At 36.7% G+C, this 72,089-nt stretch overlaps 4 protein-coding genes and 2 pseudogenes across 15 annotated transcripts in view; all 6 read left to right on the forward strand.

The window, feature by feature from the left end:
• The first annotated feature begins 3,719 nt into the window (after positions 1-3,719).
• LOC133869315 (cysteine-rich receptor-like protein kinase 44) lies at positions 3,720-10,132 on the forward strand. 11 transcript variants are annotated; one of them, XM_062306288.1, is made up of 8 exons: positions 3,720-4,541; positions 7,580-7,711; positions 8,476-8,603; positions 8,708-8,918; positions 9,040-9,277; positions 9,500-9,650; positions 9,764-10,007; positions 10,041-10,111. In XM_062306288.1, exons 1-8 carry the CDS (start codon positions 3,737-3,739, stop codon positions 10,109-10,111), a joined length of 1,980 nt encoding a protein of 659 aa, XP_062162272.1. In that variant the 5' UTR covers positions 3,720-3,736. The 11 variants fall into 11 exon arrangements, with proteins under 11 accessions (XP_062162272.1, XP_062162263.1, XP_062162267.1 ...); XM_062306279.1 differs by having other exon boundaries at positions 3,720-4,543; positions 7,594-7,711; positions 8,464-8,603; positions 9,764-10,132; XM_062306283.1 differs by having other exon boundaries at positions 7,580-7,715; positions 8,501-8,603; positions 9,764-10,132.
• A 4,424-nt stretch (positions 10,133-14,556) lies between these two features.
• LOC133868849 (cysteine-rich receptor-like protein kinase 10) lies at positions 14,557-37,228 on the forward strand (annotated as a pseudogene).
• Positions 19,367-34,308, forward strand: LOC133869317 (uncharacterized). Its single transcript, XM_062306289.1, has 10 exons — positions 19,367-19,871; positions 21,501-21,572; positions 23,481-23,526; positions 31,200-32,091; positions 32,232-32,476; positions 32,574-32,807; positions 32,927-33,019; positions 33,129-33,230; positions 33,325-33,819; positions 33,928-34,308. Exons 4-9 carry the CDS (start codon positions 31,206-31,208, stop codon positions 33,628-33,630), a joined length of 1,866 nt encoding a protein of 621 aa, XP_062162273.1. The 5' UTR covers positions 19,367-19,871; positions 21,501-21,572; positions 23,481-23,526; positions 31,200-31,205; the 3' UTR covers positions 33,631-33,819; positions 33,928-34,308.
• Positions 37,229-56,604: 19,376 nt separating the features above from the next.
• LOC133869319 (cysteine-rich receptor-like protein kinase 10) lies at positions 56,605-60,647 on the forward strand (annotated as a pseudogene).
• Positions 60,648-63,415: 2,768 nt separating this feature from the next.
• LOC133869324 (BTB/POZ domain-containing protein At3g22104-like) lies at positions 63,416-65,890 on the forward strand. Its single transcript, XM_062306297.1, has 3 exons — positions 63,416-63,663; positions 64,085-65,191; positions 65,492-65,890. Exons 1-3 carry the CDS (start codon positions 63,592-63,594, stop codon positions 65,888-65,890), a joined length of 1,578 nt encoding a protein of 525 aa, XP_062162281.1. The 5' UTR covers positions 63,416-63,591.
• A 3,573-nt stretch (positions 65,891-69,463) lies between these two features.
• Positions 69,464-72,089, forward strand: part of LOC133869310 (uncharacterized) — a 7,030-nt gene continuing 4,404 nt past the window's right edge. Inside the window, exons 1-2 of one of the 2 annotated variants that reach the window (XM_062306265.1) lie at positions 69,464-69,624; positions 70,220-70,388. In XM_062306265.1, coding sequence (XP_062162249.1) covers positions 69,511-69,624; positions 70,220-70,388 — 283 coding nt within the window. In that variant the 5' untranslated portion in view covers positions 69,464-69,510. Of the gene's footprint in view, positions 69,625-70,219; positions 70,389-72,089 lie in introns of those variants that run through there. The other variant, XM_062306266.1, reaches the window with a different exon arrangement.

The following is a 72,089-nucleotide window of genomic DNA, read 5'->3' on the forward strand; positions in this document are numbered from 1 at the left end:
CTCGAAAGACGAACCGGCGTCCAATCGCGTTTAATGCACTGCCTGCGCATGTTAGCGAATCATGAGGCTCACGGTTACCGATACGATAAAATTTGAAATTTAAATTTCAAATAAAAGAGAGAAAGAGCAGGATTCTCTTAAGTCACACGTTGAGGCTCTCGGGCAATAGGAAGCAACCGATACGGTGAAAACGTCTAGCCATGCCCCCATCTAAGTGTTGAAGTATACAAAATAAAAACCTGCTGATTGTTCTCGGCGGTATGCTTCCAGTCTAGTCTTAAAGTATAAAGCAATTAAAGAACGGTAGATTACTCTTAAATTCTCTCAAGCACAAATTTCGCATAAGAGAATTGGGGGGTAGCTGTTGAGGAAAATACCGGCCTTCTCGGTTGTTAGGCCCATTGGGTCCACCCGACCAGGTCCAAGTATTAAAGAGAGAATAATCCTCCCGAGCCCGTTAAGACCACTTGGGCCCAATCTGTTCAACTGGCCCGAATTGCCGACCCAAATACTAGCTGATGTCCACGTCTGCTTATATCTCGGCAGTACCCGGAATCTAAGGGACACGGTGCACGACATGAAACTTGATTGTGCCCCCGAGGTAAGCGGAACCCGAAATATCCGTACACCCGGGACCATGTTTCCTTCAACCGCCGTTCCTGCATGAATTGAGAAGCTAATTGAACTGCTCTTCAACCTCTATAAAATACTAGAACCCTCTCAGATATTAAAGTACATGCTAATCAATCTTTCTGGCATTATTCTGCGCATTTACTCTCAGAACCATACACTCACTTAAGAATCAGAGCGGGGTTGTCGGAACCCCCCGACGCAGCCTTCTTTTTCAGGTGAAGCAGGAGCATACAAGACAAATATCTGATCGACACGTCACCTACCGGAAACTGTTTCAACAAAACTCATCCAAATTAGATTGGACATTTTTTTTTTAATTATTTTATTAAATTAATATTTGTCTATAAAATAAGTAATCAATTTAGAAGATAATTTGAAAGATAACTTTTTTTCTTTTTCTTTTTTTTTTCTTTTTTTTTTTTTTTTTAATTCAGTTCCATCATTTCTTCTTTTAATTTATTATTTGTTTTTATTGGTTTGCAGCATTTAGCTTGCATATTATTGTCTTTGGTTTGTTTTTAAGAAATCCTTCAAGCTTAAGATAACGTTGATTCATTGAAAGGTACTCATTTTTCTTTGACCCTTAATTTTGCATAATTTATTTGTAAAGTAATTTATATTTTTATGTGTTTGCTATTTTGGCTAGATTAAAATTTTTAATAGATACTAACTTACTTCGATAATTGGAATTTTTTTTATTTTTTTATTTTTTTATTTTTTTCCTAATTTGATGGGTTTGATTTGGTTAATTATTCGTTATTTTTTCACTTGTTAATGCTAAGAAAAACTGTTATAAGTTAAGTTTAAAATTTGATTTATTTCATTTTACAAGCGGGCGCACATAAAGAGAGATTACATATATATATAAAAGTTCAGCCCCCTCAAGGAATTTCCTCGCTCCGCCCCTACCCCTCTCTATCATTTGCAGTATATTTTAATTTAGATATTTTGAAAAAAAAAATTATAAATTCATAAAAAAAAAAAAAAATTGTTTTGATGCAGTCGTGGAATGTCCCACCCCGGTAAGGTAGTCAAAGTAGAAATTAATTAATCCGAAAGTCTACAGAACAGTAGCATGCAGGTTGGACGAAATAAAAAAAAAAAAAAAAAAAAAAAAAAAAAAAAAAAGGTTAGACGAAATAATTATCAAGCGTGAGAGTACGGTATTAACCAAAGAGTAATGATTCACTACCACCTAAATATACAACTTTTTACCACCTTATCTGTGTGGCAAGGTAATCCCCTACTAACTTTAGAGTTTTTTTATTTTAAAAAATAAAATAAAGTGGGGACCACCTTGCCACATAGACAAGGTGGTGAAAAGTTGTATATTTAGGTGGTGAAGAATCATTTCTCTTAACGAAATAATCAAACAAAAATTCCGATCTATCAATTTTTCTTAATTATTTTTAAAATTATATATTATCCCATCAATTAGTATTAAAAATTACAGAAAAATGCTAACGGTACTTACAAACTCTTACAAAAAGAGATTTACAAACCGAGGTAGCGTCCATATGGCATTTTATTAATTAAAAAAAAAATCATTGGTATCCTGAATGGAAAATGTTAGATTTACAACACCAATACAACAACTCCTCACATGAGGGTGGGTCTCACACACTGGGGCCCACCCTCATGTGATGAATTGTTGTGCAGTTGTTGTGATGGTGTAGTGCAAGAATCAAATTCATGAATGAATTAAACAACTCATTGGAATCTGATAAGCCATGTTAGTTTGTGCCTCTTCTCCGGCTCCCCACCGAGCACGTCACCTCGGCGACTAGACCCCGACTACCGGCAAGCTCCTGACAGAGAAAGAGAGATCTGTCTGGCGACAGAAACAGAGAAATTCGGCCACGAGAAAGAGAGATTCGGCTCTTTGTGGACAGAGAGATTCGACTCTCTGTGGCTGGATCTATGTCAATGTAGTGTGGTACACCCACCCACAGCCGGCGACCGTTTCTGGTTTCATGCCGGAGTCTCAAGGATCCGGGGGCGGAGGTCCACGAACTGGCGTGTTCTGCGAGGCTGGGACACGAGGAAGAGATGATGGGCCATAGTGGATCTTGGATCTAATCGGGTCCATCTGGCAGATTCAGATCTGCACGCTTGCCATCGCCAACCGGTTCTGATCGGCTGGATTCACGACGGAGGGTAGTGGATCCGGCGAAGGAGGGTCTGGACGGTCGGGGGCATGCCAGAGAAGGATGACGAAGAAGGGTCGGTGGGATCCGGTGAAGAATGGTATGGAGGCTCGGCGAAGGAGTTTTTTTTTTTTTTTTTTTTTTTTTTTTTTTTTTTTATTTTTTAAAATGAGGTCAGTCTACAAAGGGAAGTTTAAATGAGTTTTATAATTAATAAAATGCCACACAGACGCCACATCGGTCTGTAAATTTCTCTTTGTAAGAGTTTGTAAGAACCTTTAGTATTCCTTTTTTTTATTATAGTTTAGATTTGAGTTTTTCTCTTTGGATTTGTCTTCTGTAATCGGTTGATGTTTGGGAGAATGGAAGGAAAAAATTGTGGGTTTTTGTATTTGGAGTTGACCGAAGGTTCTGGGCTATTTCGTATGGCAAGGTTCTGAGCTCGACCATCTTATGCAGTTTTCCTGTGAAAGCAGAGATAAACATGAATTGGTGTTGGACTTCAAGAGATACTGGGAAGAGTTCCGGTCATCCAGCTAGGAAATATTTCTCAAAATTACAGCATACCATACGCGTTTTTTCAAAAAGAAAACCAGCAGACTTGATGGGATTGAAAGGTCGCGTCAACCTAGCTGAACCACTCGGTGCTTGGAACATTGAACAAGTCCATTACTCCTTTTCTCAATGAAAATCAGCGGAATGACATAATATATATATATATGAACCACTCGGTGCTTGGAACATTGAACAAGTCCATTACTCCTTTTCTCAATGAAAATCAGCGGAATGACATAATATATATATATATATATATGAACCACTCAGTGCTTGGAACATTGAACAACAAGTCCATTACTCCTTTTCTCAATGAAAATCAGCGGAATGACATAATATATATATATATAAGAATCTTTCCAACTTACAGACTACTGAGAGAGGAACACCGAACACAGAAGATGTGTTGTTTAAGATTATTCTTATCCTTGTTCTTCTTTCTCATACACCCTGCTACTCTCACCGTTGCTCAGTACTGCTATAATGAAAACGGTAACTACACCAGTAACAGTACCTACGGGGGAAACCTCAAAAGCGTCCTGGCCTCCATGTCTTCCAACACCGAGATTGATTACGGATTTTACAAATTCTCCGCCGGAGAATACCCTGACAAAGTAAACGCGATTGCACTTTGTAGAGGAGACGTTTCGCCGGAAGAATGCCGTAGTTGTGTCAACGCGACAAGTCACAATCTTTTACAGAGTTGTCCCAACAAGAAAGAGGCAATCATGTGGCCCGGTAAATGTATGCTACGATACTCAAACAGAGATATATTTGGCGTTATGGAATCTCAGCCTTTAATTGCCTATTACAACACCGGAAACGTCTCGGACGTAGAAGGGTTCAATCGGGTACTAAGGCCCTTGTTAGAAAGACTAAGAAACGGCGCCGCATCAGGAAATTCTACTCGGAAGTTTGCTCTGGGAAGCGATTTGGCCCCTAACTTCCAAACGATATATGCACTTGTGGAGTGTACTCCTGATTTGGACCAGACGGATTGCAACAACTGCCTGTTGGCGACTCAGGGATTTATTCCACAATGTTGTAATGGAAAGCAGGGAGGGGTATATGTGACACCCAGCTGTAATTTAAGGTATGAGACATACGGTTTCTATGACCCTAAAGCTGAGGCACCGCCGCCGCCGCCATCGCCACCACCACAGCCAGCATCTTTCCCACCGGTACTACCGCCCCCACCTACACAAGGTATGGTACATATGTGATATGTGATTTGGGAGATGATTGACTTTAGGTTAAATTTATTTTATGCAGGTGTATGTGTTTTAGTTTTCATTTTCAAATAAGGATTGAGTTTTCTATTTTATATATGTGTTAGTTTTTCTTTTCAAATAAGGATTGAGTTTTCCATTTCCATTAAGATTATGTATTTTTTTTAAAAAAAATTAAAATTTCTATTCCTTTTTCTTATTAAATTAGGAGGTACTTAGCCCATTTAGTCATTGTTATTTTTTAATCAAGTTTTGAAGTATCAATTAAATTTTAAGATTTGTTTATTTGAGATAATTAGAGATTATCTCTTCCCTATTTGTTATTTCCACTTCCTGAAGTTGGAGTATCTCATTATTTTTTTATTTTTGGGTGCTATAAAATTCTTTAAACATCTTCCGGAATTTATGATAAAATTCTTGAGATTTTAACTATTATTTAAGAACAAAAATAGTTTAAATCTAGTTTATTTTAGTGTTTAAATCTTGTTTATTTTTATTTATTTTAGTGTTTAAATATCACCCTCATGTCCCCCTTGTGTCCCTTCAAAATTAATGTGGCTCTTAAAATCACAATTGGATCAAAATCTAATAGTGATCTATCATAAATTCAATGGTAATTTTAAAAGTCACATCAGTTTTGAGGGGGACATAAGAGAGACATGGGGTGATATGTAACATTATTCTGCCTAAACTGATCAAAGGAGCCTCTGCCACGCAAAGACATCTTGCGTGGTCCATGTTTAACAAAAGGAGCCACCGAGTAATTAGGTTGTTTTGTGTTTATTACTAACGAGGATCCCTTGCTTGAGGTTGTTTCAATTTTTGTAAAATTTTATGGTTCGTTTGGGTATTGAATTTTTAGAATTAGAATTGAATTCTTATTCTAATTGCGAATTTTGAGGCAAAAAGTTGTGTTTAGGAGTTGAATTTTTAGATTAGAAAATATTATTTTTAATAGTAAGAAATGATTGGAAGTTTGAAAAGTTGTGTATAATGATTGGTATTGTGAAAAGTTATGTGAAATAATGATTTAAATAATAATGATTTAATTAAAAAATAAATAATTTTTCATTTTAAAAGAAAAAACAAAATTAAAATTAAAATTAAAATTAAAAAAAAAATAGAAGCAAGGGGTGGCCGCGCGGCCACCCCCAGTGGTCGGGGGATGGCCGCGCGGCCACCCCCAGTGGTCTGGGGAGGCCGCGCGGCCTTCCCCAAGTGGTTGGGGGTGGCGCGCTGCCACCCCCGGCAACCTCAGGGGGTGGCGCGAGGCTAACCCCTAGATTTAAAGGTGGCCACGCGGCCACCCCCGAGGTCGGGGGAGGCCGCGCGGCCTTCCCCAAGTGTCGGGGGTGGCGCCCCCGGCCACCTATGGTGGTGGCAGCCACCCTGCTTTTTTTTTTTTTTTTTTTAAAAAAAGAAGTTATTATTTAAAAAAATAATAATAATTTATTATTATTTTATTAAGTAAATGCGGGACCCACGCACTGTGCGTGGGTCCCAATCATCATTGAAGGTAGAATTGGATTAAGAGAAGAATAAGTTTTCTTCTCTGTATCACAACTTAAGAGAAGGGTTTTTCGGAATTCACTTGCCTTCGAGCAATTTAGAATGTAGGATTTATTTGTCTAAGAGTATTCCCAACAAGTTTTCCGTTTCAAAATTTTACCAAAGTTTTGAGAATATCCTTAAAAGTACAGTTTATCAAACTTTATATCATTTCTTCAAATTAATTCTTGTCAAATTCTCGCTTCAACTTTGACACACAATTTCTTTAGCCATTAAATTTTTTTAATATTATTTCCTTTCACTTAAACCTCTTTCCCACTTCACTTTCCCTCGCTTTCCTCTCATCCTCAAGAAAGGGATGCAGATTGCAGTAGCTGCAAGCTTTAGTCGGTTGAAGAGATTTGGCCAAGAGAGAATTAAAGAGATGTGTACGTTGCTGTCTTTTCAACGTAATCAAGACACGAATCAACATATCGGAAAAATACTAACACGAATCAAAATTAAACGTAAAATCAAAATCAAAATCAAATCACAACCATTAATGGCAGGAGCGGAGCTAAGATTTGAGTTTTAGGGTCAAATTGGTCAAATTAAAAAAAAAAAAAAAAAAAAAAAAAAAAAAACAAACTAGGGCCAAAACTAAAGAAATAAAAAACTTTAAGAGTAAAATTTTAAATATTTTTTTTTTAGGAAATCTTTTTTAGGGGACCACTTTGGCCCTTGGAGGAGGGTGGGGGGAAGGGGGGCAGGCCCTCCCAAGGCACAAGGTGGCGCTGCCCCTAATTAACCAGCTCATTCCATTTTAAGGAGCGGGAACCTTCTTGACCACTCGTACAACATTCTATGTAACTGGAAGGTGTGATCAATTAATTAGATCGATGTGTTATTGGTTTTCCTTTAACTAAATTTGTTAGTTTGCTCTTGGCATTAGCTAGGAGGCCTCCGACATGGAACATAGCAGTCATAATCAGGAAGCCACACTAATGATTGAGACGAAATGTGATTCAAGGTTTGGTTTTAACTTTGGACTACAACATGAGAAAAATGGGAAAAAATGAGGTTAGGAAATAGTAGTATTTATTTGGAAAGAGACAAAGGCCAAGCTCATCTTACATGATTTTATTTATATGGTGATAGTAGTATTTATTCTTTAGAATAGCATTGAATATTGAACGGTCAAATATTGGATTAAAAAAAAAAAACGTAATATTGAAGTTGTTCGAGTTATATAAAAGTTGTAAACGTATTATATCTCTATTTACATCCCTATCTAAAATAGCTAACCAAAATATTATCTTTCTATTTTAATCAACCACTTTTCAAAAATAACATCCAAAGTCTTATCTAAATTTCATTTTCTATTTCATTAATATATATATATATATATATATATATATATATATATATTTCGTTAAAACCCCATCTCCACTAAAAACACCAAACTCCAGCACAAAAAAATCAGTTCTCCAACTGAAAATAACAAAAGTGGAATTCTGGTGTTTGCAGGAAAGAAAAGTAACTCATCTCCATCTGCAATTGTTATCGCCGTGCCAACTGTTGTTTCTGCTGTACTAATCATCTGCATTGGCATCTGCTACTTCTATTTAAGAGTAAGGAAGGCAGGGAAAAAAGTTGAAAGTAAGTCAGAAATTGATTTATCTTTCGTTGTTGCCAATGATATCCTTGATATAAGTACACAAAAAATAAATAAAAATGATGTTTAGACAATTTGTGGTTAGTGATCGATGTAGTTGCTCCTTTAAATACTATACAATAATGCTGAAAATAGTTATAGAATCAATGTTTAAACTCAGGACTTCAATTTTGATATCACATTAAATTATAACTTGTTCCAAAAGTTTAAGTTGAAGAAAAATGAGGAATTTAATATTTTAATAATTCTACATAAAACATGACATATTTATTAATTTGGAGATTGTTATAAAACAAAACCATTTGCCATCAGTTATTAAATGAGTAATTCTAGACGTTAAGATAGCTAATTGAAAGATGAGTGTTCTAGATTACTTCTATTAAAGTATTAATTAAATTAATAAATTCACATCCTTTTAATCATTTAAGTTTTTATGATAATTGATGATTTAACATGGTATTAGAGCATATGTAATGGGTTCGAATCCTGATTTTCACAGTTCTACGCACATTCCAATTAAAATTTTTTCAATGTAAATCCAATATGTTTAAGTTTTTGGGATAACTGATGATTTAATAACTTCTAACAAACCAAATCGAACAATATTACGTTAGAAGACAAATATTGTTCTATTTAGAGTCTGGGAACACTGGATTTCAGTAATCTTATATACATACAATAGCATTTGCCTTAGTCTTCTTTAGGCAATTCATTAATCTAATTCAAGTGTATTTAGTAATTGTTTCAGGTGAAGCCGAGGATGAAATTAGTAGTGCTGAATCGCTGCAATTTGACTTTGGAACAATTAAAGTTGCTACAGAGAACTTTTCAAATGCAAATAAACTTGGACAAGGTGGATTTGGCGTTGTTTACAAGGTGAATTAGAAAAGTATATCATTTTTGTTAGTCACAATATTTTAAATCAAGCATTAATTATAAACTTAAGGTTTACAAATGCTATATATATTTCCCTTTTTCAGGGTAGACTCCCAAATGGACAAGAAATAGCTGTAAAGAGGTTGCTGAAACCTTCTGGCCAAGGAAATCTTGAATTTAAGAATGAAGTTGTGTTAGTGGCTAGGCTTCAACATCGGAATTTGGTAAGGCTCATAGGATTCTGCTTGGAAGGAAATGAAAGGCTTCTAATCTACGAGTTTTTGCCTAATTCAAGCCTCGATAAATTCATATTTGGTATGGTTGCACTTCTACTTAAATGTCAGAATCTATTCATGATAGTTTTATAATTGAAATGCCTAGTCCTCCACATATATTGGTTTAACAGATCGAATCATATGCTTGAATGAATATGTAGATCCAATCAAGCGTGCAGTTTTGGATTGGGAAAGACGCTATAAAATTATAGGAGGCATTGCTCGAGGAATTCTTTACCTTCACGAAGATTCTCAACTTCGTATTATTCATCGTGATCTAAAAGCTGAAAATATTTTATTAGATGCAGATATGAATCCTAAAATTTCAGATTTCGGCACAGCAAAATTGTTTGTGCTAGATCAAACTCAAGGCAATTCGAAGAAAGTTATGGGGACCTAGTAAGTATATTCATGTAGGTTTAGAGCAAATAATCATAACTAGCATGCTATATATGTATCAGTAACACTAATATTTACTTTGTGTCATAAAATCAACTTGGAAGCTAGTCATTGAATCCATCTCCCATAAATAAGATAAAATTAAAGAAATTTTAAAATATAAATATGAAAAAGATATATTATAATTCAATCTAGACTGATATTATTGATGTTTATATGTAGTGGATATATGCCCCCAGAATATGTAAGGCACGGACGTTTTTCAGTAAAATCGGATGTGTTTAGTTTTGGTGTTTTAGTTCTAGAGATAGTGAGTGGGACAAAAATCAGTTCTTTTCGAAAGGGAGAAAGTGAAGAAGGCCTTCTCAGCTATGTAAGTACAATTATCTTTGTGTGTATTTCTTTTTTGCCTAAAAAATGGCACATGATATTGACAAAATAAACTAATATTCTCTTTGATATTGTGCCCACGTAATTATCTTGCAGGCATGGAAAAATTGGAGGCAAGGGACAACTTTAAATCTCGTAGATCCCACATTGAGGGTCAATTCAACAACAGAAATATTAAGATGCATCCACATTGGGTTATTATGTGTTCAAGAAAATGTGGCCCAGAGACCAACAATGGCTTCGATCCTTCTTATGCTTAATGACAACTCTATCACTATTTCAGTACCAAAAAAACCTGCATTTCTTATGGACAGAAGCACTATATCAGACATGTCATCTTGTAGGGAACAAAATACTAGGACAATACGGCCAGATCAATCAAGAAGCAGATTTGTTGAAGCCTCGGCAAATGAGGCTTCAATTACTGAGCCATATCCTCGCTAAAATATACCAAGAGTTTTATATTTTAGAAGATAAAATTTATTGTTATTAATGATATATTGAGTAATTTATTTCATTCAATTTCAATTTCAGGACATGATTAAATTAAAGCCCTCTAGGTACATGTTCTAGGGGAGGAGTGTGGTTCATATGTGTTATCATTCTTAGTGTCACACAATTGATTCAAGTGTAATCTTAATCATGTGTATATAAGCTCTTAGACCCCTCATTTTGCAGGATGGTTTTCAAGGGTGAGTTCTATATAAAGTTTATATCATTTGGTATTAGAACTGCTATCACGTGGAGTATGTAATTAAGATTAGCTCGTTAAGTATGAGATCATATGGGTTTTGGAAATAATATGTTGATTCTTAAGTAAAATCTATTTATTTGGAATGATGCATATACTAGCAGTGATGGAGGAAGGCCTCCACCCCCCCCCCCCCCCCCCCCCCCTAAATTTCTTTTAAAAAAGAATTCAGAAGGCGGTGGTGGTATTGGTCCAATAGCGGCGGCTCTGTTGGTTTCTCTGGCGGTGGTTTTTCAAGGGATGGTGGTGTTGGTTTTGTGGTATTGCTGGTTTTGGTACGGCTTGGTGGCCACCGTGATTGAACACTGTGGCTGTGTAGAAGCCATTCAGACACCACTCTCTCAAACAATAAAAAGGAAAAGCAGTGTTTTAGAAAGAAAATATACACAAAAAATGTGCTTTCTCTCACTGTAGAGATGGGTTTTGGTAGGGCTTGGCTGAGGAGCCCATCAGCATCAATATAGTAAAAAACAAAACTGAAACAGGAAAAGAAACAGACAAAGAGTGTGACAAACCAACCATACCTTACCTTATTTGCAGGATTTCTTTGGTTCTTGTCATTAAATGGGCCAAAAACTTAAAATATGCAACATCATTTGTAAACAAAGAACGTATTATAGAAGCTAGTGGCATCAAGCACTCTAGTAACTGGAAAGAAAAAGTCATCCAACAATTCATGAGTGTAACTTCAAATTATTATATCCCTTTAAAATATAGATTAAAATGAATTGAAAATAAAATGCTACTATGTGCCCCATGATTTACCATATAAACTCAAAGCACAATATACACTAGTTTCTGTCCAAAATGTTATGTGCATAAAACCCAATGATAAGATCAAACAAAGCAGAACAATCTTAATTAACAAAAAAGGATCAAGACTAGAAGCTTATTCAACAATCAAAATCTGAATTACTGCAAAAAATAAAAACAAATTTCAAAACCAAATACAAATTCAATCCAAGAGAATTGCAGCTTCTCAATCAGAGCTGCAAGAAGTACAAGTGGAAATGAGGAGAAGTTTGGAGGACGGGATGGTAATGCTTAAAGATTCTTCTAACATTTTGGGCCAACAAATAGATAATTTAAGAAATGAGGCAATCAAAATAGAGAATGAGATAACTAAAGTTGGAGATGCAATGTCTTTGAAGATGATAAATATGCAATATTCAAACATGTAGATTGCATCATTTCAGTACACTATATAAATTTTCCAACAATACGAATGCTAGCTTCTTAAATTGAGAATAAGAATTGAATAAAAATGGGAGCTTTTAGTGCTATATATATAGCCATGGGAATCAATTACGTATTTCAGTTTTTGGCAACTTTGGTGGCAGGGAGGAGAAGCAAGAAATGTGGATTGTAAAGAAAGTGACGGAGCCATTACCATGCCAAGATATAATAAAAAAAAGCATGGAAGCAGAAACCAAATTCTTCCATCATATTCAAGGAACTGCTCAAGGGCTGCAATAATCAAGATACAATCAAAGAATACAAAGACTAATCAAAGAATACAAACTGCAGAAATTTTGTAGAAAAGAAAAGAGTAACAACTACAAGCCAAAAACAACTAATAGGTTGAAACAAAGAAAAGGCCTAAACAAACACCAAGTAGAGCCAACAATCTACCACAACAAAACCAATTAACGAAAAAATACCGATTTGAGTTTCAAACCCAACTATATTGAGAATAATGGAACTGAGATTCTAGATAAAAAAACAAGCGGAAAAATGAGATCTTTACTACCAGAGGAGAGGAAAAATTGAAAAGAAAATAGAGAAAACCTTACCTCTTTTAATGGCTAGGCTCGTCGACGGTGATGGTGGTTCAGCTGGGCTCGTTGGATCTATATGGTGGGAAGAGATGGAGATGGGTTGTCGTGGAGGGAACTGAGATTCTAGATCCAAAAACAAGTGGAAAAACAAGATCTTTACTACCAGAGGAGAGGGAAAATAATAATAATAATAAAAAATAGAGAAAACCTTGCCTCTTTTTATGGCTAGGCTCGTCAGATCTGTTCGGTGGGAAGAGATGGAAATAGGTCGTCGTGGAGGGAGACCGAGATGGGTATGGGTCATCGAAGATGGCGCCTGGCAGTACCTAGTGGACAGAGATGGAGATGGACGTAGGCAGTGGTTGACAGTGCTTCTGGGCCATTTGGTGGGCGGCGATTGGACGATGGGGGAGAGCTCGTTCGCCGAAATAGGGAGACCTCGTTCGGCAGTCACTCGGTCGGAGATGGAGAACGCACAATGGTTGGATTTTGGCCGGAGATGGAGAACACATAGTGGCAGGCTTGTGAGTGGTTAACGGTGGTGAGCTCATGAGTGGTCGACGGTGGCGGGCTCGTGTGTGGTGGTCAACAGTGGTGGGCTCGGTCTAGGAAGAAAATGGGTAGATGGAGAGAGGGAGGGAAAAATTTGGAGGGAAGCTCGGTCTGGGAAGAAAATGGGAAAATGGGTATAGATGGATGGGTTTTCAAAAGTCGATTAAAAAAAAAATTATTAAAAGAAAAAAGGCCCTTTCCACGTAGGAAAAGGGCCGGGTTTACTGTCCTCCGCCTATCATTACTACTCTTAAAGGTTAATTTCAATTACCATGGCCCATGGGTTATTACATTGTTTTAGTCTCTTAAAGCGGTTTTTTTTTTTTTTTTTTTTTTTTTTGTAAATTTGTTTTTATAAACTAGTGGTCAATAGCTTGTAAATGTTTCACAAAAAGTGGAAAAAATTAGTTAAACGTGTATTCTCTCGTGACTTTTATGTGTAAATTTATTTTTGAAAAAAACTTCATTTATAATCTTTGATCTTTTATCACTTTGAAATAAGGTACCAAAACTTTAAAACTTGTCAATTTAGGATATCCATCTTTCAATTTTTTTCAATTTCAACCATCCGTTAGAAATTTTCGTTAAATCCTATCAAAATTTCCAAAATACCTATATCTTTTAAAAAAAATAAAAAAAATTACAACAAATTACAAAAAAAAATTCAAAAATTCAAGCATGAGTATTTTTGCAAATTCTATTAAATTCTGACAAAATCCTAAATCCTTGCAATTTTTTTTTTTCATAAAAAATGAGGGGTATTTTAGAAATTTCGACAGGATTTAACAGAAAATTTTAACGGGGGGTTGAAATTGAAAAAAAATTGAAAGATGAATACCCTAAATTGACACTTTTTAAAGTTTGTGAATCTTATTTCGAAAGTGATAAAAGAACAGAGATTATAATTAAGTGAAGTTCTTCCTTTATTTTCGAAAGCAAATTCTGCTAAAAAGAGTTGGATTGGGTTGAGAAAAAAAAAATGGGTTTATTTGGGCAAACATAAATCCAAAAGAAAAAACCATAATTGAGTTGGATTTAGTAGCTTCCCAAACAAGCTTGCGCTTACTAGTCTTCACCTCCCAATTAATATTTTAAAAACTGTTGACTTATTGAAAGATCATAAATTTGAATCTAGTCTTCATAATTTACCTCCTAATTCAATTTCAAAACGTGTTGAAGGAAGAGTTTGAGTTAAGGTTTTATTGACTCTGAAATGTTCAACGTCTTGGTCTTTGTGTGCTTGGAATATTGAACATAGAAGCAGCAGAAGTCTCCAACTCGGCAAACACGCAAATCACTTTTTTTCTCAATAAAAATATCCAAAATGATATATATATATATATATATATATATATATATATATATAGGTAATTACCTTTTCCCCCCATGAACTACCAAAAAATGCGCGATGTCCCCATAAACTACCAACTCGACCAAAATAGAGCATTCAACTACCAAAGATAACCATTTTTCCCCCTTCCGTCAGTCACACGCCGTTTTACCCTCATTTTCTTCCTCTTTTCCCCCTATGAACTACCACCATCTTCCTCTTTTCCCTCCATGAACTACTATCCGCCCCCATATAAAACGGCACATGACCCGTTGACCGTTTGTTTTAACCCCTTTGACTGACGGAAGGGGGAAAAATGGTTGTCTTTGGTAGTTGAATGCTCTATTTTGATCGAGTTGGTAGTTCATGGGGGCATTGCGCATTTTTTGGTAGTTCATGGGGGAAAAAGGTAATTATCCTATATATATATATATATATATATATATATATATATATATATTGATTAGGAACAAGCAAGATGTGTTTTTCAAGATTGCTTTTCTTCATGTGCTTCATTCTCATACATCCTGTTACTCCCACGGTTGCCCAGCATGTCTGTAGTAGTGGTGGTTACTACACCAGCAACAGTACCTACGGGGAAAACCTCCAAAGCGTCCTGGCCTCCATGTCTTCCAACACCGAAATTGATTACGGATTTTACAAAGTCTCCATCGGCGAATACCCTGACAAAGTAAACGCGATTGCACTTTGTAGAGGAGACATTTCGCCGAAGAATATATGCTGTAGTTTTGTCAACGCCACAAGTCACGATCTTTTACAGATCTATTGTCCCAACCAGAAGGAGGCAATCATATGGCCCGATAAATGTATGGTACGATACTAATACAGATATATATTTGGCGTTATGGAATCTCAGCCTTCATTTATCGCTTACACCGTCCAAAACGCATCAGACGTAGAAGGGTTCAACCAGGCACTAAGAACCTTGTTAGATGGACTTAGAAGCCGCGCTTCATCTGGAAATTCTACTCGCAAGTTTGTTGCAGGGAGTGCGGCTGCCTCTGCCAACTTCCAAACAATATATATGCACTTGCACAGTGCACTCCGGATTTGGAGGAGTTGGAATGCAACAACTGTCTGTTGGCGACAATGGGACTTATTCATGCTGGAATGGTGGGAGGGAGGTACGGAACACCCAGCTGTGGTTTATGGTATGAGATATCCGCTTTCTTTGACCTTACACTACTTGAGGAAACACCGCCACCTCCATCGCCAGTGCCACCAGCATCCCCTCCACCGCTACTACCGCCTCCACCTACACAAGGTATAGTACTCATGCTTCATGCATAAATTCTTTCATAAAATAAAATAAAATTATACGCATATATAAACTGACCAAAGGAGCCATTGAGTAATTATAGGTTGTTTCAACACATACATATATACTCTGGAGCTGTCTATTTATGTATTTTAGGTTGCTATAAATTTTGTAAAATTTGAAGAGTTTACGTGCCGGAGGGATATGTTGAATTCACTTGCCCCAAACAGTTAGGATGAAGAATTTAATCATTTATCTGGGGCGGGTAGGTACAATATGTAATTAACGTGTCAAAAAAGTTGATTATATGTAAACAATATGTTGGATGGAGTAATGCTATATACCACCATCATCCTATATACCCCTTTAAAACCATCACAATTTTTTGCTGATCGGGTGTTTTTTTTTTGCCCCTCTTTACGTATAGTGCACAAATTGATGGATTCCAAAAGTACTTCTAATTGTGATTACATTTCTCAGTATCTATTGTTAATGCAAATTCCAAATTTGGAATGTATTAACCAAAGTAGGGTTCTGGTGTTTGCAGGAAAGAAAAGTAACTCGTCTCCATCTGCAATTGTTATAGTCGTCCCAATTGTTGTTTCTGCTGTACTAATCATCTGTATCGGCGCTTGTTGCTTCTATTTAAGAGTGAGGAAGGCAGAAAAGAAAGTTGAAAGCAAGTCAGAAATTGATTTATCTTTCGTTGTTGCTAATGATATCCTTGATATAAGTACACGTACAAAAAAAAAACGAAAAAGAGAGAGGATGTTTAGACAATTTGTGGTTAGTAACGTACCAGATTCTTTAAGTACTACTAAGCACCAATGCTCAAATTAATTATGAAGTCAAGATTTAAACTTATGACATCAATTTTGATATCATGTTAAATCATTATTAGTTTCAAAAGTTCAAGCTGATGGAGAATGATAAATTTAATAATTTAATTAATATTTTAATAATTCTACATAAAATGTGACATTTTTGGAGATTGTTATAAAACAAAAAGAAATGCTATTTTATATTCTCTAGTCCTTCTTACATCCTTCACACTACAAAAAACTATGAAAATGGCCGCGTGTCTACAGTACCGGTTACTGTAGACACGCGGCCAGATGGCAGCGTGTGTCTCTGACCACGTGGCCATATGTGGCGTAGAAACAATTGGCCGAGTGTAATTTATACACGCGGCCAATTGGCCGCCTGTACTTATAAACGCGGCCAATTGGCCGCGCGTAATTTATACACGCGGCAAATTGGCCGCGTGTATAAATTACACGTGGCATTCTGTTGGACACGTGTATCAAAATACACGTGGCCAACTGGTGTTTTTTGAAAAAATATTTTTGGAACTCTTTTTTTTTTTAAAAAAAAAAAAAAAACCAAACAAATAGTATGTACATGATAATATTACTATGTATCCTATACCAAATTAGAGTTTATAAACTAATTAGTTTTGTACAGTACTTGTATTTAATTTTTTTTGAATTTATTTATATAAAAATTAATTATTATATACCCAACAATAAATTTGTGCTATATTTAGTATGTATTGTACTTATAGTTATGTTTTAGGGTTTACATGCAGGTTGAGTTTCTTGAATATGGTTTATGCGTTAGGACTTAATTTATTGTATGTGTAGTACATATTCTCAGGGTTAGGGTTCGTAGAACATCCATCTGAATGTGTTGGCCTTCTGGTCCCGATCATTATAGCATACCTTACACAAGTATAAAATTGCATGCCCCTATCATTTGATCCAGTTCAATGTTCAAAACTTGGTCAAACTATCATTTGATCATAGAGTTAGGGTTTATAACTATATATATAGTATATATATTTAGGGTTAGGGTTAAGGTTAGGGTTTATGGCTTACATATAGTACATACACTTAATATTAGGGTTAAGGTTATGGTTTATGGCTTACATATGGTACATACACTTAAGATTAGAGTTAAGATTATAGGATTTAGGGTTCAATTTTATGGTCAGGGTTTAGTATAGTATATATATATATATATATATACTTAGGGTTAGGATTTAGTTTTAATTTATAGTTTACGGTTTAGCAATTTGTACAGTACATACATATAGGGTTGCATGTGTTTGTGTTTGTATTTGTATTTGTATTTGAAAACTATCTTGTCATATTTGTATATACATATATATAATATATGCATGCATGCATGCATGTAAACGGCGTACCGAAACTATATACCTTTATAGTTACTTGTATATACCCTAACATTGGAGTTTATGGCTATATATATATATATATATAGTATACTTATATAGCTATATATAGTATAGTTATATATAGTATATATATACACTTAGGGTTAGGGTTTATAGATATATATAATAGGTATATACACTTAGTGTTAAGGTTTATGTTTATATAGAGTACTAAATGCATAATTAAACCAAATTTGTACTATATATATATATATATATATATATATATATATATATATATATATATATATATATATATATATATATATATATATATATATATATATATATATATATATATATACACGGCGATGAACAAAAAAAAATATGCAACATAACAAAGTACGTTAGGGTTTATGGCTATATATAGTATATAGACATAGGGTTAGGGGTTATGGGCTACGTGCAATATGTTTATAGTATGTTTACGTTTTACGTGTTGAGTACTTTACATATATATGGTATACTTATAAGTAAACCCTAACTCTAATTAGGAACCTTAACACAGACTTAGGGTTTAAGAATTAGTTTTAGGGTTATCGTTTAGGGTTTAGTTTTATAGGTTAGAGTTTACGTAAACCTTAACACTATATATATTACATACACTTAGGGTCGGATTAGGGTTTGTGTTTGTGTTTGCAAATACAAATATATATATATATTTTCCGTTTTTCAAAAAAAAAAAAAAAAAAAACAGATAGAGACGTGTATTAGTATACACGTCTCTAATTGGCCGCGTGGCATTATGCCACGCGGCCAATTTTTGGCCAGGTGACCTGCGCGGGACAATTCCCGCGCGCCACCTGGCCTAATTTTTAATTAATTTTTTTTTTTTAAAAAAAAGGGTAGCTTCCAGAGGAAGCTACCCTCGATCCACACATTTCTCCCTCAGCTCTCTCTCTCTCACTCAGCTCTCTCTCTCTCTCTCCCTCTCCGTCTCCGTCTCCGTCGATCGCGATCACGGACGTCAGCACCGACCACCGACCACCGCCCTCCGCTGTCTTCTCCGGCCAGCTCCCTCTCCGGCCGTCACTGCACCACGCGTGCACCATCCTATAGGTGCATGCTCTCTCTCTCTCTCTCTCTCTCTCTCTCTTTCTCTCTAACCGAACCAGGAACCCTAACCCTAGGTCCGGACCTATCTCTCTCTACATCTCCCTCTCTCCCTCTCTCTGTCTCTCTCTCTATCTTTCTGTCTCTCTCTCTAGCTCTCTCTCTCTCTCTCTCTCTCTCTAACCGAACCACAGTAGGAACCCTAGGTCCGGACCTCTCTCTCTACATCCATCTCTCTGTCTCTATCTCTCTCTACATCTCTCTCTCTGTGAAACCTCTCCCGGTCTCTCTCTCTCTCTCTCTCTCTCTCTGTGTAAAGACCAAGAAATTAAGTGGAGAATTTATCAATTAATAAATCATATTTATTAAATAAGACGGATTAATATTATATTCTAAGCGATGTTATGTTATTAAAAAAAAAAAAAGTCTAGGATAAAATAATAGAATTATTATAATAATAACAATAATGGATCCTAACGGAATAAGTAATCAATTGGATGGGTTGAACATTATTAAAATAAATGTGGAGATACTTATTAATTACCAAATGATAGAAATAAAATAAGGTGGGGTTTTATTATAAATTGTAATAGTTAGGGGCTTTATTTAAAAGAGAATCTCCATTTGCCATGTGTCGGTCTATGATCTGGTAGGAAGAGATAACCTTATCCATTTTTCTCCCCTCTCAAACCACACACGTGTCCCCTTCCCTTTTATTTCTTTATTTTTCCTTTTCTTTCTTCTTTCTTCCCCCCTTCAGCAGCAGCCCTCACCATTTCTTTCCTCTTCTTTCCTTTCCTTTTCTTCCTCCCTTCTCCCCTGTCACGCACGCACAGCAGCTCACCCGAACCCCTCTCCCTCCCCTCTTCTCCTCCTCTTCTCTCCACGCACGGCAACCCGGCCCTTTTCCTCTTCATTTCTCCTTCCTTCTTCCATCATACAGCACCCCCTTCCCATTTCCCTCTTTCTCTTCTCCTCACACACACGTTGACGATGAGTGAGATACACATGGAGAGAGAGACCCGAATTAGAGAGGGAGAGCTGGAAACCCGAGACTTGGAGAGGCTTGAGACCGGGAGAGATCAAACGTGACCCGTGTGACCGAGTGGCCGGCTGGGGGATGCGATTTTCGGAGTCGTCGTCGGTGAACCCAGGAGACACGATCTCCGGCGAAATGAAGCAAAATCGGTGGGATTTCTGGTAGTTTTCCGAGAAGCTTCCAAAGGTGAAATCCTTAGCCTTCTTCTTCGTATTTTCATATTTCCACTGCATCTATAGCACAAAATCATTTCTTATTGTTTAGGTTCTGCATTGGGTATGAGTTTGGGGTGATTTTTGGTGTTTTGGGTTGGATAGACCGAATGGGTCTTCCTCTTTGTGTTTGATAGTAACTGGATGATGTTTGTGGCTAATTTGTTGGTGGGTCTTGATATATTGGTGGCTGAATGTTGTGATGGATTGTGATTTAGGTTGAGATTTTGGAGATTTATTTTGAGGGTTTGATGGGGATGGCCGAATGGTAGGGGTCTCTTGGGGGTTTGATCTAAGTTGAAGATTAAGGGTTACTTGGTTTATTCTTGTTAAAATGTGAACTGAGCGTTGTGGATGAATGGGTTTTGTTGATGTTTTGTTGGTTGATTAATACCGATTTGTTTGGGGATTAAGTTATAATTTATGTTTAGGGTTTCTGAATTGCAAAATTCGAATGGGTCTTTGGATTAATTTTCTGTTTTGGATGATGCTTCGGGTTGGCCGAATGTTGTTTGAAGAGAAATTGATGGTTATCGACTCTCCTTGAAATAGGGCTAAATACATGTATGTGAAGCAAGTGATGTGATTTTTGCTGAGTTAGAATTGTGGTTTTGATTTTTGGATTTTCATGTAAAGTTAATTATTAACTTAAGGATAGATTTTAGTAAAGATTTTAGAAGGTTTGTAAAGGATTTTTGAGTTTATTTGTGTTGGATTGATTATGAATTGGTGTAAAGCCTAATAGATATGGCTATTGGATTTTGTGGCATTTTGGTTCTTGGGCTCTCATTGATTGTTGATGAATTGGTATTGGACATGGGTGGAGTTTGATTTGTGGTGTATTTTCCTAGTAAGGCCGAATGAGTGTTATGTTAATAGGTGGACACTATGGTTATTTGCTTAAGTTGAATGAGTTAGGAATTGTGGCGTTTAGAAGTGTGGACGTTGAGGGTATAGCTAATTGAGTTGGATTCCTTATTGTTTGAAATTATGGTAGCCAAATGTGGGTTCTGATTAATGATTGAATTGGTCTAGTTTGGGTAAATGATGGTGATAGTCGAGAAGTCGAAATGATAGTTGTGTAGTGTATTGTGTTGATTGACCTAATATAATGTAGGGAATAAAGGAAAGTGTAGTCCAATAAGTAAAATAAATAGATTTTAGTCTCTATACTTGGCGAAAAATGAGGAATAGAGTAAAGTAAATAAGTAAGTAAATAACCAATGCATTCATCCATGAAAAACAAGGTACTTAAAGGTGTCATTGATTAGGTTTAAGCATTGAATGTGTATATGCATATATACACTTGCATATACATGAGTTAAATATATATGTTAACTTAGTAAATTAATAAGCAAGCCGTTAAAGGATTAACAACGGTAATGTGACGTAATAATGATAAGTAGGCAAATAAAATAGTAAGGGCATTGTGTAGTTAATAAACAAGATAAAATGTGAACCTAAAACCAATGATAACCTAGTAGTAGCTTAAGATACTTAACTAGACATAGACACGGGTAATGTGACGTGTGAGCACGCGGGTAGTCTATGTGTCATAGAGTGAAGAGTTCCATAGCGTAGTCTAATGTATAAGTATTTCCAGGATCGTGTCATCATTGGAGACTTCAATGGGTCCTTCAATGTAGAGTTGGAGTCGTGAGTCCAATGCAGCCAGGTGATATTTTACTCACTGAAAAACTATTATTGTTATGTTTATTAAAATAGCAAAATATATGTGTTTTATAAATTCGAACCAACTGTATGTTGATTATCTGTTTTGGTTGTTTTGAGTAGTTTCAACTATGTTCAAATAATATCAATGATGTTATGAAATGATGAATGGATGAAATGTGTAGAATTATTTTTAAATTGTTTGAATGTGAGCTGCGGTTGGGATTTAAATTATGCATAGTAGAATGATAAAGTTTCATGTTAATTGGTTTATTGCATTTGAAGAAAGCATGATTTGTAAAGAATAGGGAATAGAGTTTGAATTGTAAAGCATAAAGCATGAGCATAAAAGGAATGAAAGGACAAAGTACAAAGAATGAAAGGAATGAAAGGACAAAGCACAAGGAATGAAAGGATTGACATAAGAAATGGAAGGGCAATCATGAGCATGCATATCATTGTTAAATTGTATAATGTTTTCATGATATAGAATATTGTAGTTTTTGTACTAGACGTATTACTATGCCTAAGAGTTTTAATGGCAAAAGAGCTTATGTATACTGCTATCGTCTAGTTGCATAATTTCATAACATTGAGCTTGGACGAACAAGAATATTGTCATGGTTCGGTATGAGTAATATAGCGTCCTAGGAGTAGGTAGATGAATTGTCGTGGCACATTAGTAAGAAGTGCTTGGATACCCGAGTTTTACTCTAGTAACCGCATGGACAACTATGTGCTCGACATGAAGTTGTAATGCCCTAGGATTCCGTGTTAACCATGTTCGGAAAATGATAGTAAGCTTGTACTAAAGAGCGAGATGGCATGTTGTAAGCTTAGTGTGCTTGGTTTTGACGCTATTGGTTGCAATATCAGTGTGGCTTGGGAGTAGGTAGATGGATTGCCGTCGCACATCAGTAAGAAGTGCTTGGATATCAGAGTTTTACTCTAGTAACCGCATGGACAACTATGTGCTTTGACATGAAGTTGTAATGCCCTGAGGCACAGTGTTATCACAGTTAATAACGTTAGACCTATGTGCATTTGAGCTACCAACATAAAAGTATTATTGTAGGTGGGTTTATACGTGGTTGCTTCCATGCCAATGGAACTTCTACGTATGGGTCCAACTACATAGTATGTTTTAAATGTTTTCTGATAGTCGGTGTTTGCTATATCAGCTATGGGAGTTTTCAAACAAAATGTTATAAAGTGGTAGCTGTTATAGTGTACGCGAGACTAAAAAGAAAAGTTGGTTCTTTGCGAAAACTCAGTTAGTTTAATATCACTGAGGTGGTGAACTCATAATTTCACCTATACGGATGTGGCAAACCCCCACAACCGTATAGATGATGTCCTTTTGGCTGCAGGTACTCGGGTCGTAGTTGATGGGGGGTTGTAGACGTGCATTTGGGATATTATGACCGAAGCTTGCCGCGATGGTCGTAATTGCGGGACCATGGGCGTCCTCAGTTTTATAGGTTTTGTTATGGCTTGTGACGCATGTGTCACTCATTATTGTATTAAGCCATTCTGTTATGTATTTATATTGTGGAAAGACTTAAACACAGATATTAAATGGCTCTTGTTGTTATTAATTTATGATAGATGTTCAAGATTTGATTTCCGCTATTGAGTTTATGTTTTCCGCTGCATAGTAGTTAGATGTTGTACTCTGATTTACCAGGTACATATTATGGGGTATGTACCATATGTTGGCTTTGCGACACATCGTCGTGCCACTGTGAGGATCCATTAGTATTTCAAGAGATTAATATTTATGAAATGTTTTGTATAAAAAAAAAAAAAAAAATGGGTCGTCACACACTCTCTCTCTCTCTCTCTCTCTGCCTTGTACGTGATTGCTATTTTGGGAGGGATATTATTTTGGGACTAATATGTTTTAATGCAGGTACATTTTGGCTAAGGAGCATAAAATACACCCAAACAAAATATTTGTGAGTAATTTTAGCATTAATTTTTTTTTCTTTATTTTTGGCTATAATAAACTTGGTGCATTTAAATTAATTTGTTTAAAATCTGTTTCTAATTTTTTTAATAGTTTCATATAATAATTGTGGATTTAGCAATTAATAATGGTCTATGCAATGCTGTTAATTTTGTTGGGTTTGAATATCTATTGTTGTGTAATTTTATGTGTTTTGATGTGGTTGGTCGTTATGCATGGAAAATATTCGTACAGTTGTTTTATTTTTCTTTTTTGTAATATGTTTTATTGTACTACGAATTGGTGTGTGGATTATTATTTGTGGCAATTTATGCTAAAACATTTGAACAGATTAAACAATCTCACCATTATTTTATTAACTTCATCATAAAATCAATGATGCAAACCAATAAAATATAAATAAGTATGCGGTACTATTTCAACAATTTTTGGGTTTTTTAAGAACAAAAAAAAAAAGTTTAATTGTTCATTTTCAGGTAATTTTTTTACAAACAAAAAAAAATTTCAAAGTAAACTCGCCATCATTTTATAATAAAATGATCGTATCCAACAATTATTGGATAGATATAGAAAATTAAATTTGGCCACCGTCTACCATTTATAATAATTTCTTTTATTATTCAATTTATAACAAAGGTCTAAACAATAAACCCTAAACCCTAAATCAAAACCAATATTAAAATCCCTATACTCTAATCTCAAAACCAAACCCCTAAACTTTATACTCTAAAAAATAAGCAAAAAACCATAAACCATAAACCCTAAACCCTAACCCAAAATACCTTACACCTTAAAAACTCTAAACCCTACAAAAGAGTGAGATTTTTTTATTACTTTTTTATTTTAGTTAAACCCTAAACCCTAACCCTAAAAACTAAACCCTAAAAACCTAAATCCTAACCTTAAAACCCTAAAACCTAAACCCTAAACCCTAACCTTAAAACCCTAACCCTAAAAACCTAAACCCTAACTTTTTTAACCCTAACCCTAAAAACTAAACCTTCAAAACCTAAACCCTAACCCTAAAAACTAAACCCTAACAACCTAAACCCTAACCTTAAAACCCTAACCCTAAAAACTAAACCTTTAAAACCTAAACCCTAACCTTTTTAACCCTAACCCTAAAAACTAAACCCTAACAACCTAAACTCAAACCTTAAAACCCTAACCCTAAAAACCTAAACCTTCAAACCTAAACCCTAACCCTAAAAACTAAACTCTAACAACCTAAACCCTAAACCTTAAACCCTAAAACCTAAACCCTAACCTTAAAACCCTAACCCTAAAAATTAACCTTCAAAACCTAAACCCTAACCCTAAAAACTAAACCCTAACAACCTAAACCCTAAATCCTAAACCCTAAACCCTAAAACCTAAACCCTAACCTTAAAACCCTAACCCTAAAAACTAAACCTTCAAAAACCTAAACCCTAACCTTTTTAACCCTAACCCTAAAAGCTAAACCTTTAAAACCTAAACCCTAACCTTTTTAACCCTAACCCTAAAAACTAAACCCTAACAACCTAAACCCTAACCTTAAAACCCTAACCCTAAAAACCTAAACCTTCAAAACCTAAACCCTAACCCTAAAAACTAAACCCTAACAACCTAAACCCTAAACCCTAAACCCTAAACCCTAAACTCTAAAACCTAAACCCTAAAAACTAAACCTTCAAAACCTAAACCCTAACCCTAAAAACTAAACCCTAACAACCTAAACCCTAAATCCTAAACCCTAAACCCTAACCTTAAAACCCTAACCCTAAAAACTAAACCTTCAAAAACCTAAACCCTAACCTTTTTAACCCTAACCCTAAAAACTAAACCTTCAAAACCTAAACCCTAACCTTTTTAAACCCTAAACCCTAAACCCTAACCTTAAAATCCTAACCCTAAAAACCTAAACCCTAACCTTTTTAACCATAACCCTAAAAACTAAACCTTCAAAACCTAAACCCTAACCCTAAAAACTAAACCCTAACAACCTAAACCCTAAACCCTAAACCCTAAACCCTAAAACCTAAACCCTAACCTTAAAACCCTAACCCTAAAAACCAAACCTTCAAAACCTAAACCCTAACCCTAAAAACTAAACCCTAACAACCTAAACCCTAAATCCTAAACCCTAAACCCTAAAACCTAAACCCTAACCTTAAAACCCTAACCCTAAAAACTAAACCTTCAAAAACCTAAACCCTAACCTTTTTAACCCTAACCCTAAAAGCTAAACCTTTAAAACCTAAACCCTAACCTTTTTAACCCTAACCCTAAAAACTAAACCCTAACAACCTAAACCCTAACCCTAAAAACCTAAACCTTCAAAACCTAAACCCTAACCCTAAAAACTAAACCCTAACAACCTAAACCCTAAACCCTAAACCCTAAACTCTAAAACCTAAACCCTAACGTTAAAACCCTAACCCTAAAAACTAAACCTTCAAAACCTAAACCCTAACCCTAAAAACTAAACCCTAACAACCTAAACCCTAAATCCTAAACCCTAAACCCTAACCTTAAAACCCTAACCCTAAAAACTAAACCTTCAAAAACCTAAACCCTAACCTTTTTAACCCTAACCCTAAAAACTAAACCTTCAAAACCTAAACCCTAACCTTTTTAAACCCTAAACCCTAAACCCTAAACCCTAAACCCTAAAAACTAAACCCTAACAACCTAAACCCTAACCTTAAAATCCTAACCCTAAAAACCTAAACCCTAACCTTTTTAACCCTAACCCTAAAAACTAAACCTTCAAAACCTAAACCCTAACCCTAAAAACTAAACCCTAACAACCTAAACCCTAAACCCTAAACCCTAAAACCTAAACCCTAACCTTAAAACCCTAACCCTAAAAACTAAACCTTCAAAACCTAAACCCTAACCCTAAAAACTAAACCCTAACAACCTAAACCCTAAATCCTAAACCCTAAACCCTAAAACCTAAACCCTAACCTTAAAACCCTAACCCTAAAAACTAAACCTTCAAAAACCTAAACCCTAACCTTTTTAACCCTAACCCTAAAAACTAAACCTTCAAAAACCTAAACCCTATTCTTTTTAACCCTAACCCTAAAAACTAAACCTTCAAAGACCTAAACCCTAGCCTTTTTAACCCTAACCCTAAAAACTAAACCCTAACAACCTAAAGCCTAACCTTAAAACCCTAACCCTAAAAACTAAACCCTAACAACCTAAACCTTAACCTTAAAATCCTAACCCTAAAAACTAAACCTTAAACCCTAAAACCAAAACCCTAACCTTAAAACCCAAACCCTAAAAACCTAAACCCTAACCTTTTTAACCCTAAACCCGAAAAAAAGAAACCTTAAAACCCTAAACACTAAATAAAGAAAGAAGAATATTAAAAAAGAAAAAAATTAAAAAGGGGGAGATCTCTTTTTTTTTTAATTACTTTTTTATGGTGAGGTAAACCCAAACCCTAACCCTACAAACTAAACCCTAAAAACCTAAAACCCTAAACCCTAAAAAAAAAAAAAACAAAAACCCTAAACCCTAAAAAATGAAAGAAGAATATTAAAAAATATAAAAGAAAAAGGTTCGAGATCTCTTTTTTTTATTACTATTTTATTTTAGTTAAACCCTAAACCCTAAAACCCTACACCCTAAAAACCCTAAACCCTACAAATATTAAAACCTAAACCCTAAACCCTAACCCTAAAACCTAAACCCTTAAAAACCTAAACCCTAACCTTAAAACCTAAAAAGAAAAAACCCTAAACCCTAAAAAAAATATGAAAAAATGATACTTTGAGTTAACTGTTTAAAACAAACATTAAACAAACAAGCACTTTATTTGCTGTAATCAAATAACATATTTCGTTTCAGACTGTTAACTCACGTACAGAGGAATATGGACAAGTCGTGGATGTCAGCACCTAGGGGTACGACACAGTATAACGACGGGTGTAGAGCGTTCGTGGCATTCGCCGTTCGTAACTGTAGGGCTGCTGATGGGAAAATTTACTGCCCATGTAAGTACTGCCGGAATAACCAGCGGCACCCCCCAGATTACGTTCTTGCCCACCTGACAGGGGGGAAGGGAATGTCCACGGGATACGGTTTCTGGTATATGCATGGTGAGACTACCCTAAACCCTGCTGCTCCTTTTCGGGGTCACGACCATCCCAGTGTCACAGATACGGCTCTCCGTGGCATTGAACCTGTAGAAGTCACTGAACAAGGCGGAGAACTGGAACAAGGTGGTGACATGCACGCCATGTTGCGTGACGCCTTCGGCGTGCACGAAGTAGGTGAAACCGATCATGTTGGCCAGCCCGGAGAAGTAAACGAAGGAACCCCTGCAAGGGACACATTGAAGTACCTTGAGTTGTTGAAGACTGCCGACAAGCCACTTCACCCCGGTACAAAACACAGTAAATTGAGTGCAACTGTACATTTCTACAACTTGAAGTGCATGGGAGGTATTAGTAACAAGATTTTTTTTGATATTCTTGAGCTTGTCAGTCAGTTATTGCCTCCTTGCGATGAGGCCTTGCCGGTTAATACGTACGAGGCGAAGAAATTTCTCAGTTCCATGGGTCTCGGGTATGAGAAGATTCCGGCGTGCCGTAATGATTGTATGTTATTCTGGAAAGACAATAAAGACTTAGATACCTGCACCGTATGTGGAGAATCTAAGTGGATGGCTGATATACATTTAGATCAGGATGGTGAGGTAATATCGTCGAGGAAAAAACGTCCAGTGAAGGTGTTGAGATGGTTTCCACTCATCCCACGGCTACAGAGGTTATTCATGTCGGAGCACACTGCGCACAATATGAGATGGCATGCAGAAGGCCGCACTAGGGACGGCGTATTGAGTCACCCCGCAGACGGTGAGGCATGGAGATCGTTCGACACTCTACATCCGGATTTCATGGCAGACAGTAGGAACGTGCGGCTTGGACTGACAGCAGATGGATTCAATCCATTTGGGAACATGAGTACATCCCACAGCACATGGCCCGTATTGCTTGTACCGTACAATTTGTCCCCTTGGATGTGCATGAAACAGACGTCATTCATCCTGTCATTGGTTATCCCCGGACCAAGCTCACCTGGTATGGATATCGACGTCTACCTTCAGCCACTGATTGATGAGCCGTTGGAGCTGTGGGGTGTAGGGGTACGAACACTAGATGCTGCGAAGATGGAGAATTTCAATATGCGAGCTCAGTTGATGTGGACAATAAACGACTTTCCGGCGTATGCAGATTTATCCAGTTGGCCTAACAAAGGTTTGAAGGCATGTCCTTGTTTCATGTATTCGACACGTTCTAAACATTTGAAGAACGGTTGTAAATTTTGTTACATGGGACACAGGAGGTACTTGCCAACTGAACATCTGTGGCGGCTGAACAGAAGAACGTTTGATGGGACTGAGGAGTTAGAATGTGCTCCTGATGTGCCTTGCGGGGACGAGATCCTCCAACAGTTGGACGGAGTTGCGTTTGGGGATGAGAACGCGGGTAAGACGAGACGGAAGAAGCGGAAGACGGGTGCACGGGGTGCTGATGATGTTGTGTGGAAGAAGAAAAGTATTTTCTTTAGATTGCCGTACTGGAAGGACAATTTGCTTCGGCACAATCTTGATGTCATGCACATAGAGAAAAATGTCATGGACAATATACTTGGCACTATTTTGGACATCAAAGGGAAAACGAAGGACAACTTGGCAGCTCGGCTGGATTTGCAGGAGATGGGGTTGAGACCTAAATTGCATCCGTTCACCGCCGCAAACGGTAAAACATATATACCCGCGACTTGTCACACGATGTCCAGGGAGGATAAAGAAAGCTTTTTAAAGGTTCTTCAAAATGTGAGAGTTCCAGACGGATATGCATCGAACATTTCACGGTGTGTTCGGATGAAGGACCGTACAATTTCAGGGTTAAAAAGTCATGACAGCCACATATTGATGCAGCAGCTTCTACCAATTGCATTGCGTCATTCACTGCCAGACAAAGTTGTCAGACCTATCGTTGAGATTTCAGCATTTTTCAGAGGCATATGCTCGACCAAGCTAACTCAAGCTGAGATGGACAGACTGCAAGGTGACGTCTGTATCACACTATGCAAGCTGGAACAGGTATTTCCTCCTGGGTTTTTTACTAGCATGGTCCACTTGGTCGTGCATCTTGTGCGCGAGTGTAGACTCGGCGGACCCGTTCAATATAGGTGGATGTACCCGGCAGAGAGGTAAAATTTCGCAGAAAATATATATATATATATTTTCATGTAACTCGTGGCATTAAACGGGGACAAGCCTTTAATGTTTATGTGTGTACACCAGGAGTCTTGGGGGTTTCAAGTCGAATGTACGCAACAAAGCGGCTCCTGAGGGGTGCATTGCAGAAGGTTACATAGCGATCGAGCTAGTAACGTTTTGTTCGAGATATCTAGAAAATGCACCAACCTTCCACAATAGACCTTTGAGAAATCCTGATGGTTCCAAGGGGGCGGGAACGCGAGTTAGGTTGAACCGGTTGACGATGCATCAGATTCATCGTTATATTGTGTTCAACTCTGAAGAGTTTCTCAATTTGCGGATGTAAGTAGTGTTTACATATTGAACCGGATTCAAATGATATAATTGATAAGAAGTAGTTTTTTAATTATGTCCGCTGAATGTAGGATGCACAAAGACGCTATTAGGCGATCATGTGTTAGGGGTCGCATCACGGACGCTCTAATTGAAGCCCAACATCATGAGCAGTTCTACGAGTGGTACCGCACATATGTAAGGAAATAGTGGTATTTTGGTATATAATATTTACCTATGTTCAGTGTCATTTTAAGATAGGGTTCGACAATATGCCGCTATTAACCGATGTATTCTTTTAATATATGAAATGATAACATAGGTTGATGGCCTTGACGATCAACGTAGGGAGGAATTGGGGCAGAACTTGGTTATGCACAGTAGAGGGTTGAAGGAGACAGCAGTGAAGTATAACAGGTACGTGGTGAACGGGAAACTGTTCCGCACGCTAGCCCATGATGTGGGAAGGAGGACTCAGAACAGCGGCGTATGTGTGCCAACCGTTTAATGCGAAACCTACTACGGGCAATTAACCGATGTAGTTGAGGTCGAGTACTACGATAGGACTACGTACGTCCTATTTAAGTGCAATTGGGCGGACCCCACGTTGGACAGAGGATTCAGAGTCGATGATTATGGCCTAGCGTTTGTCAACTTCACTCACCTCGTCCACAGGGGAGAACTGCTTACTGACGAGCCTTACGTGCTTACATCTCAGGTAGACCAAGTGTTTTATGTCGAGGATGGAAGGAACCCAAACTGGGTTTGTGCCGTGAGGACTAAACCGCGCAACGTGTACGATGTTGGTCAGGGGGAAGGGAGTAGTGATGCAGATAATGCATATCACGAGTGTGTACCGCTCGTACTACCCACTGATGACCTGCATGATATGAATGATGAATTCGATCACGACAGGCCTGACATTGATCCGATTGAAGCTCCTGTTATACAATGATTGCTATATTTATTGTTGGTACAATTCGCTTAAATTCAAAATACTTTCTTATTTTGCATAGAGCTCATTGTATAATATGCATATTCTTTTTTAATATCAAAACTAATACGAATTTCAAATAATTTGTCTAAATTTTTGTTCGCAGTTTTCGATGGACCAGAGACCCCCTACTTGCGCACATCGTGCACCACGCCTACCCGTGCCTTGCACGACTACATCCACACCGGCGATGTCAGCGGCACTACATACCACACCCTGGCGACACCACCCGGACGCCTTTTATAGACCATTGCCCCCGGGTACGGCGAGGATGAGCAGGTCAGATCCCGGGCAGACGAGCACAGCTGGATATTCTCCTTCTCCATACCCGCCTACCTCGACCCCGGCGATGTCAGCGGCACTACAGACTACACCGTGGCCACACCACCCAGACGCCGTTTATAGACCATTGCCCCCGGGTACGGCGGGGATGAGCAGGTCAGATCCCAGCCAGACAAGCTCAGCTGGATATTCTCCTTCTTCGTACACGACGTTATCGCAGTTGGGGATGACCTCACCGGGTCATATTGATCGATGGTGGGCGGCAGAGTGTCATGATCTGAGCAGATTCCCGTTGTACTATCCATACCCCCTTACACCATCTATGCCAGTGAACCCTGATAGTGAGACTCAGGATGACAGATTCTCGCTGTCACAGCGGGGGAGGATGCCTCTGCCGGCTATGCGGTCGGGACAGATGTCGGCACCGGCAGGGGGCCAGGGCCCGGCACCTGGGGAGAGTCAGGTGCCTGTATATGGACAAAGCCACTTGCCGCTTTCTGGGGAGGGTCAGGACCCAGATGTGGGGGAGAGCCAGATGCCCCATGAGGGGGACGATGTGATGTTGGGTCTTGATCAGTTGGCCCATGATGTCCCCCAGGATATGTCTTCAGATGACGATCAGCATGATGAGCCTCACCCGGCAGATGAGGTAGGCGAGGAGCATGCTGGCGACCCAGCGACCGAGCTCATAGCGACCGACCATATTCGGCTGATGGGTAAGTACATTTTTATACATCATTATATTTTAATTTAGTAAGTTCGTATAATATTTAAATTGAATTTTTAATTTATTAATATATTAATATAATTAAGTTATTTAGTGTTAATATATTAACGTTTTATATTTATTGACTAGGGTATAACCCAGACGGGAGCATCTATTTTGAGGTGATTAAGGACCCAGAGAGAAATTGGGTGCTCCCGAGGGGGAAGAAAGTTGTGTTGCAGTACAATGCTGCAACACAACCCGTGGGACGAGCATGCAATCGTTATAGACGGGCTGCGGGCAAGCTTTTACGGAGCGGGTCCCACATTCACTTGCGGGACGAATGGGCAAAGGTAGATAAGCAGATTAAGCGGGCAATGTGGGATGCCATAATGGTATGTGTATGAAAGTAATATATGTATTTAGTGAAATTAAAGTTAAGATTAAGTTTTTGTTGAACTGCTAAAATTATTCCTTAAATTGAATGTGCAGCAAGAATTTTTTGTACCCGTATCCGTCGACCAGCGTCTCGCACAGAACGAATTCTGGGGTGATATGGGCCGTAAGCACCGTTCGTGGAAGTCGAAGTTGAGGACCCAGCTAAATATTCAAGACGGTGACACGCCATTGACAATACGTGCGAGAATGCCAGATACGTTTTTTGATAAGTATGACCGAACGGATGTGGAGGACGTACTGCACGAGTGGTGCACAAAAAGAAATCAGGTATGTAGGTCTTTGAATGTATTATTATAATGTTGTGTTTTTTTAATAAACAGTTCATTTAATCATAGCACATAAGTGTGTTAATTCTTACATTTATTTTCGGAATGTTCAATGCAAAGGCGAGGTTTGAACGAATGAAGCGGCTGCGGGAGCAGAATGACATCCCCCATAGTCTGGGGTCCAAAAGTTATGCCAGATTTAATCACGATGAGGTATGAAACAATATGTAAATGTTTTAATTCTTATTTGTGCGTAATTGTTCTTTTATAACATTAAATGAATATCCAATGTTTGTTATATATTTATACTGTATGGCGACAGGCAACTACATCTGGCACGCCCCCTACTCGCGCCGAGTCGTTTGTGAAGACGTACACAAGGAAAGACGGCACTTATCTGAACGAGCGGACACGGGACCTATGCGTATGCTACTGTTCTATGTTATTAATATTTATTAGTTATGCGTGTGATAAAATATTTATTAATTATCAGTTTATTGTATGTTGACGACGTACAGGAGCGGATGACACAGAGTTTGTCCACTGATCCTGCTGCCACGGAATCCGTTTCATCAGATACGGTGCGTTGGGCACCTGGCGACGCGTACGAGCAGGCAGTTGGGCGACCCGAGTATGGGGGTAGGGTTCGGCAGGTTGGGCCGAACGTTACTCATGTTCGCGGGACTTGTTTCTCGTATAGGGCCCGCACACGGGGGGGACCGGCCGAGGGCACATCTCAGGATTGGGCTGCCAACAAAATTGCGGAGATGGGTATCATGTTACGGGCCGAGAGAGAGAGAGGAATGACGGGTTGGAGGGCATAGTGCGGGCCGAGAGAGAGCGGGCTGACAGCATGGAGCAGCGCCTACGACAGTTGGATGCTGTGGAGCAGCGCATGCGACAGTTTGAGGCCTTCATGTCCTCTACAGGATTATCGTTCGTATGCCCTGGTGCTCAGCAGTCTTCACCTGCACACGTAGGTAGTACGTCGTCTGTTAGTAGTGCGCCTGCAGGTATGGTTCATATTATGTATACACTTAGGTTTATTTTTAATTTGTTCTCATTACTTGTTTAAATTTGCATATAATATTATATAGGTTAATTATTTTTTTAACTTGCAGGTAATGCGACAACGATTGGTCCGGTGTCGCCTGTTGGACAATTGCTGAGCCAACAATCCCCTCTCGGGACTCCATCGCCCGTTACACCATCTCTTGCGGGACAATCGCCGGTTGGCGAGTTCACACCCGGGACTGCACCTCGTGATCCGCAGCGACGTCCTCCAGATTTGTAGATATTTTGTGTATTTTTTTTTTTTGTTAGTAACGAATAACTTTATTAGATCAAGATTTTTAAATTTGTTAATATTGTTGTGTAAGTTATTGTTGTTAGTAACGAATACATTTATTAGTACATGGTATTCAAATTTTTAAATATTGTTGTTTTGATTAATTTGTGTAATTTGATTTTGTGATATTTTTAAATAAAATAATTTTGGAGAATTTTAGTAAAAAAATATACATATATATATATTTTAAAAAGAAATTAAAAAACAGAATTAAATATTTTAAAAAAAATTCCACATTTGGCTGCGTGTATAATAATACACGTGGCCAACAGGTGGCCGCGTGTATTATTATACACGCGGCTAATTGTGCAATTAGTGTTGATCTGATTCACCACGTGTATTTACGTGGCCACTTGCACGTGGCTAACAGTTCGCCACATGTATAGTGACTGTACACGTGGCGAATTGCAAGTGGCAAAAACCAATTTTTTTTTGTAGTGTCACCTTGATGTGGCAATATCAAATTACCATTTGATTTTTTTTTTTTTTTAAAAAAATTAAATTAAGGTTGATCTAAAGGTGTATTGATAATGTCACGTCAACAAAGAAGGATAGGAGAAGGGCCGGATAAGGATGTATAGCACAATTCTAAAACAAAATCTAGCTAACATGCATCGATTGTTAAACCAGTAATTCAAGACGTTAAGGTATATATAGCTAGTTGAAAGATGAGTGTTCTAGATAAATTTTGTTCAAGTATTAATTAAATAAAGAAATTCAACTCTTTTTAACCGTTTAAATTTTTGGGATAATTGATGATTTATAATAGGGTATTAGAACATGGGTAATGCATTCGAATCTTAACTCTCATAGTTTTACACTCATTCCAATTAAAAAATTCAACATGAATCCCACACGTTAAGTTTTTGAAATAATTAGTGATTTAACAACTTCTAAATAATAATAAAAATCAAAAATCAAAAATCAAAAATCAAACAATATTACATTAGAAGCCAAGATAAATATTGTTCCATTTAGAGTCTTGTTTTAATATGCACATAATATCATTTGCCTTATTCTTCTTTAGGCAATGCATTACTCTAATTCATGTGTATTGACTTGTTTCAGGTGAAGCTGAGGATGAAATTAGTAGTGTTGAATCGCTGCAATTTGACTTTGGCACAATTAAAGTTGCTACATAGAACTTTTCAAATGCAAATAAACTTGGACAAGGTGGATTTGGCGCTGTTTACAAGGTGAATTAGAAAATTATATCATTTTCTTCAGTCATAATATTTTAAATCAAGCATTAATTATAAACTTGAGGTTTACAAATGCTATATATATTTCCCTTTTTCAGGGTAGACTCCCAAATGGACAAGAAATAGCTGTAAAGAGGTTGCTCAAACCTTCTGGCCAAGGAAATCTTGAATTTAAGAATGAAGTTGTGTTAGTGGCTAGGCTTCAACATCGGAATTTGGTAAGGCTCATAGGATTTTGCTTGGAAGGAAATGAAAGGCTTCTAATCTATGAGTTTTTGCCTAATTCAAGCCTCGATAAATTCATATTTGGTATGGTTGCACTTCTACTTCAATGTTAGAATCTATTCGTGATAATTTTCTAATTGATATGTCTAGTCCTCCACGTATATTGGTTTAACAGATTGAATCATATGCTTGAATGAGTATGTAGATCCAATCAAGCGTGTAGTTCTGGATTGGGAAAGACGCTATAAAATTATAGGAGGCATTGCTCGAGGAATTCTTTACCTTCACGAAGATTCTCAACTTCGTATTATTCATCGCGATCTAAAAGCTGGAAATATTTTATTAGATGCAGATATGAATCCAAAAATTTTAGATTTTGGCACAGCATGATTGTTTGTGCTAGATCAAAGTCAAGGCAATACGAGGAAAGTTATGGGGACCTAGTAAGTATATCCATGTAGGTTTAGAGCAAAGAATCATAACTAGCATGCTATGTAACACTAATATTTACTTTGTGTCATAAAAACGTGGAAGCGATTGAATTCTTCTCCCATAAATAAGACGAAATTAAAGAAATTTTCAAATATAAATATGAAAAACCTATATTGTCATTCAATCTAAACTGATATTGTTAATGTTTATATGTAGTGGATATATGCCCCCAGAATATGTAATTCATGGACACTTTTCAGTAAAATCCAATGTGTTTAGTTTTGGTGTTTTAGTTTTGGAGACAGTGAGTGGGACAAGAATAAGTTCTTTTCGAAAGGGAAAGAGTGAAGAAGGCCTTCTTAGCTATGTAAGTACAATTATTTTTGTGTATGTTTCTTTTTTGCCTCAAAAGTGGCACATGATATTGAGAAAATAAACTAATGTTCTCTTTGATATTGTCTACCCACGTAATTATCTATTTTGTAGGCATGAAAAAATTGGCGGGAAGGGACAGCTTTAAATCTCATAGATCGCACATTAAGGGCCAATTCAACAACAGAAATGTTGAGATGCATCCACATTGGGTTACTATGTGTTCAAGATAATGTAGCTAACAGACCAACAATGGCTTCGGTCCTTCTTATGCTTAATGACGACTCTATCACTCTTTCAGTACCAAAAAAACCTGCATTTCTTATGGACAAAAGCACTATATCAAACATGTCAGCTCGAAGGGAGCAGAATACTAGGGTAATACGATCAAATCAATCAAGAAACAGATTTGTTGAAGCGTCAGCAAAAGAGGCTTCAATTACAGAGCCATATCCTCGCTAAAATATACCAAGAGTTTTATATTTTAGAAGATAAAATATATTGTTATTAATGATATATTGAGTGATTTCTTTCATTCAATTTCAATTTCATGACAATGGTGATTCATTTTGTTAGGGGAAATATGTTAAGACATAATTAAACTAAAAGCCCTCTAGTACATGTTCTAGGGGAGGAATGGTTCATATGTGTTATGATTCTAAGTGTCACACACATTGATTTAAGTGTAATCTTAACCATATGTATATAAGCTCTTAGTGACCCTTATTTTGCAAGCCAGCCGGTTTTTAAGAGTAGGTTCTACCTAAAGTTTATATCATTTGGTATTAGAGCTGCTAACACGTAGAGTATGAAATCAAGATTAGCTCGTTATGTATTATGAGATCGATCATATGGGTTTTGGAAATAATATGTTTCTTAAGTAAAATCTATTTATTTGGAATATATGATGCATATACTAGGTTTGGCTATCTCATGTATTTTTCATGCAATAGATTGGTTCATGATCTCATGGATATGAAAATAGCTAGCACTATATGGAGTTGGCCATTTAAATGAAAGGAACATAATCACTCTTTTATTTGTTCAAATTGGTTTTTCAATATCTAAGCAAGACTATCATTAATAGGTTTAAGCATAAACATAAAAACATAAAATGATGAACTTTGAAAGATGAAAAATAGGCTACTTACAATGGTGTGATTTTAAGCAAGAGAAAGACTTTATCAAGCTCTTCTCGTGCCAAATAGTATGGTATGTTATGGAAGACACTACACAAATTCTTATAGTTCTGGACGGTTTTAAACCGTCTAGAACAGGTGAAAAACCGTCAGAAATCAATTCCTTGAAAGAAATCTAAAACCTAAAAGAAATAAAATGCGAAATAATAAAATAAGAGAAACAAAAAATGTTACATAGTTCGATCGATGACCTACGTCCATAGGATAAAGCCCTAAGATTACATTATGCTCTTATTACTTGATTAATTTATAATACAAATGATCCCTATTTATAGGGATATAGAGAGAATACAAAATGATATGTAAAGAGAATATAATCAAATCAGAATTGAATGTATTCAAATCTGATTTGATTATAATCAATTACAATTAATGAGGATTAAATCAAATCCTACAATATATGGAGAGTACTGTAATATACAGTATCAATATATTCTCTAACATCCCCCTGCAAACTCAAGGTGGAAGATTTTGAAATCTTGAGTTTGATTTTTTTTTTTTTAATGTTGGGTCAAATATAACCCAGTTTGGAGAACAGCTTTCTTCTTCTTCTTCGTCTTCCTCCTTCTTCTTCTTCTTCTTCTTCATCTTCTTCTTCTTCTTTGAGCCATTTGTAGGCTAAATGAGCCTGGGTAGCAAGGTTTCGGGTAGTACCTTGAAGGCTAAACACATAATGGGCCATCTATGAGCCAAATAAAATGAGCCAACTATGGGCTGAAATAGGCATGAGTTTTTAAAGAATACCTCAAATGCCAAAAAGAAAAGTAGGGCCATCTATGGGCCAAAATAAGAGCGAACTATGGGCTAAAATAGGCCTGGGTTTGAAACAATACCACAAAGGCCGAATACAAGTAATGGGCCAACAAAGGGCCAAAAACAATATGGGCAACTTTGGCCTCTTTTAATGATTTTTTTTTCTTCTCTATTTTCTTCTTTTCCTCCTTTTTCTCTCTCTCTCTCTCTCTCTCTCTCTCATCATCAATCTTTTTTTTTTTTTTTTCATACCTTGCATCTACACCACACAAACTTTCTCTCTCTCATCAATTTTTCTTTTCATACCTTGCATCTACAACACACAAACTGTCCCTCTCATCCTTATTATTATTATTATTTTAACAAACAAAACAAGCGCAGCAAACACTTTGCCTTTCCTTTCTTGCTGAACCAAAAAACAGTCTTCATCTCTTCACATCAGAAAACACTCTTCGTCTCTTCGCATCTCAACAATAGAGGAAACGACAGTCATGCTTTTGGAGGGTGGAATGATGCTGGCGATGGCCAGCAGGTGGCGGCGCCTCCGGGTTGTGGTATGTCGGCGGAGCACGTCGACAGAACGCGGCGGCTCTGGAATGCCGGATACGTGAGCGACGCAAGCCATGGAGAGGTGGGACTATGGTAGACTTGGGTTGAAGGAGGGGCAGTGCGGATTTGGGCAGGTAGGCTGAAAGCCATGCTCAACATTGATGGGAAACTAAGAACCAAAAAAGCCATAGAGATGAAGTGTAACTCTTCCATTGGGTAATAAAAAGAATAGGAAAAACACAGAAACACGAAGAACAAAAGAGATTAGATCGTCGCAGGCATTTTTTTTTTCTCGATTTTCTTCTTTTCCTCCTTTTTTTTTTTGATGGGCAGGTAGGCTGAAAGCCATGCTCAACAATGATGGGAAACTAAGAACCAAAAAAGCCGCAGAGATGAAGTGTAACTCTTCCTTTGGGCAATAAAAAGAATAGGAAAAACACAGAAACACGAAGAACAAAAGAGATTAGATTGTCGCAGGCTTTTTTTTTTTTCTCGATTTTCTTCTTTTCCTCCTTTTTTTTTTTTTTTTTTTGGGCTCCTCTGATTGAACAGAAACATAGAAGACACAAGTGGCATGGGTTGGAGGAAAGTTTATCTCCAACTCACGCTCACCACTGTTTGACTAAACAAAAGAAAGAAAAGAAGAGAAACAGAGAATGAAAAGAAGAGAAACATAGGGCATTGATCGAACAAAGGAATGATGTGGTGAAGAGATTGGAAAACCTTCGAGGTGTTCTGACCACAGAGAAATTGACAATAATTTTCGGGAAAACAGAAGACAATAAAAACAGAATAAAAAAAAAAGTTCACAGGCTATTAGATCGAAGAATGGCGTTAGCCTATATCTCTGATACCATTTGTAACGACCCAAGGAAAAGCGCTAGCCACATCTGCGCTATCACTCCAAAAGGACTAGTCAATTTGAAGCTTCTTTATAATCCATTATAAAGCTCAGTTTTACCTAGTAACTAGGCAATGTGGGACTTATCACTCATGATTATCTTTATAAACCACCAACTCTATATAGGCTACTCATCTTCCCAATATGGAGCTGGAGTGTTACAAACTCCCCCTCTTAAACTCCTGACGTCCTAGTTAGGGTCACGTCATACAACGCTCCAGTACCACATGGCCTGGCGTTACTAGGTGGCTTTGATACCATGAAAGAAATCTAAAACCTAAAAGAAATAAAATGTGAAATAATAAAATAAGAGAGATAAAAGATTTTACATGGTTCGATCGATGACCTACGTCCACAGGATAAAACCCTAAAACTACATTATGCTCTTATTGCTTGATTAATTTATAATACAAATGATCCCTATTTATAGGGATATAGAGAGAATACAAAATGGTATGTAAAGAGAATATAATCAAATCAGAATTGAATGTATTCAAATATGATTTGATTATAATCAATTACAATTAATGATGATTAAATCAAATCTTACAATATATGGAGAGTACCGTAATATACAGTATCAATATATTCTCTAACATTCCTGACGGTTTATTCTGGATGGTTTGAAACCGTCTAGAAAAAAAAAATTGAGAAAATAAATTTTGGACGGTTTGGACAAAGCCGTCAGGAATTCTAGACGGTTTTTCCTAAACTGTCTGGAATTAATTCTAGACGGTTTTGCCCAAACCGTCCAAAATCATTAGTTATTATTTTTTTTAATCATGTGTGAATTTGAATATGCAATTATTAATTTTTTTATTTTTGACCTGCGGTCATAGCTTCTAGGTTCTACCAAAAATCCACCGAAAATCAGCATTTGATCTACCGGAAATCCAACTGGTCTATAAATCAAACCCAAAAATTTTCACAAATCCTTCACAAACCCACGACTAGTTTGTGCGTTCCTGGCTCCTGCCTTCTTGTTCTTTTTCTCAAAACCATCAAGTAACATACTAAAATCGTCAACTGCATATTTCAGATTTTTCACAGAGATCCCTATTTTTATGACATGCTTCTCCCCATTTGATAGCCAACCAACTATAGCTGAAAGTGCATCAACTCCGAATTTTCTCACAATTGGATCAGTAACATCATGAACCTACACTTCAAACCCAAAAAATTTCATAAATCCTTCACAAATCAAACACAAAAATTTTCACAACCCATTCTTTTAGCCATGAATCATCACAATCCAAATCCAAAACAAACACGAAATGTAATTCAAACCTAAGAATTTCACTTACACAAAAAAAAAAAAAAAAAAGGATCCGGCCGAAAACCCACTCTCTCTAGTTGCAGGATCCCGTCGTTCGGTTCCCGACATCCCGATCCCACCGACCGTCCAATCCCGTCGCCCATCTTCAGTCCCCGGCCGGAGAGAGAGAGAGAGAGAGAGAGAGAGAGAGAGAGAGAGAGAGAGAGAGAGAGAGAGAGAGAGAGAGAGAGAGAGAGAGAGAGAGAGAGAGAAGAAGAAGAAGAAGAAGAAGAAGAAGAAGAAGAAGAAGAAGAAGAAAAAGAAGAAGAAGAAGAAGAAAGATGGTTTAGTGTTTGATGGCTTTTGTTTTAAAAAGAAAGAAACAGGAAAAAAAAATGTTACAAATGGTTTTATTGAAACCGTTTGTAAGTTACAGACGGTTTTAACTAAATTGTCTGTAAATTACAGACGGTTTTATAAAATTGACTGTAAAACTATAATTCTATACGGTTTTAAAAACCGTCTAGAAAAAAATCAACTAGAATTACATTTATTAAATAAATGGGATATATAATTATATTCTAGATAATAATATTTATATTACCAAAATAAAATAAGCCTAAGATAAAATAATAGGAATATAATTATAGTGATCGTAGTGGGTCCTAGTTGAATAAATAATTAATTACATTAACAAAAGTGTGGTTTAAATATATTTGGGGCCAAATATTAATTGTTAAATGATAGAGTTTTAATAAATGAGGTCCTACTGTAATTTATAGGGTTAAATACATATTTGCCCCTGTGCTTTACGACCTTTATTTTTTGCCCCCTCAGTTTCACTTTTTTTTATCAAATTTGGTACCTGTGGTATATGAAAAGATGGAAATGATACTTCCTTCTGATTTCCCGTCCAAAACTAACGTTCACCCACGTCATTGGACAGGTATCGGCGTACATGCGCGACACCTGTCTCCGTGCACACCTCAGCCAGAGATAAACATCCACGTCAGCCTCTCTCGACTGCCACATCACTTAAGAGGGAATTTTCAAAAAAATTGGGACTTTTCAAAAAAACACAGAGTAAAGATATTTCTTTTTGATGTAGAAAGTACCATTTTTCTTAACTTCTGATAATTTGTAGCCCTAAATCCTCAAATTCGTCTTTCTCCCCCAAATCTCTTTTGTTCCTTCTCGCCCCGTTCAATCTCCCCCAAAGCTAGTTCAAGCATTTAGGCCAGATTTGTTGTCGGAGGCAGCAGTTTGACTTTCCCGGAACCCACTAGGCCAACGTTCTAGGAACCCACTCGCGACAGAGTACCAGCAAAAGACAGAAGGTATTTCTGAGACCCGAATGTGATATTTCTTGATGCTTTGTGTAAACTTTGTTTGTGATATGCGGAAACCCAAGAAGCTTTATATACATCTTTTTGTGTTGGGGTTGGTTGTTAGGTAACTTTATATATATATATATATATATATATATATATATATATATATATATATATATATATATATATATATATATATATATATATAAGTTTGGTTTTATGGGCAAAGCATAAAGTGCCGAGCTTTATGAAGGGTCCAAAATGCACTGTGTTTGTGTGTTTTTGTCGGTTGTAGCTTTTGGCATTTTCTGTCATGTTGTTGTCTGGATGTTGTAACGATGTATAAAGAATTGGGTTCTGGGCTTCAAACTTTTAGGTCTTCCAACTTCCAAAAAGTTGAATGTAGTAACCCTCAGACTCTAAAAGGTCCCCACTCATTGATGCTAGTTCTGACAATGTTGGTATGGTAGGTTTAACATTATGTTTCTTAAAAGGTCTTGAATTTGTATGTGTTTTGTGGTCCCCAGTGCACTGCATTAGATTAGAATAAGAGGTAATAAAAGGTCTTGAATTCGTATGTCATATGGTCCCCAATGCATTGTGTTAGATTAGCATCACAATCTTGCCATTACTTTACACTTAAGATTAAAATAAAGAAAGTATATATATCACATGTTATTATTGGTTGACAAAGGCTATTTAGGACAAATCTCATCCCAATCTGGCTTTTTTTCTTTTGGAACAGAGGAGACACTGTTGTTGTTGTGAGTGAAAATGATTTCAAGTTTATGTTTTATTACTCTTGGTTAATAGGTCTAGTTGTTAGAGTTAAGTGCCCAAGAATACAAATTCTATTAATTTAGTGGATGCTCATCCACACATTCTATTAAAAGTGTGCTAATTACTTGTTATAGTGCTACTTCAATTGTCCATAACATAATTTTTGTACTTTGTGCAGAAATGGATACAATGTTTGATCTAATCATTCACCATCATGGGTCTCTGTTCGGACACAGGATGGAGTATATAAGAGGGGACATTATGGAAATTCAACAACTGGATGCAGACAAGTTTGCCAGTTGGGACATTACAAATGTACTAGTAGGGTACTTGGGGTACCGATACAATGACATACCGGCAATGTACTAAAAGTACATCAATCAAAGCAACGAAGATATACACGGTCTGAATTCAAACAAAGATTATGAAAATATGATAACTTGGATCATAAATGGTCACAGGAAGAGGTTGCATGTGTTTGTGGACCATGAAGAGGTTGAATCGGTCCCGATTGAAGTGGTGTCCCAATGTTGCTTCTCTCTCAGACTCCTTCAGAGGTGGAGATACAATATTCTGAGGATGATGTGCCAAAACACAGTTCACAGCCAACGGAGCAGCCTACTGTACAGCCAGCACAGCAGCCTACTGTACAGCAAGCGGAGCAGCCTGCTATGCAGCCAGCACAGCGGCCTTATGTGCAGCCACCACAGCAGCCTGCCCTAAAGTCTGTCCAGAAGTCTACCCGAAAACTACTGAGGCAGTCAGTCTGGCAGCTAGTAAAGTAGCCTGCCCTGAAGTCTGTCCGAAAGTCTACCCGGGAACCTCGGAGGCAGTCAATTCGACAGCCAACACAATAGCAGCATCAAGATGAGGATGATGATGAGGACCTTGAGTTGAGTGACTTTGAAGTCACTGATGAAGAAGAAGAAGACATCTTCATTGAAAGTGAAGAAAATGTTTTACGGCAGGCAAGGGAAGAAACTAGCAAATGGTATCAATCATGGGATAAACCATCTACATCAAAGGAGGGATGTGATGCAGCAGTTGACCCAGATGACATGTCCCCAAATAGTGAGACATTTGACAGTATGAGTAGCGAAGAGGATGCTGAAGGTGAACATCATCCGAGAAGAGTGAAGAGGTATCCCGAGTGGATGTCGAAGCGGGACCTTAAAGAAAAAGTGCAATTATCAGTTAGGTTGAAGTTTAGCAACCCTACTGAATTCAAGAAAGCCTTACAAGTATTTGCGGTGCAAAATTCATTTGACTACAAATACCAGCACAATGAGAAGATGCGGGTCTCCGCAGTTTGCAAGAAAAATTGTCCATGGAGTATACACGCAAGCTGGTCCAACTGCAAATCATTCTTCCAGATCAAAACCTTCCACGCAAATCATAATTGTGGCAGCCATTACCACAACAAGCGGGCATCAATACCTTGGGCTGCTAATAGATACTTAGACAGTTTTTGGGACAATAGAGACTTGAAACTGAAAGCTCTGAGGGAGATGATCAGGAGGGATTACCATGTTGGGATGAAGCCGTTGAGCTGCCACGGTGCAAAAAGAAAGGCACTAGAGATCTTGGATGGTATAGATGGTGAGCAATACAAGCACACCAAGGAGTACGCCAATGCATTACAGCATTGGAATCAGGGTTCCTCGGCGTACATTCAGCGGGATGGAGTGTTCTTCCAGCGGATGTATGTCTCGTTGGCTGCTTGCAAGCAAGGCTTCTTGGCTGGCTGTAGGCCAATGATCTGTGTAGATGCTTGTTTCTTGAAGGGGAAGTGGGGAGGTCAGTTGCATGCAGCAGTTGCAAGGGATGCAAATGATGACATATTTCCGATAGCATATGCTGTATGCGAGTCTGAAACCAGGGAAACATGGACCTGGTTCTTGCGGGCACTGTTGGAAGATATTGGGTACCCTCGTGAGGGTATGTGGTCATTCATGTCCGACCGTCAAAAGGTAATATTTATGTAATTGTCTTGTGCTCCTACAAAATGTAGTAAAAAATATTTTAACATGTCTATACTGAATATTATCAAACAGGGGTTGATTCAGGCTTTAGAGGAACTGATGCCTGGCTTGGAGCACAGATACTGTGTCAAGCACTTGCATGCCAACCTAAAGAGGAAAGGCTTTAAGGGGAAGGAGTACAAGGATGCTCTTTGGGGTGCAGCCAGGGCACCCAACGAGATACAATTCAAGTTTTACCTTAAGGTAATCAAAGGAATGCACCAGGGTGCATACAACTACCTTGAGAAGGTTGACCCTAAGATGTGGTCACGCCATGCTTTCAGACCGAGCAGCTACAGTGACATATTGTTGAACAACATTGCAGAGAGCTTCAATGCATGGGTGATGGAAGCGAGGGACCAACCGATTCTATCTTGTTTGGAGACAATACGGAGGCAGCTGATGAATCGGTCGCTGGAGCTGCAAATACAACTAATATAATATGCCCTAAGATCATGAAAAAACTGGAGCGAAATAAGGAGGCTGATCATTACATATGTCATTGGAGTAATAACCTCCAGTTTGAGGTTGACCATAGCCATGAGCCCAGGAGGGTCGTTGACCTTGAAGCAAAAACTTGTGGATGTGGCCGGTGGCAGCTAAACGGTATTCCCTACCCTCATGCAATTTGTGCAATATACAGAAACAGGCAATACCCTGAAGAGTACATCAGCAAATGGTACTTAATGGACACATATAGATTGTCATATGCCCCTAGTATTCATCCAATGCCTGGACCCAGTGACTGGCCTATTGACCGCGATGTAGACCCTATACAGCCACCTATTTCAAAGCCACAACGCAGTAGGCCAAAAAAGCTTAGGAGAAGAGGCATTGATGAGACAGAGGCAGATGAAAGTGTTAAGGTCACTCGAAAGGGCTACGATGTATGTTGTGGAAATTGTGGTCAAAAAGGACATAATGCTAGAAGCTGCAGCCAACCTGAAAATCCAAACAGGAAGAAGTATCCCAAGAGGGTTACGAAACCGAAGCCGAAGCCAACCACTGTGAGTTCTAATATAATCTTTTTTTAACTATACGAAATAAGCATAAATTGATTTATAATTGAATGTTATGTGTTTTCTATGTCCCAAGGACGAACCTCGGAAACATTATCTACCCCTAGAAACAGTGACCCTACAAACACTTTTGGTCAACTATCTACAAGTCAACCATCAGGCAGCCCTCAAACTACAATTCAACCATCTACAAGTTAACCATCAGGCAACCCTCAAACTACAGGTCAACCATCAGGCAACCCTCAGACTACATCTCAGCCCATCAGGAATAGAGAAAGGCGGGTCTCTGACCTATACCGGAGGTTGAGACAGGTGAGCTTCTCATAAAGTTTGTGTGGATTTTCCTTTAGGGACAATATTAATTTGATACTTATTACTTACAGCTTCGGGAACAAAATTGAAACCCAGTGCATCAGCTGCAAGGAGGATCGCAGCAGGATTACAAAACTGATTGTAATCTTTGACATTTGGTCCATTAGTAGAGTATGTAAATTTTGAGATCTAGCCTTTGTGAAAGATATGGATATGTAGAGTAGTGCACAAGTTGGTCATTTTTTTGAACAGATTTAATTGTAACAGATTATTATTAGTTTTGGTCATTCAAAGTAGTGAATGTAAATTTTGTGAATCTACACATTGAATGTGAATGAATGTGAAGTTATGAACCAATTGGGCAGATTATTATTGGTTTTGGTAATTCAAAGTGGTGTATGTACATTTTAAGATCTAGACATTGAATGTGAATGAATGTGAAGTTGTGAAACATGTGGGCATGTTATTAAAGTTTTTTGGTCAAGTTCATTTTTTTTTGTTTACAGCTTCAATTGTTTCATCAGGTTGGTTTCTGAACAGGTTATTTTGTGCCGAGGTACCATTTATGATAAATTTGAAAACCCCAGGTACCATTTATGATAAATATGAAAACCTTAGGTACCATTTATGATACATTTGAAAACCCCAGGTAAAAACCCGAGGTACCATTTCGTGTCAAGTGTTAGTTTCAAAATGCTACTTTGTTACAAAATTTGTTACAGAGCATGTTGCAAAACATGCAACATGTTTTGTAAGCAAATTATTTTGTGTCAGTAGGTAATACGTTTGAAAACCACAGGTACCATTTATGATACATTTGAAAACTCCAGGTACCATTTATGGTATATTAGAAAACCCCAGGTACTATTTATGGTACATTTGAAGACCCTATGTAAAAACCCGAGGTACCATTTCGTGTCAAGTGTTTGTTTCAAAATGCTACTTAGTTACAAAATTTGTTACAAAACATGTTGCAAAACATGCAACATGTTTTGTAAGCAAATTATTTTGTGTCAGTAGGTATCATTTTTGCTTAAGTAAAAAAGCTTAGGTACCTATTTTGTTACATTTTAAAAACTTAGGTACCATAACTTTTATATTTATGAAACTTAGGTACCATAAATGTTACATTCAAAAAACTCAGGTACTATATGTGGCAATATGAATTTTTGTTTCAAAATGCTACTTTGTTACAACATGTTACAAAACACAATTAAGTGGCCACACATATTGCATTGTGTTCCCAATTGTTGCATATGACTGATTGTGTCTTGTTCATTTTTTGCTTACAAATGGATTAATTGTTTCATTTCAAAATGTTAGTTTGATACAGGACAATTCAAACTTAGGCTTTTCAAAACTTACATAATTTACATACATATGTCAAACTACCAAGTCACTTTAGAAGTGCAACACAAGCCACTAACAACATTGTAAACCATGACAACAACAAAGCACAAATAAAAATTTTCTCTCTTGCCCTATATATGCCATTTTCCTTTTGTAGACACTTGATGATTTCCATGTGTTTATCATCCGCCTTCCCTAACTGCTTAGCCCTTTCTATGCAACTTTCCATTTCATTCTCCAAGTCTTTCATCATTGCCACCAATGTTCCATTTTCATCCTTCAGGTCATTAACCTTCTTTATAATATGTTTTAATACCTCCACACCCCTTGCACAAGTTAGTTTGTTCAGCCATTTGAAAAATATGCATGCAAATTTTGTCTGCATATTTAAGTATAGGAAGTCAGTAAGAACTTACTCAATTATCTTGTGGAAGTTCTTCAGTCATAACAACAACAAAGCATACATGAAATTGCGAGGATGAGCTTACTCTTGAGTTGTAGGTGGCGCAACCCCAAAATCTTCTCCCAGGGTTTTCCTCAGTCCAGGAGGTCTTTAATGGTGCTAGTAAATCGTAATAACATATGAACGACATCCCAGCACGCCCCATTGAGGAAGATCCAGTTGATAACTATGTATGTTTGACTCAAATGTCAAAACAACAAAAGAAAAAATAATAAAAATAAATAAATCCCAACTCAAAAACAAACCAATGGGTGAAGAACACACCATGTTTGAAGAACGGGAAACTTCTTTGCCCCCCGAATCTCGTAGGCGACTTGATGATGCCATTCGTCCGATTGTTCAACAGTTGCTCGGGAGAAAAGGTCGTGCAGGACTTGTGGGACTCCACAAAAATATGCGTCGGCCTTATCTGTTTCAGTTCTTAAGTTTGATTTGGGGAGATTCGTCGGGCCGGAGTTGGTTAGGGTTAGGGGTCAGAGTTTTCAGACATTTGGGGAAAAGGGGGAGGAGGAAGACGACTTGTTCAGTTTTTAAATTTCCCTCTTTTTTAAATAATTGAATGTGATTATGTGGATTTTCATAAGCATGTAGGATGGCTGAGGTGTGCACAGAGACAGGTGTCGCGCATGTACGCCGACACCTGTCCAATGACGTGGGTGGACCATTTCCGTCTTTTCATATACCACAGGTACCAAATTTGATAAAAAGTGAAACTGAGAGGGCAAAAAATAAAGGTCGTAAAGCACAGTGGTGTACAGGGTATTTAACCCTAATTTATATAAGTTAGGGGTTTTAAAAATAAATATAATCTTCTTTTGCCTCGTGTCATAGCCCGATTGACTGAGAAAGATTTCATCATCCCTTCCCACCCACCCACAGCTCGCCACGTGCCCCTTATCCTTTTCTTTCTTTCCTCTATTTCTCTTTCCCACGCGTGATGGACCGCACATCTCTTCCTTTTTCTTTTTCTCTTTTCTTCTTCTAGTTTTCTTCCTCGGGGCTTGTTATTTGCACTACAGGTGCACAACAGGGGCACAACACCCCCTAACATGGGGTGGGCTCCACACACTGGGACCCACCCCATGTGAGGAGGTATTGTGCCCGTACCCCTGTGGTGCAAATAACATTTTCCTTCTTCCTCTCTTTCTCTCCTGATTTCAGCGGCCCCACCCTTTATTTTCTTCTCTTTCTTTTCTCTCTTCTTTCCTTTCTTCCTCCCTTCTCCCGTACTGCCTTCCCCTTTCCTTTCTTTTGTTCGTCGTCCCTTACCCAAGTCAGCTACCAAGAGAGATGATTCGAGAGAGTGACCCGAGAAGGACCCGATCCTTCTGGTGGTCCGGTCGGCGGACGGTCATTGGTGGTCGACGCCGGCAAAGCTGAAGGATCGAATTTCGAAGGAGCAGGGGAGGTGATTTTCGGTGAAGCAAGGATGATTCCGGCGATTTTCGTGGGATTTCATGTAGTTTTGAGAAACCTTCAAGAGGTAATTTCTGGTAACCCATTAGATTTATTCTGGGTTATGAATGATAGATTTTTGACTAAATTTATCTTGGAAATTTGGATCAAATTGGGCCTATTCGGTGGGATGTTTCAGCCATGGATTGTGTGTTTTGTTTGATGGTTTTTGGAGCTTTTCGGTTTCTGATTTAAGATTGGTGTTCCACTGATTTTCAACTGAGTCAAGAATAATTTTGAGGTTATTGTTAAGTTATATTGGGTATTTAGGGATTGATGATTTTTGGTTAATAAAAACCCTGTGTTGGCCGAATGATGTTCTGTTTGGGGTTAATATTGGTGTTATGGCTAAACTGCATTTTGGATTTCCTTGGTTGGACGTGTAGTGTTTTGGCCTTGATTGTGGCGATTTTGGGATTTTAAAATTCTGGGCTTGATAGTTTTGTTGAGTTTTGAAGCTCCCCTGTTTCGGTGATTAAAGGTTGATTTGGGTTGTTTTATGGTTTAATTATTCCTCTGTTTTGGGTTTAATTAGTTGGTGTTAGTTGATGTTTAGTTGGGTTGTATGGGTGTTGTAGATGAGTAGTTGATTCCGAAATTAGAAGTTGAATTTATGGTGGCCGATTAGGTGGTTTTGGGAGACAATTGGTTTGAGGTCATTGTTGTTGATATTGATGAGTATGTAATTTTAGTTATATTGAAATGTTATGGATTGTTGGTTTGATGGTGATTTTATGACTAACAGAGAAGTAGATTTTGATATTTATAGATATGTTGTTAATTATTGGTTTGGGAAAAGTTTAAGTTGAATGAAGTTGTTTGAATGTTAGAAGTATGTTTTGAGGCTTTAATTTAGTAGGGATTTATTTATAGGTTTGTATTGACTTGTGAATATGGCTAAGTGGTTTAGAGTGTTAGTAGGATCACTTGGTTATGTCTATGAGCTATGATTTTTGGAAAGGTTTGGAGACTTTACGACTCACTTGGGGATGCTTTGATTTAACTAAGTTATTGATTGGTGTAATGAGGTTTTGGAAGAGAACATGCTATTTTCATTTATGAAAGGGATTGAGTTCATTTGTCTATAATATTGTATTCGGTTATGGTGATAGATGATAAGGTCTTAGTCTTGGTACTAATTGAGTGATGGGAGACCTGGTAACTAAGTAAAGAGTTTAAGAAATATTAGGTATTAAATATAAGGTTAAAATGTCAATGCCGTAAAATGGTAAATAGTCTAAATAACCTTGTGACAACAAATATAAAATAGTGATATTATGGAAATACCTAAATAGACTCTTAAGTCAATTAGTAATTGGATGACTCAGTATCTAGTTCACCTATCCTGTACACATAGTATTTATGTGTACTATCGGATTAGGGTTAGGTGTCGTATGTGTATATTTATATATGTATATATACGAGTTAAATATATATCGTCTACTTAGCAAGTAAATGACAAGCTATAAAAGGGTTAAAAATAATTATGTGATACAAGAATAATAAATAAGCAAATGAAAATAGTAAATACATCTTTGTATTAATAAACAAAGATCATATGAACCTAAACCTAAATGATAACTTAATAATAGTTTAGGATACTTAACTAGACTTAGACATGGGTAACGCAACGGGTGAGCACGCGGATAGTTTAAGTGTCATATAATGAGTTCCATAGCATAGTCTAACGTTATAAGTGTTTGTAGGAATGTGTCACTATTGGAGACTTTTATTGGCTCTCCAATATTGAGTTCAAGTGACTAAAATTCAATGGGATGTTGGAGTCATGAGTCCTATGCAACCAAGGTGAGTATTCTATTCACTGAGAAACTATTATTTTTATACAATATAGAATTTCAAAATATATATATGTTTTATAAATCTGAACCAACTGTATGTTGAATATATCGGTTTTGGATGCTTTGAGTATTTTCGAGTATGTTGAACTTATCAATGATATTTTGGAGAATTGTATATTGTATATGGAGTGTGGAATGAACTGTGCTGCGATTGAGAATTTTAAATAATGTATTTGGCGCTTGAGAAATTGGTGTTGTAATATGTTTGTGGATTTTGGGCGTGTTATCACAAACTGTTTTGGGAGCATATTTCATTGGTGCATGGTTACACAATCTTGGGGACTTGAATACTTAGAGTCTGAGACTCGGCTAATTGTGTTTGGGACACGGCTAATTGAGTTTGGGACTCGACTATTTGTGTCTGGGACACGGCTATTTGAGTCTGGGACTCGGCAATTTGCGTCTGGGACACGACTTCTTGAGTCAGGGATTCGGTTTCTTGAGCCAGGGGCTCTAGGAACACAACATATGCATACTTGTATCGTGTTGTATTTGTGTGTGTTGTTTTCATGATATATATTGTAGTTTTTATGCTAGACGTATTATTTGCATGATTTAAATGCATTGAGTTTGAAAGTGCGTTGATGATTACATTGCCTAGAGTTAGAGATGCCATTGTCTATGTAATACTGCACGAGTTGTCCTGCAAAGGCAATAAGTGGACGGGGAGTAGGCATGGTGTTATGGGATGCTAATGTTTATGTAAGACTGCTGCGAGTTGTTGTTCTTCAGTTAAGACATGCTTGTATATTGGAGTTTAATTCTAGTACTCACATGATCACACTGACGTTCAAAGGCAATAAGCTTGATGGGAGTTGGCTTAGTGTTGCCTAATTCAGGGAATGTGGATGTCTTGGTACAGCTAAACTAAATGCGATGTTTTTTTGTTTAGACGCACTTGTATACTTGAGATTACTCGCGTACATGTATGACTGAGCCATCGATCAAAAGTAATATGTTATAGATGAGTTGATATGTAGAAGCTTCCAAAGTGGGATGACTGGAACTCCTATATATGTTCACAGTTACATAGTATGCTTTAAATGTTTTCTATTAGTCGGTATTTGTTATATCAGCTATTGAGAGTTTTTCAAACAAGAGTTTATAAGATTTGTAGTTGTTATAGTGCTCGCAAGACTATAAAGGAAAAATTGATTTTTTGCGAAAACTCAATTAGTTTAATATCACTCTCGGTATTATATACTGAGACGGTGTACTCATCATTTCACCTATACGGATGTGGCAAACCCCTACAGTCGTATAGATTATGTTCATTTGGCTACAGGTATTCCGGTCGTAGTTGATGGTGTTGTAGAAGTATACTTGGGATATTATGACTGAAGCTCGCCGCGATGGTCGTAATTGCTAGACCATGAGTGTCTGTTTATAGGTTTTGTTTATGGCTTGTGACGCTTGTGTCACTTATTATTGTATAAGTCATTTCTATTATGTATTTATATTGAGGAAAGACTTATATAGATAGATGTTAAATGGTTCTTGTTATAATTAATTTGTGATAGATATATAAGATGTGATTTCCGCTATTAGGTTTATGTTTTTCGCTGCATAGTGAGATATATATTATACTCTGATTTGCCAGGTACATGTTATGGGCTATGTACCATATGTTGGCTTTGCGACATATTGTCGTGCCATTGTAAAGATTCATTTGTATTTTAAAAGATTATTGTTTATGAAATGTTTTATATATATATATATATATAATTAGTAAGGTGACGGAAAGGGTTGAGAGAAAGCTTAGGGAGCGTTAAGAGGGTGAAAACATATTTTAAGGAGGAGTACGAGCTTGTGGAGAAATTTCAAAATGGCCGTATGACCTTGGGGACTTTAAGGAGCGGTTTACAATTCAAGAAAGAAGCCTTCCTCCTAGATCCAAAGGTTCTCACTAACTCATAAAGGTTAACTTCAAATAAGATGGGTTATTACATTGTTTTAGCTTCTTAACCCAAATGTTGTTTTCAAAAACTAGTGGTCAATAGCATGTAAATGTTTCACAAAAAGAGAAAAAAAAATTAGTTAAAGGGATAATTGCACAATTGGTCCTTGTGGTATGCCATAATTATTTTTCACTTCCTATAGTTTAAAAAATTCATGCAAAGTCCTTGTAGTAAGCAATAATTACAAATCGATTCCTGGCGTCAAATTCCGTTAAAATTTTTGACAGATTCTGTTAAATGCCATGTCAACGTCACGTCAAACCAATAAGAATGGAACACATGGACATCTTAATAATAAAAATATATATATACTTATTTTTTTGAAAAAATTAAAATTAAAAAAAAAAAAAAAAACAAAAACAAAAAAGTAAAGGGTGGCTCAGCCTATGGGGGTGGCCGCCGGGGGTGGCGCGCAGCCACCCCCGGCCACTGGGGAGGTTGTGGCCACCCCTAGGCCATTGGGGGTGGCTAGGCCACCCCTTGCTTTTTTGTTTTTTTTTTTTTCTTTTGAATTCTAATTTTAATTTTTTTATAAAAATAAGTATATTTATTTATTTTTTTAATAATTTTTTTTTATTAAGATGAACATGTGTCGCATTCTTATTGGTTTGACGTGGCATTTAAACAGAATCTGTGAAAAAATTTAACCGAATTTGACGCCAGGAATCGATTTGTAATTATTGTTTACCACAAGGACCTCCCATGAACTTTCTAAACCATAGAGAGTGAAAAATAATTATGGCATACCACTAGGACCAATGGTACAATTATCCTTTAGTTAAACGTGTATTCTCTCATGAGTTTCGTGTGTAAATTCATTTTCCAGAAAAAACATCACTTATAATTCTTGATCTTTCATCACTTTTGAAATAAGGTACTCAAACCTTAAAACGTGTCAATTTAGGGTATCTATCTTTCAATTTTTTTCAATTTCAACATTCCGATAGAAATTTCCATTAAATCCTATCAAAATTTTCAAAATACCTATGTATTTTGTTTTTTTTTTTTTTTTAAAAAAAAAAAATTATAAAATTTTACAAAGATTCAAATAAGAGTATTTTTGCAAATTTCATTAAATTTTGACCAAGTCCTAAATCTTGGTATTTTTTTCCTTTTTTTTTTCTCCTAAAAAATGAGGGGTATTTTGGGAATAGTGGTTAATAGCATGTAAATGTTTCACAAAAAGAGAAAAAAATAAAAATTAGTTAAACGTGTATTCTCTAATGACTTTCGTGTGTAAATTCATTTTCAGGAAAAACTTCACTTATAATTTCTGATCTTTCATCACTTTTGAAATAAGGTACCCAAACTTTAAAACGTATCAATTTAGAGTATTTATCTTTTAGTATATATATATATATTATTTTTTTTTCAATTTCAACCATCCGTTAGAAATTTTTGTTAAATCCTATTTAAATTTCTAAAATACCCACGTAATTTGTTTTTTTAAAAAAAGTAAATAAAAATTTCAAAGATTCAAGCACGAGTATTTTTGCAAATTTCATTAAATTCTGCCCACGTCCTAAATTCGTGTGTGTGTGTGTTTTTTTTTTTTTTTTTTTTTAATTTTTCCTAAAAAAAAATGATGAAAATTTTGGAAATTTTGACAGGATTTAACAGAAAATTGTAACGGATGGTTGAAATTGAAAAAAAATTAAAGATGAATACCTTAAATTGACACTTTTAAAAGTTTTGGTACCTTATTTCGAAAGTGATGAAAGAACATGAGTTATAATTAAGTGAAGTACTTCGTTCATTTTCGAAAGCAAATTCTGCTAATGTGAATTGGATTGGGTTGAGAAAAATAAAAAATAAATTTTGGGTTTATTTAGCCAAACATGAATCCAAAAGAAAAAAACATAATTGAGTTGGATTTAGTGGCTTCCCAAACAAGCCCCAAGCTTACTATTTTGTTAAATCCTATCTAAATTTCGAAAATACCCATGTGTTTTTTTTTTAAAAAAAAAAAAATTATAAAAAAATTTCAAAGATTTAGGTATGAGTATTTTTGCAAATTCTATTAAATTCTGACCAAGTCCTAAATCCTTGCATTTTTTTTTTTTTCTAAAAGATTATGGTATTTTGATAATTTTGACAGGATTTAACAGAAAATTCTAATAGAGGATTGAAATTAAAAAAAAAAAATTAAAAATGAATAACTTATTTTAAAGTTGATACTTTTTAAAGTTTTGGTACTTTATTTTGAAAGTGATGAAAGAACAGGGGCTATAATTAAGTGAATTACTTCGTTCATTTTCAAAAGCAAATTCTGCTAAAGTGAATTGGATTGGGTTGTGAAAAATAAAAAATAAATTTTGGGTTTATTTAGCCAAACATGAATCCAAAAGAAAAAAAAAAAAAAAAAAAAAAAAAAAAAAAAAAAAGCATAATTGAGTTGGATTTAATGGCTTCCCAAACAAGCCCCATGCTTACTAGTGAAACACAAAAATGTAAATCCAAAGAAAATTCAATTAATGCGACACATATACACACCCTCTATCTGCCAACTTTGCTAACATATCGTTTAGAATTTTAATTAAATAATTCATTTTTTTAATAAACTTAAACTTTTGAAATAAATAATAATTTAACATAGTATTAAGACACAGATTTTGAGTTCAATTTTTTTTTCCCCATAATTCACCTCCCAATATTTTAAAAACTGTGGACATATTGAAAGATTATAAGTTTGAATCTAATCTTCATAATTCACCTCCTAATTCAATTTCAAAACGTGTTGAAGGAAGAGTTTGAGTTAAGGTTTTCTTGACTCGGAAATGTTCAACGTCTTGGTCTTTAATTGGGTGCTTGGAATATTGAACATAGAAGCAGCAGAAGTCTCCAACTCGGCAAACACGCAAGTCCATTACTTCTTTTCTCAATAAGAAAATAACCGGAATAGATATATATATATATATATATATATATATATATATATATATATATATATATATCGGTTTCTTGATTAAAAATCTTCCGATTTACAGACTGATCACTGACCAGGAACAAGGAAGATGTGTTTTTCAAGATTACTTTTGTTCATTTGCTTCATTCTCATACATCCTGTTACTCCCACGGTTGCCCTGCATATCTGCAGTAGTGGTGGTAACTACACCAGCAACAGTACCTATGGGGAAAACCTCAAAAGCGTCCTGGGCTCCATGTCTTCCAACACCGAAATTGATTACGGATTTTACAAATTCTCCGCCGGAGAATTCCCTGACAAAGTAAACGCGATTGCACTTTGTAGAGCAGACATTTCACCGGAAGAATGCCGTAGTTGTGTCAACGCGTCCAGTCATGATCTCTTACAGAATTGTCCCAACCAGAAGGAGGCAATCACATGGCCCGATACATGTATGCTACGATACTCAAACAGAGATATATTTGGCGTTATGGAATCTCTGCCTTCATTTATCGTTTACGTTGTCCAAAACGCATCAGACGTAGAAAGGTTCAACCACGCACTAAGAACCTTGTTAGATGGGCTAAGAAGCCGCACTTCATCAGGAAATTCTACTCGCAAGTTTGCTGCGGGGAGAGTGGCTGCCTCTGCCTTCCAAACAATATATGCACTTGCACAGTGCACTCCGGATTTGGAGGAGTTAGAATGCAACAACTGTCTGTTGGCGACAATGGGACTTATTCGTACTGGAATGGTTGGAGGGAGATATGAAACACCCAGCTGTGGTTTACGGTTTGAGATATACGCTTTCTATGACCTTACACTACTAATTGAGACAACATCGCCACCTCCATCGCCAGTGCCACCAGCATCTCCTCCACCGCTACTACCACCTCCACCAACACAAGGTATAGTACTCATGCTTCATGCATAACTTCTTTCATAAAAATAAAATAAAATTATATGCATACATAAATTGACCAAGGAGGCATTGAGTAATTATATATAGGTTGTTTCAACACGTACATATATACTCAGAAACTGTCTATATCTGTATTTTGGGTTGCAATAACTTTTGTAAAATTTGAAGAGTTTAGGGGAGGGATATGTTGAATTCACTTGCCCCAAACAGTTGGGATGAAGAATTTAATCATTTATCTGGGGCGGGTAGGTTTTGGAACGCCTCCCTCTTTTAAGCTATTTGAATTTTTGTGAAATTCATGCCAATCGGTACAATGTGTAATTGACATGTCAAAAAAGTTGATTATATGTAAACAATATTTCTCATCCTATATACCCCTTTAAAACCATAACAATTTTTGGCTGATAGGGAGTTTTTGTTTTACCCCTCTTTATCTACGTCTGGTGCACAAATTGATAGATTCCAAAAGTACTTCTAATTGTGATTACATTTCTCAGTATCGATTGTTAATGCATATTCCAAATTTGGAATGTATTAACAAAAGTAGAGTTTTGGTGTTTGCAGGAAAGAAAAGTAACTCGTCTCCATCTGCAATTGTTATAGTCGTGCCTACTGTTGTTTCTGCTGTACTAATCATCTGCATCGGCGCTTGCTACTTCTGTTTAAGAGTGAGGAAGGCAGGGAAGAAAGTTGAAAGTAAGTCAGAAATTGATTTATCTTTCGTTGTCTATAACAGATTTTAGACAATTTGCAGTTAGTGATGTACCTGCTCCTTTAAGTACTAATTAAGCACCAATGCTCAAATTAATGACAAAGTCAATGTTCAAATTATGACATCAATTTTGACATCACATCGAATCAATACTACTTGTTTCAAAAGTTCAAGTTGATGGAAAATGATAAATTTAATAATTTAATAATTCTACATAAAACATGACATATTTGGAGATTGTTATAAAATAAAAAGAAATGCTACTTTGTGTTATCTTATCCTTTCTTACATCATCCTCCCTAATGTGGCATTGTCAATTTACTATTTGATTTTTTTTTTTTTTAAAAAAAAAAAAAAAAAAATTTAAGATTGATCTAAAGATGAATTGGCAATGTCACGTCAACAAAAAATGATAGAAGAAAGAACCAGATAAGGATGTATAGCACATTTCTAAAACAAAATCTAGCTGACATTGGTTGTTAAATCAATAATTCTAGACGTTAAGGTAGCTAGCTGAAAGATGAGTGTTCTAGATAACTTTGATCTGTTCAAGTATTAATTAAATAAAAAAATTCACCTCTTTTTAACCGTTTAAAGTTTTGAGATAATTGATGATTTATCATGATATTAGAACGTGGGTAATGCGTTGGAATCTTGACTCTCATAGTTTTGCGCTCATTTCAATTAGAATATTCAACATGAATCCCACACGTTAAGTTTTTTGGATAATTGGTGATTTAAAAACTTCTAAAAAAAAAATCAAACAATATTACATCAGAAGACAACTATTGTTCTGTTTAGAGTATGGGAACATTGGCTTTCGGTGATGATCAATTATGTAGAACCCCTTGTTTTAATATGCACATAATATCATTTGCCTTAGTCTTCTTTAGGCAATGCATTACTCTAATTCATGTTTATTGACTTGTTTCGATTAGGAGAAGCCGAGGATGAAATTAGTAGCTATAGTGATGAATCGCTGCAATTTGACTTTGGCATAATTAAAGTTGCTACAGAGAACTTTTCAAATGCAAATAAACTTGGACAAGGTGGATTTGGCGCTGTTTACAAGGTGAATTAGAAAAGTATATCATTTTTTGTTGGTCATAATATTTTTATTTTTCAGGGTAGACTCTCAAATGGACAAGAAATAGCTGTAAATAGGCTGCTCAAACCTTCTTGCCAAGAAAATCTTGAATTTAAGAATGAAGTTGAGTTAATCGCTAGGCTTCAACATCGGAATTTGGTAAGGCTCATAGGATTTTGCTTGGAAGGAAATGAAAGGCTTCTAGTCTATGAGTTTATGCCTAATTCAAGCCTCGACAAATTCATATTTGGTATGGTTGCACTTCTATCTACTTAAATGTTAGAATCTATTCATGATAGTTTTATAATTGAAATGCCTAGTCCTCCACATATATTGGTTTAACAGATCGAATCATATGCTTGAATGAATATGTAGATCCAATCAAGCGTGCAGTTTTGGATTGGGAAAGACGCTATAAAATTATAGGAGGCATTGCTCGAGGAATTCTTTACCTTCACGAAGATTTTCAACTTCGCATTATTCATTGCGATTTAAAAGCTGGAAATATTTTATTAGATGCAGATATGAATCCTAAAATTTCAGATTTTGGCACAGCGAAATTGTTTGTGCTAGATCAAAGTCAAGGCAATACGAGAAAAGTTATGGGGACCTGGTAAGTATATCCATGTAGGTTTAGAGCAAATAATCATAAATAACATGCTATGTAACACTAATATTTACTTTGTGTCATAACAATGTGGAAACGATTGAATCTTTCTCCCATAAATAAGATGAAATTAAAGAAATTTTCAAATATAAATATGAAAAAGGTATATTATCATTCAATCTAAACTGATATTGTTGATGTTTATATGTAGTGGATATATGCCCCCAGAATATGTAATACACGGATGCTTTTCAGTAAAATCCGATGTGTTTAGTTTTGGTGTTTTAGTTTTGGAGATAGTGAGTGGGACAAAAATCAGTTCTTTCCGAAAGGGAGAGAGTCAAGAAGGCCTTCTTAGCTATGTAAGTATAATTATTTGTGTATATTTCTTTTTTGCCTCAAAAGTGGCACATGATATTGAGAAAATAAACTAATGTTCTCTATGATATTGTCTACCCACGTAATTATCTATTTTGTAGGCATAGAAAAATTGGAGGGAAGGGACAGCTTTAAATCTCATAGATCCCACAATGAGGGCCAATTCAACAACAGAAATATTGAGATGCATCCACATTGGGTTACTATGTGTTCAAGATAATGTAGCTAACAGACCAACAATGGCTTCGGTCCTTCTTATGCTTAATGACGACTCTATCACTCTTTCAGTACCAAAACAACCTGCATTTTTTATGGGCAAAAGCACTGTATCAGACATGTCGTCTTGAAGGGAGCAAAATATTAGCCCGATGCGGTTAGATCAATCTAGAAGAAGATTTGTTGAAGCCTCGGCAAATGAGGCTTTAATTACTGAGCTATATCATCACTAAAATATGCCAAGAGTTATCCATTTAAGAAGATAAAATATATTGTTATTAATGATATATTGAGTTATTTCTTTCATTCAATTTCAATTTCATGACAATGGTGGTTCATTTTGTTATGGAAAATATGTTAAGATCGACATGATTAAACTAAAAGCCCTCTAGTTACATGTTCTAGGGTCAAATGTTAAATCCTAACGAATTCATGTAAAATGATTAAATACTTTCATTTTTTTTTTCCATTTAATAATAAAACAAATGGGCTAACCCATTGGTCCAACCTGCGGCCAGGTCCTCTAACCCATGCTAGGTCACAAGGTGACCTATAGTGCCATAGTGGGGTCACGCCTGTGACCCACAACGAGGTTTGGTGGTGACCTAGCTGTGGGTTTGCTGTGACCCATGTTGGGTCGAGGCTTGACCCACTCTAGATAGCAATTTTAAAAAAAAAAAAATTGAAATTTTACAAAAGTGTCAAGGGCATAAAGGTTATTTTATCCCTTTTGTCATCTGATTTAACATCAAACCCTAATGGAGAGAGAAACATTGTATCAAATTAGAAGTTCGATGGATGAAATTGAGAATTCTTAAACTTTGAGAGTAGTTTCAAATCAAGTGAAAGTTCATGAAAGTTTTGTGAAGTTTCTCCTAACAGAATTCTCTCGGATATTGGCTCTCGTCATTTAAATAAAATCCTACCAGTATGAAAAAACTGGAGAGAGCTAGGGGGCTGCCGCTGCTTCAAAATATTTAGAAATCTCGTACATTGAGGCCTAGCTCAACGTACAACTGAAACAATCAGATGCATCCACAGTGGGTACAAGGTCTCTCCTCCCATCTACATCGACCTCCACCTCATCATCTCCTACCCCTTCTTCCTCTCCCAAATCTCCCAAACCTTAATCGATCTCCTCCCTCCCCGCCTCCACCTGCTACGACGTCGTCTGCGGCGTCCCCTACACCGCCCTCCCCATCACTACGTGCGTCTCCGTTTCCCACAATACCTCCATGCTCATGTGCCGCAAGGAGGTCAAGGACTACGAAACTTCCAAATCCATCGAGGGCACTTTCGTCAAAGATCAGACCTGCCTGATCATCGAAAATTTGTCTGAGAATGGGATTTTTAGCTACTAGCTTGTTGTATATTTACTTGAATGAACAAAAAGAAGAAGAAAAGAGGAAGCCAGGAAGGCATCTTTGCTTGATTATCTTTCTGGCTTCTAGGTGTGGTTCGAGTTGTTCGATCTTTCTAGAACAGTTGGTGCGAACTTGTTAATAAAAAAAAATAAAGAAAGAATATAAAGTTAATAATAGATAATCGAATGCATATATAGTGCTTTTTAAAACTTATTAGTTAAACTAAATAAAGCGAGTTTTAATTAATTATTTTAGATATACATAACCTGATGGGAATACTCTAAACGGTACTTTTCACTTTTCAGAGTCGAGCAACTATGAAAATTGGAGGCACAAGTGACGGAAAAGGAAACGGCTAATTGGCTCAATCTTGCATTATCACGTGGAATAAAAAAAAATTTGTTTGACCTTGAAGATGGTCGGAGTTTTGGGTCCTGATCTTGGACATATCCTCTAATCCATTCTCATTAATTTATTTGTGCAGCACAAGTATGCTATGGGACAAAGTTTTCCTCCTACGTACGTGAGTTGGGAATTTTTTTTTTTTTTTTCTTTTCTAATTCAATATATTAAATGTAATGTATATTTTGAATATTTGTTAGTTTAGGGCATTTTTATTGGGCTAGCCAAAGGTTAGAAAAAATGGTCAAAAAAGTAGTATCATCTAGCTTGCCATTTTAGCTAAAAGAAAAATAAATCTGCTTAGTTGCTAGGTGCTCTGTGCTCAGCAAATTTACAACTCAACAAATGTATAAATAAACTAATAAAAAAACAATTTGATTCTATTTTGTCTTCGAGAATAGTGAAATTTGATAAAGAAATAATATTTTAAATATAATAACATAACTAAATGAGAGAGTAAAATGTAGGTGTTTTAATAAAAGGGGTAGCTAAAATAAAAAATGTGATTATTAGAATAAAATTTGATGAGCTAGATGTGAATGTAGGACTGATAATTTTTTATACGAATCAAGAACCTAACACGATATTAAAGGGTTAGGGCTTGGCATAAACAAGTTCGTGTAATAAACGGGTCGACCCGCTTGACTTGTTTATGAAATTATATATATATTTTATATAAAAAATACAAGTTGAAACGGGTCAAAACGAATTAGGTTATACCAAACAGGTCAAACATGCCCAACAGGGAGACCCATTTAATAGGCTGGTCAAACTGGTTGGGGTAGGTCGCGCTTGAGTTGGAGGGTGCGGGCTGTGTTCGGATTGATTTTTAATTGGTTGGTAGGTCAAGTGGGTCGCTCCGAACCCTACCTATCAACCCGAATTGCCAGTCTTGTATGAATGCTTTGATTTTTAATAGACTAGAAACTTTACCCTTTAAAGTGAGGTACATATAACCACTACAAAAATTTTAAAAAAAAAAAAAAAAAAAAAAAAAAAAAAAAAAAAAAAAAAATCAATGCAATAAGTACAGCGTTATTAATTTACTTACTTGGTCACAATGTTTATTTGTTGTGATTGAATAGTAGCTTCCCAGCGGTTGCTTTCCTATTTCCAATAAAGGGTCAGGCCTCTCATAGAATCTTTGTTAATCTACATTTTTATTTAGATAATTTTAAAATGTCTTGGTCGCTTCTAACTTCCTCCATTGTCTCTATGCCAGTCATTGACAAAGCAACAGCAATTTCAAGAACACCTCTTTCCACTATTTCTCCTTCTCTCTTGGTGTGCGACTCTTTTGTATCCCCTTTTCTCCTTTTGGATCAGTCTGAAAAGCTTCTTCATCTTTTACAAACCTTTTCAAGTTGCATGAACGTTTGATTTGAGGTGGGCTTTCACAGTTTTTTATATGAACAATATGGAAGGGTGCTGTGATCTTGAAGTGGATGTAAATGGCGAAGAAACTTTCATGGTGCACAAGGTAACACCCTGCTTCTTCTTTTTTGCCGTTCATGTCTGTTAAAAGTTGACTACTTTTAGTACTGATGAGCATGTCAGTTACCTTCTTCAGCTCTTAAAGCAAAGATTTTCTTGGTTCTAAGTATAAGTTGGTGATTGACTTCAGCATGTTCTATTCATTAATGCCACTCACAATATGTTGTCAATAGTTACAGAAAATTTTGCTAATCTTGGTTGATGAAATTGAAAGCTTCTGTCGTGTCTGTAGCCACTCAATCTCTAAGATGTCAAGGGGGTTGAGTCTTGTGAACGAGTTTTCTTGTTTGGTTCATTAATCAAAGAATATGTTAGTATGAATCTCTTGTTTTCATTTCTTTAACGATCTTCTTATCTTCTTTCTTGCATTAACCATCTGGCTTTCTGATCTGTCTCAATATTTGCAGAAAATTCTTGTATCCTTCTCAGGTTTATTTAGCAAATTAATTGGTAATTCGAGAAGCACAAGGAAACTGAAAGTGATATTCAAAGACTTTCCAGGAGGCGCAGAGGGTTTCGAGCTCGTGGCAAGGTTTTGCTACAATAATGGCCGAACAGCAATAATCCACTCAAACATTCTTCTACTAAACTGTGCTGCTAATTTCTTGGGGATGGAAAGTAATGCTTCGAGTCAACCCAATTTAATAGAACAAACAGAGAAATCTCTTGAAGGGAGCATCTTTTGGACTTGGTCTGAGCTCCTAGAAGCATTGAAACAGTGCCAAGATTTACTTCCCGCCACAAAATCTTCAGTCATGCTTCAGAATATCTTGGATTGTCTTATAGGACGGCTTGCTTTGCCTAGTGTTGTTGCAAGCCCATTTGCATGTTCCTCAGACAATTCTAGCTGCAAATTTTCCTGTGATACAATAAGCACCGACAGCCAGCTGAAAAACAACTCTTCTCAACTGCCTTGGTGGTTTGAAGATTTTTTGTTCTTGAACGTTGATATGATTGACAAGGTAATTAAGACAATGGTCTCCCAGAAATTCGACCAAGCTATAAATTCCAAGTTCCTCTTCTATTACCACAAATCAAGATGTCTTGGTGCAGCCCCAGCTGAGAAGCACAAAACCACAAAGGTTGTAGTCACTCTGCTTTGTTTGCTTGATAGGAGTTCTCTTTGTTGCAAGGGCTTGTTTGAAATTTATCGAGTGGCTTTGGGCTCGAAAATAAGCAAATTTTACAAAAACAAGATAGAGAGTTTGATGGGTTCGCAGCTGGATCAAGCAACAATTGATTATCTGCTTGCTCCATCTCCACATGGGAGGGACTATTCGTATGATGTTAATTTGGTTTTGAGGCTTGTACAAGCATTTCTCATTGAATGCAGCTGTTTGTCATCGACAACTCGATTAAAGAAGGTTGCCAATTTGATGGATTTGTACCTTGGGGAAGTGGCCCCGGATTCCCATCTGAAACCTTCCAAGTTTATGGCTTTATTATTAGTGTTGCCAGATTATGCTAGAGAATCAGATGATCATATCTACAAAGCCATGGACTTGTTTCTAGAGGTATGCTGCATTTTTGCAATGTTTCATTATCTAGAGATAAAATCAGGGCTTCTTCCCTGCTTACAAGAAATGCAATCAAAGACACGCAACAAATAATTTCTGTTACTTATCTCAAATTTTCAGCACTCAAAAGTCAAGTTTCTGAGTTTGTTCAGCCCTTTTGAAAATATAGACTAAAGTGGCATGATAATAACTAACTTTAATATTCCTAGTGGAAAATGTGGTGTAATCTGTGTTTTTTTTTTTTTTTTTTTTTTTTTTGAGAACTTCAATGCTTGTACTGACTTTAGGTTTGCACAGGTTCATGCAGGGTTGTGTGAAGAAGAAAGGGCAAGTATCTGTTGTGCACTCAACCATGAGAAGCTCTCACCAGAAGCTTTGAAAGATCTATCTCGGAACTCAAAGTTTCCTTCAGAAACAGTGGAAAGAGCCCTTATAACAGAACAATCCAAGATCAAAAGATTACTGCACGAAAATTTAAGTAAGGAAAAGGATGCTGAGCAAATCCTTCTTTATAATAAAAAGCTCCATCTTTCAAGTGATACTGAGAAGCTTAGAGCAGATTTGCAAGGAATGCATTGGAAGGTGATGGAATTGGAGAAGGTTCGTGGGACAATGCAGACACATATGAAGAACATGATGAGATCAAGACTACCTATCCTAAGCAATGCTAGATCCTTACCAAAACTCTGTTCATGACAAAAAAAAAAGTTGGAAATTTGCTTCCCAATTTTGTGTGTAAATTTTATAATACATCATGGTCTGTTTATATTGTTTTATGTCTTCAAAAGATACAAAAACAACTTATTTCGTGCACAGTCCCTAATCAAAAGGCCAACTAGCTTGCCCGTTCTCAGCTCTAAACGAGCCTTAATTAACACTTAATTACTACCTGCACTCACTCTGAAATTGTGATAATAAAAAATGAGTTTACATAACTCAATAAGCAGCAAATCCAGGACCTATGTTTTAAAGAGAGAGAGAGAGAGAGATCAAAGGGGGAGAAGGGAGAGAGAGATTTGAAGGGCATAATCATAATCATAATCATAATCTAAGTAGAGTTTGATTTAGGGGTTTTGAAACATTTGGTTTGAAAAAATAACGATTTTTTAATTAAATGATTAAATTTTTCATTTATTATTAGCTTAAGAGTTAGTTTAGATTTACGATTTCAAAACATGCGATTTGAAAGCATAATTAAGCGTTTATAGTAAAATTACAATACATTTTTACCATTTGGTTTAAAATTTTACTTTTAGTACGTGAAATTGTGAGGTGAAAACGCCTGCTTGTTGTCCTCCTCCTCCTCCAATTGAGTGACAATAATTTGAAACCATAATGAAGTACTAATGGAGACAATGTGGGCATCTATGTCGTTCCCTAGACCGAGCATCATGAATGGGGGCATTAAATATGAATGGATGTTTCTAAAGAATATTCACACCAATTTCCTAGTCTACCGCCGACTGCGTCAGCGACCAACGCGGCAAAGTGCACGCGCATTGTGGGTGGGGCTCGCTAACACCAACGTTAATATGAGAACCCCGGACCAATACGCACAGCTTAACGGAGTTTCAAAAACCAAAGCTTTTTGTCATCCCGGCCTATTTGTTCTTATAAAACCAAGGTGAACAAAATTGTCATGTCCTCGTATTGTGATGAAAGACTTAAATGCAACATGATTTACGAGGACTAGGTTTTTTTTTTTGGGGGGGCGTGCACTTGAAATCTGATAAGGGAAAACAATTCATGTTCTGTGTTGAATCGTTCAAAACTTGCTCGGGGAAGGAGATAGTCAATGGCCAAATGATTTAACTTAGTGGAAATAAAAAAGGCAGGTGTGACTATTAATTATAGTTTGAGCAGCAGGGAGTCATGGACCAACATCCTTGTTAGTTGTTATCACCACTTTTCTAAGAGTGAAACACGATATTGATAAAAGTGTTTGTTTAGTCTTCCAAAATTTATTGGAAGCAGAGAGCATTAAGTGGATTGACAAAGTTAAGAAACCCTTTGAAAGGAAATTTTTTCCACCGTTTGTCTGCAACTGCAATTAGGCCCTAAGCCCATGATGAGGCACTCAACCTCGAAATGGTCGGACTCCATTGTCAAAATGTGTGGTCTCCATGTAACTTGGAAAACGGTTTCGTCTCCTTTTCCAAGGGTTTTGGCTGCAAAAAGCTAAAATTGTGTGTATCAATTATTTATGCTTGTAGGTTGTAACTCGCAGTAAAAGTAAAATTACATTCGTTTGACAAAAAAAATTAAAAATTATAGTAACTTCTTTATCTAAAAAAAAAGCTAAAGCTTAAAAATTATTATTATTATTATTATTTAAAAATAAAAAACTATTTCAAGATTTTTCTATAAATAAAAGTTCTATATCTCACCGCTATCTCAAACATGCTATAAGCCATTAGTATTTTCTGACTCCTTGGTGCTAATCATATTAATGTGCGTAATATTATATACCATATTTTTATTCTACAATGTTAACGTGTCATTCTCAATCAACTCTTATATATATATATATATATATATATATTAAAAATAATTGATTTAAGGAGTGATTGAAACTGTCACATCAGCATCGTGAAATAATTATGAGATAAAAATATGACTAGTATTACCCTTTTAAAAGCATGTTTTGAAATTGCATTGAGAAATAAAGTTTAATCAATAAAGCATTGTGGAATAATGAAGGGGCATCGAGAGAGCTTCCACCCAACCAAAACCAATGCTACGCTGAAATTACAACAACATTCGAGAGGAGGTTGAGGAGGAAAAAACATACAATAGACCAAAGCCTACTGTCAAGGAACCAAGATATACAGTCCAATAACCTAAAGACATAAAAACAGCAAAAAAACCTAATAATAATAATAATAATAATAATAATAATAACAGCTTCAGCAGCAGGCATGGGGGAAGATGGAGAGGCTCTGGAACCAACTAGCGCGTGAGATCCATGCGTCGGCAAGGGGAGGTTGGAATGGGCGTAGGCTAATGGCGATGGAAAGCTGGAATGCCGATGAAAGCAATGAAAGGGCGTGTGTGTGGCCGTACTTGTCGGAGGAAAGTAACCTAAATTTTAAGAAATCCAATCTCAAATCCTTGACAAATTGGGCTATCAAGATGGTGAAGGAGGCGAAGTGCTTGGCGAGAAGAAGACAAGCGCAGAGATGGAGCCGTGATGTCGAAGTTGAAGTCTTGGGCCGAATAAGTTGCACAAAACGACATATAGAGCCACGTGAGAAGTGGAAAAGACTAGAAAAGCTTCTTTAAAAGAAGAGAAAGAAGGAGACGAGCGAAGAGACCATCTCTTCATCTCTTCCCTCCTCCCAACATAGGCTAATAGAAGAGAAACCAGAGAGGATGAGAAGAGACAGATGAGAGGGCCCCCGATGAATCAAGTCATAAATTGTTTGTTGACTCTGGGAAAATTTTATTTGATCTTTAGTTTACAGCTGCAATTGCTACTTTAGCAAAAGCTGGTCTAAAATTTTTCTTCTTCCTTTTGAGCTGAGCTCTGACTCTGAGGAACATTTGTAATAAATGGGGGGCATGTAGGCCTGCTTCAATCTCAGGCCTCTTGTTTGACGACAAAAGTCATCGGTTGACCTAGTTCTTGCCCACATGACCTAGTTCGTATTCAGTTAATTTTTCAATCAAAATGCTTCGATATCAATCTACAAAGAATTTAAGCAGCTTCTACAGAGCCATAATAAAAGCAAACAAAAACCCAAGAATTGCTTGATAGATTATTCTTCAGTTCTTAAACTTATGATAATCCTGTTTATGTTATGGTCCTTTTTCCTTTGAATTTGATCATTTGCTTGCCAAAAGATCGAGATTGGTTATTTTTATGACTGGTAATGCAATATGCCATAACATTATTCTAACATTATCTCTGATGCTGATGTGACATTATTAATTTATTATTAATTTTTTTTTTAACATGAATTAATCTAATGATAAATTGACAATATCATTTTAGTATAATAGAATAATAGTGTGATATATAGCCTCGTGATTGCTTGTTGTAACTGGAAAGCATAAATTGATTATAATGGGCCTGCTTATGGAACGAACGCAAGCCCAGAATGGGACCGTTATGGACCAATTATTAGGCCCATTTCTTGAAACGCCGTCGTCGAATTATAGTAGGCATTCACAGCCTTTGGAAAACCGAAAGTAGAAAAAAAAAAAGCCTTGGACTTTTCAAAAATATAATAAAACTATAAAACAGAAACAGCTGCGATTTTCTCTTGGATTTTCTTTTCCTGCGAATAATACTTTCCCGGAAAAAGAAAGCGGAGATGTTAGAGAAGATCGGGTTGCCGGCAAAGCCAGCACTGAGAGGGAACAATTGGGTGGTTGATTCTTCGCACTGTCAGGGATGTAATTCTCAGTTCACCTTCATCAATCGCAAGGTTTGTTTTTGTTTGACTTTCCCTCTTATATCTATCTATATATCTATTTCCCCCTCTGATCCCATTAACCGATAGCGAATATTTGACTAATTTGTTTGTTTCTTCAAGACCCATGTCGTGAATTTTGTGGTTTTGGTTCTAAAAGTATGAACTCGACCATGATTAGGCTATAGTGCAGTTGTTTTTTTCTCTTTTCTTTTTCCTCATTTTGGTGGTAGTTAATGGTTTTAAGGATACATTGGAAGCATAGACTATTTTTCGAGAAACCCATGATTGTTTGTGTTATGGGGGAATCTGTAGTTTGAGTGGATGGGAAATATTAGTCCAGTATGCTTTCTTTAAGTTATATTTGGAAAAGATTAGTTTATGTTTGTTTTGATTAGTATGGAGAAGTACAGTACTACAGGTTTGAATTTGATTGAATTGGTTAAATAAGAGCTTCCAATTAAGGGTGACAGAGCTGTACAGAGCTTTGATTTTTGTTACAAGTTTATTGATTTTTCCTTATACCCATTTTAAGCTTTTAATGGGACCCAATAAAATGTTTATTTTTAGTCATTGCTAATTCTTGATGATGTGCATTCTGGGTTTTCAGCATCACTGCCGAAGGTGTGGGGGCTTGTTTTGCAACAGTTGTACTCAGCAAAGGATGTTTTTGCGCGGACAAGGTGATTCGCCTGTGCGCATATGCGAGCCTTGTAAGAAACTTGAAGACGCCGCTCGTTTTGAGATGCGACATGGGCACAAGGGTAGAGCTGGGAGAGGTATATTCATATTTGGAGGCTGTTAGTTTCTTTTCTCTTGCATTGCACGTATACCCCGTTGGGACACCAATTGCATGGTCTTGCCTAATTGCAAGAAGCATATGCTCACTTCTTTAATCATTTCACATATCTAGCTGTAATTAGATCCTTAAAAATCTGGTAGGGCTGTGCAATGACTCCAACAGAGTTGGAAACGCCTCTTATGCCTTCCGAGTTCGAGCCACCAATTGCATGGTCTTGCCTCATTTCAAGAAGCATATGCTCACTTTTCTTCTTTGTTTATTTCACATATATAGGCTTAATTAGGCCTTAAAAATCTGGTAGGGCTATGCACTAGCTTGGACAGTGTCAGAAACACCTCTGGCTTCCACCTCGACTGGAGTTGGAAAACCTCTGATGCCACCTCTGACGAAGGTGATTTCCCACTCGACTCCAACTCCCGATATGTCAGAGTTGGAGTCGGTCAGATAGTCGGAGTTGGGACAAGCTCAAAAAAATGAAAAAAAAAAAATCTTGCTTTTTTTTTTTTCTTTCCCCCGAAGAAAATGTCGAAGAATCTATTGCTTCTTCCTCTCGTCTCTTCAAAGACAGAGAGATGTTCTTCGTTGGATGACGATCTCTTTGCCTTTGGCAAAGATGAGTAAGAATCGAAGATCTCTCGTCTTCGTCTTACTAATTGTTCTTTGACTTAGACCAAAGACAAAGGATATTCTGTCTTCAAGAAGAAAATGGCGGTGAACTAGAGAAGAACGAAGACAACGAAGAAGGAAGAAGAAAAAGACTAATGAGAAATGACAGGGAACAAAGAAGTAAATTTGAGAGAGTCTACAACACAGACAAAGTGAGGGACGAGGGTTAGGGTTTCAGCAAAAATATCATATATATACTCACCAAAACGATGCCGTTTTAACTATAAAAGAATTATTTTTTAAAAGTTGGGTCGGGTCAGAAAAAGTCAAAAATTCTACCCATATTCTGACTTCCGACCCAACTTTTTCAGAATTAAAAAGAAACTTCTGAAATCCGACCTGCCTTCTGTTGGAAGCTGACCTGATCGGGTTGGATGCAGGTCAGATTTCGGAATTTCAGGCTTTTGAACAGCGCTAAAATCTGGGGCACGCAAAATTTATTTGATCCCCACCCTGACCCTTTCTCATTTATCACTCTTTCAAAGCTTATAAATTATCTGTTGCTTTGTTTTTAATACTTTAAATCTCTATGCAATTGAGGTTGGTCCTACTATGACCTGCTATATTACCTGTATTTTTTCATGGTGTTATTAATTGCAAAGGTATATATCGAATTAATAGATTGGTTAATATACTTTGAGAAACTGTTCTGCTCACTGTGAATAGCAATGGAAAATTCCAGTTTAGACAAGTTAAGCTGTTGCATACTTGTTTTAAAATTTTCTTTCCCAAAGGAAGGAGGATCAGAAATTTGTTGGATGCTGTGCAAAATTATGGAATATCTGTGAGTCCAAGTGTTCATTGAAACTCTTTAGTTTCTCATCTTCCATAGAAAAGTTTGTAAATATAGATATTTATGAGGAGCACCTGCATTTGTCAACACAAACTGCTATACTGGATAGTTACTCTGGGTTTCCAGACTACCATCTTATTGGTTCACATTTTCAAAAGGATTATCTCCCTGGACCTCCCTGGATTTATTTCCTGGTTTTCTGTACTTCCTCATCTCACT

The sequence above is a fragment of the Alnus glutinosa genome, chromosome 5 (genome assembly GCF_958979055.1).
Source record: "Alnus glutinosa chromosome 5, dhAlnGlut1.1, whole genome shotgun sequence".
NCBI lineage: Eukaryota > Viridiplantae > Streptophyta > Magnoliopsida > Fagales > Betulaceae > Alnus > Alnus glutinosa.

Coding starts and splice junctions, on each gene's coding strand:
- LOC133869315 (XM_062306277.1), top strand. CDS start 3,737: ATGTGTTGTTTAAGATTATTCTTATCCTTGTTCTTCTTTCTCATACAC. Junction 8,604..8,707: donor GATTTGGCGTTGTTTACAAG/GTGAATTAGAAA, acceptor TCCCTTTTTCAG/GGTAGACTCCCAAATGGACA. Junction 9,278..9,499: donor AAGAAAGTTATGGGGACCTA/GTAAGTATATTC, acceptor GTTTATATGTAG/TGGATATATGCCCCCAGAAT.
- LOC133869317 (XM_062306289.1), top strand. CDS start 31,206: ATGGACCAGAGACCCCCTACTTGCGCACATCGTGCACCACGCCTACCC. Junction 32,477..32,573: donor CAATGTGGGATGCCATAATG/GTATGTGTATGA, acceptor TTGAATGTGCAG/CAAGAATTTTTTGTACCCGT. Junction 33,231..33,324: donor AGCGGACACGGGACCTATGC/GTATGCTACTGT, acceptor GACGACGTACAG/GAGCGGATGACACAGAGTTT.
- LOC133869324 (XM_062306297.1), top strand. CDS start 63,592: ATGAACAATATGGAAGGGTGCTGTGATCTTGAAGTGGATGTAAATGGC. Junction 63,664..64,084: donor AAACTTTCATGGTGCACAAG/GTAACACCCTGC, acceptor CAATATTTGCAG/AAAATTCTTGTATCCTTCTC. Junction 65,192..65,491: donor CCATGGACTTGTTTCTAGAG/GTATGCTGCATT, acceptor AGGTTTGCACAG/GTTCATGCAGGGTTGTGTGA.